Here is a 72,089-nt window from a genome sequence, read left to right as displayed (position 1 = left end):
TGTGTTTGAGCCTATATGACTGCTGGTCTAACACAAGTAGATATAGTAATGGTTTAACATTCTTGAAAAAAAAGGGTAACCACAAATCAAAATCATACAATAGGTTCACAAAGACCAAAAATAAGAGACTCAAGCATAACACAAAAGAATACCATCAAACCACAAAAGGAAAAAGAAAAAGAAAAGAAAGGAACAAAGAAGAAATACAAAACCAACTGTAAAACAAGGTTTAAAATGGAAATAAAAACATCTATCATTAATTATCTTAAATATCAATAGACTAAATGCTTTAATCAAAAGACATAGAGTGTCAGATTGTATAATAAATCAAGAGCCTACAATATGCTGCTTAAAAGACACCCATGTTAGGGTAAAAAACACATATAGATTGAAAGTGAGGTGATGGAAAAAGATGTTTAATGCAAATGGAAATGACAAGAAAGCGGGGGTGGCAATACTCATATCAGTAAAAATAGACTTTAAAAGAAAGGCCCTAAAGGAAGATAAAGAAGAACACTATATAATGATAAAACGATCAATATAAGAAGAAGATATTACACTCCTTAACATACATGTACCCCAAATCAGAAAACCTAAATACATAAAACAAATACTAAGAGACATATAGGGAGAAAATGACAAGAATATAATTATAGTAGAAGACTTTAACACTCCACTGACATCAATGGACAGATCTTCAAGACAGAAAATTAATAATGCAACAGAGATTCTAAATGACACAATAGAACAGTTAGACTTAATTGATACTTTCAGGATATTCCATCAAAAAAACCCAGAGTGCACATGAAACATTCCCTAGGATAGACCATACACAGGGACACAAAATAAGCTGCAAAAAATTTAAGAGGATAGAAATTATTTTAAGTGTCTTTTCTGACCACAACAGCATGAAAGTAGAAATCAACCACAGAAAAAGAATCAAGTAAAAAACGATTACATGGAGACTAGGACTAAAAGCAGTCCTAATAGGAAAGTTCATCGTGACACAGGCCTTCCTCAAAAAACAAGAAAAATCTCAAATAAGCAACATAACCTAGCACCTAAAAGAATCTAAAAAAGAAGAACAAACAAAACCTAAATTCAGCAGGAGGAAGAAAATAATAAAGATCAGAGAGGAAATAAAGTAGAGATTAAAAAAACAACAGAAAAATCAATAAAATCAAAAGCTAGTTTTTGAAAGAATAAACAAAACTGACAACCCTCTGGCTAGACTCACCAAGAAGAAAAGAGAGGACTCAAATAAACAAAATAAGAAATGAAAGAGGAGAAATAAAAACTGACACTGCAGAAATACAAAAAACCGTAACAGAATAGTATGAACAATTATATGCCAATAAATTGGACAACCTAGAAAAAATGGACAAGTTTCTGGAAACATACAGCATACCAAAACTGAATCAAGGATGAATAGTTAATTTGAACAGACAGACAAGTAGTAGTGAAATAGAATCTGTAATTAAAATATTCCCTGCAAACAAAAGTCCAGGACCAGATGGCTTCACTTGGGAATTCTACCTACCATACAAAGAGGAACTCATATCAATCCTTCTCAAATTCTTCCAAAAGAGTGAAGAGGACGGAACATTCCCAAAGTCATTCTATGAAGCCACCATCACCCTGAAACCAAAACCAGACAAAGACACTACCAAAAAAGGATTACAGGTCAATATCTGTAATGAATAGAGATGCAAAAATCCTCAACAAAATATATGCAAACTAAATCCAATAACACATATAAAAGATCATACACCATGATCAAGTTGGATTCATCCCTGGATCACAAGGATGGTCTACTTATGCAAATCAATCACTATGATACAGCACATCAACAAAAGACAAAAACCACACGATCATCTCAATAGATGCAGAAAAAGCATTTGATATTTTCCCACATCCATTCATGATAAAAACTCTTATCAGAGGGAACATAGCTCCACATAATAAAAGCTATTTCTGACAAAGGGTACATAATACTCAACAGTGAAAAGCTAAAAGCCTTCCTGCTAAAATCTGGAACAATCAAAATTACCTACTCTCATCACTTCTATTCAACATAGTGTTGGAAATCCTCTTCACAGCAATCAGACAAGAAAAAGAAATAAAAGGTATCCAAATTGGAAGGAAGGAGGTAAACTTGTCATTATATGCAAATGACATGATACTATATAGAGAGAACCCTAAAGATTCCATATAAAAGCTACTAGAACTGATAAATGAATTCAGCAAGGTAGCAGGATACAAGATTAATGTACAGAAATCCGTTACATTTCTTTACACTAACAATGAAATATCAAAGGGAAAGTAAAAACAAAAAAAGCAATTCCTTTTAAAATTGCTCCAAAAAATAAAATACTTAAGCATAAACCTGACCAAGGCAGTGAAAGACTTATGTGCTGAGAACTATAAAATATTGATAAAGGAAATTGAAGATAATTCAAAGAAATGGAAAGATAGCCCATGCTCTTGGATTGGAAAAATTAATATTGTTAAAATGTGATACTACCCAAAGCAATATACAGATTTAATGTAATCCCTGTCAAATTACACATGACATTTTTCACTGAACTAGAACAAATAATCCTAAAATTTATATAGAACCACAAAAGACCCAGAATTGCCAAAGCAATCCTGAGGAAAAAGAACAAAGCTGGAGGCATAACCCTCCCAGACTTCTGACAATACTACAAAGCTACAGTAATCAAAATGGTGTGGTATTGTCTAATAAAAGACATATGGATCAATGGAACAGAATAGAGAGCCCAGAATAAACCCACACACTTACAGTCAATTAATCTTTGACAAAGGAGGTAAGAATATATAATGGAGAAAAGACAGTCTCTTCAGCAAGTGGTGTTGGGAAAGCTGGACAACCACATGTAAATTAATGCACTCCCTCACAGCATACACAAAAGTAAACTCAAAATGGATTCAAGACTTACATATGACATGACACAATAAAACTCCTAGAAGAGAACATAGGCAAAATATTCTGTGATATAAATCGTAGTCATGTTTTCTTAGGTCAGTCTCCCAAGGTAAATGAAATAAAAGCAAAAATAAACAAATGGGACCTAAGCAAACTTATACACTTTTGCACATGAAAGGAAGCCATAAACAAAAAGACAACCTATGGACTGTGAGAAAATACTTGCAAACGGTGCGACTGTCAAGGGCTCATTTTCCAAAATATACAAACAGCTCATACAGCTCAATATCAAGAAACCAAACAGCTCAATCAAAAAATGGGCAAGAGACCTAAATAGATATTTTTCCAAGGAAGACATACATATAGACAACAAGCACATGAAAAGATGCTAACATTGTTAATTATTAAAGAAATGCAAAGCAAAACTACAATGAGGTATCACCTCACACCAGTAGAATAGCCATCATTAAAATGTTTACAAATAACAAATGCTGAAGAGGGTGTGGAGAAAAGTGAACCTTACTACAGTACTGGTGGGAATATAATTTGGTGCAGCCCCTGTGGAAAACAGTATAGGGGTTCCTTAAAATCTAAAAAATAAAATTGTCATATGATCCAGCAATCCCACTCCTGGGCATATGTCTGGATAAAACTATAATCTAAAAAGATACATACACTCCAGTGTTCATAGCAGCGCTATTCACAATAGAGAAGACATGGAAACAATCTAAATGTCTATGACAGAATAATTGACAGAGAAGATGTGGTACATATATACAGTGGAATACTACTCAGTCTTTAAAAAAAATGAAATAATGCCATTTGCAGCAACATGGATGGACCTAGAGATTATCATACTAATTCAAGTAAGTCAGACAGAGAGAGGAATATTATATGATATATCTTATATGTGGAATCTAAAAAGAAATGATACAAATGAATTTGTTTACAAAACAGAAATAGACTCACAGACATAGAAAACAAATTTATGGTTACCAAAGGTGAAGGGGGAGGAGGGATTAATTAGGAGTGTAGGATTAGTAGATATACACTACTGTATATAAAATAGATAAATAACAAGTTCCTACAGCATAGCACAGGGAACTATATTCAATATCTTGTAATAAATTATAATGGAAAAGAATCTGAAAAAGAATATATATATATATATATTCACAAATATATATACATACACAAATATGTATTCACATCTGTGAATCACTTTGCTGTACACCAGAAACTAATATTCAACATTGTAAATCACTCTACTTCAATAAAAATTAGATTTATTTGAACATCTATGCTAAGAAAAAAGTAAGAGAATTTAATTCTGGTTTTTTTGAAGCCAATCGAGAAAAAATACCATGTATCATATAATTTTAATTATCTAACAAAAAGTATACCTCTTAATCATGGTCTTGTTTTTCTTTCCAGTTCTGTATTATGAGAGGAATGTGATGATCTACTTTTGTACTCTGGAAATAAAACCGTATATAAAAATGAATCATATCAGTTATTCTCTTTACAAAAACACTTTGAAGTTACATGTACATTACATTTATTAAATAAATCTTCAATAAATGTTGATTGTGTAATGTTATCATAATATAGTATGGGTATTAATGGAAGTTAAAGGTTGATATATACTATCCAGAAGTGTAGTTTTGTAATGATTTAACACTGAAGTATGACAACACATATCTAAATACTGACATATATTATTTCTGCTGAGTTTGATGGTGGAAATGATGACAGACTATTCAAAACGGAGATGCCAAAGGAGACCTGATAGACAGATATGTTTTTTTAAACACAGGTGGATATATAATTGATACATTAGGAAAATAATTTTTAAATGTATCACTTTATGAATATTGAAACAGCTATCGTTTCATTAACGGAAGGTAGTACCCCTACACAGAGGTGAGTTGCAGTGATACATGTGGGAATGAACAAGTTTTTTCTAAAAAATCTACTCTGAGAATATATTCTTACAGTCATGACATTCCAAATCTTGCATTTAATTTAGTTTGTAACATTGTGGGTTCCGTTTGACTTTTGACATATGGGACAACACTAATTTTTATGGCATTTTTTTCCCCCAGTTCCTGGCCCTGAAATAAAATGAGCAGAAAACCAAGAATCATGAGCTAATTTTAAAAGAAATGGAAACTTCCGAATTTTTTCCAATAATAGTTCTCTAAATTCTGAATGAAAGACTGGAGTGTTCTAATCTTTCAGCAATTTCCCTTCTGCCTCCTTCAATAGAAGATTTTTGGATTTGGGATGACAAGTCAGGGGAAATTCTTTTAGCACCCACAAAAAGAGAAGCAGGAAAGCTGTGGAAACCCAGAAAAGAAATGTCTATAAATTCAGGAGTTGGTTAAATACTGGCAAGAAGTTCTGCCCCGTTTATCCTTAGCGGCTGTGTGTATGACTTAGAAGACTAAAATCTAAGGGTAGAATTTGGGAGCTGTCCTCTGTACACAAGTGATGGTAAAGATAGTCAAATTCAGTTACAAGTGTAGAGCTGAGGTTAACTTGAAGAGGATAGGGATCTAAATACAGTAACCACAGGAGGGTTAAATTTTACCGTTAGGCATGAGAAGAGGCTTCTCATTAAAAGCAACAAACAAGCAAAAAGGCCCAGGTGAGGTTAAGAGTAGACAATTAAATTGGACAGATTGTAGGGGCATTTTTCAAGCTGAAGTCAGAAACTAAGGTGGGGAAACAAATTAAGGGGATGATATTACATTTTCAGTCCATGCTTCAAATACCTGCAATCATTTATTTGGTACCAGCAAGGATACTCAAAACATCCCTAACTCTGATGTTGGCTTACTGGGGTTCTGTTTTTCTTCTCTGAATCCTTTTTGTTATTATTGGCTGGTATCCTTTTCTTCTAAGCTAAGTAAAGTTTAATAGGGTTGGTTAGAGACCTAAAGTTTTTGAAAACTATTAATCTTAGATCTTGCTTCAGGGCTATGATTATAGCAACTGGGTTGTGGGGGATAGATTTCTCTGGCATTTGTTTTTAATTCGAAGCGTAAGACTCCTCTGATTTACTTGATCTCTTTTCCCCTCAGTTATCAATAACAAACAAACCTCTTTCTATTTTAAGGTAATCTTAGCTAGGTTATTATAGCGATATTAATGAATATAATCACTATTATGCTATTTAGGCCAACGCTCAAGCTTCTGGTGGGGAAGCATCTTTGGGTGCTATTTTCAAAGGGAAAATAACATAGGGTGTTATTTTCAGCACCTGCTCTGAGCTGAAAAATTTGTATGTCAAATAGTAAAACACTTGGATTGCACATTTCCTCTATGTTTTATCCTAGGACTTAGTAAAACCATGGAAATCTTTGCTCAGAATTCAAGGCAAGTTGATACAATCAGACCACTAATTGATGGTTCTCAAATGGGAGGACTGCTTAAAAATGAGCACTTTAGCTCATTACCATTGAAGGCTTCTTCAAGGAAGAAATGCAGCCAACGCTATGGTTCTAACTACATTATCTTAGTTATATTCAACATGATTTTTAAAAATACTAATAAATATGGGGGCTTCCCTGGTGGCGCAGTGGTTGAGAATCTGTCTGCTAATGCAGGGGACACGGGTTCGAGCCCTGGTCTGGGAGGATCCCACATGCCGCAGAGCAACTAGGCCCGTGAGCCACAACTACTGAGCCTGCACGTCTGGAGCCCGTGCTCCGCAACAAGAGAGGCCGTGATAGTGAGAGGCCCGCGCACCGCGATGAAGAGTGGCCCCCGCTTGCCACAACTAGAGAAAGTCCTCGCACAGAAACGAAGACCCAACACAGCCAAAAATAAATAAATTAATTAATTTTTAAAAAAATACTAATAAATAATAGAGGAGATAAAGGTTGTTTAAATGAACTATACTCCAACAAAAATTAATTTAAAATTTTAATTAAAAGTCTGAAAAAAATAATAAAATAAAAATAAGCTGGCAATGAAAAACTTGCCTTTATTTCATTACTTAGGACTTTCAGTTAGGATTTGAGATTTTTTTGTATTATATGTTTAACTCAGGATTGCAACTTGTGGAGCTATATGTTGAATTCATAAATGATATGTTTTTAACTTTTTTATCTCCTCATGCATATATGATACTAAGTATTTCACTGTTTATGCATTATTTGTATGTGTCATTAAATCAAATGGATGTTATTCTAACTTTCTGCTCTTCTCCCTTGCTGCTTTTGAGTAACTTTTCTGTATGTTACCTATGCCTACAGGTGTACAGGATGTCACAATTCCAAGCAAAAGCAAGGAAACTCTCTTCCTTAGACACTAATACTTTTCAAAATAAAATAAAAGATTCATATCACCTTAATAACTAAAATACTGTAAGCAATCATCATTTTACAGATAACAGATTTCAACATTCTTTATCATTTACATCAGTGATCATGCTTATTCTTATTCATCAGTACTGAAAAAGATGTTGACAATAGGGGCACAATTATTGTAATAGTAATGTTTTTGCATTCATAAATATATAAATATACTAACAAGATCTGTTAACCCTCATTTGTTCTATTGTGTTGATAATTTACAAGAAATTGGTGTCATTCTAGCATACTGTCAATAGATAGAGGCCTACAAAATTTTCTCATAGATATTTATATGAACACTGCTTGTTCTGTTTTACCAGCAAGAATTGTATAATTGATAAGTCCCTGCATTTTTAACTCATTGGAATACATTTAATGTGACGTGACTTTTGACATAGATTTCCAATTCCTCTGGAACTTGTTTTAAAAAGAACTAAAAGGATTAATGATTTCTTATAGATTTACCAACCAGGGTGTTGCTTGTTGTAGAGAGAGGTCTTTAGAAGATGATTAAAATAAATTATGGTCCTATGGAGAAATAATGAAGCAAACAAAAATGAAATAAAAGACTGCCTTAAAGAAATAATAATTTCTCATTTTGATGAGCATACAGTGAGGGCTCCATATCTGTGAATGCAAGTCCTGCAGATACAGAGGGCCCACTGGACTAGCCATTTTATATAAGGGACTTGATCATCCACGGATTTTGGTATCCACTGTGGTCCTGGGAACCAATCCCTCATGGATACCTAAGGATGACTGTATTAGGTCATAGGAATAAGAAACAAGTATCATCTATTCTAATAATTTCCTAGATACTTATTTTCATTTCACTGATTTCTATGGAAAGAACTTTTTATATGATAAATTTTGAGTCATGTTGCTTATAGCTTGCAATTATATCACTTTTTATTTAAAACACGTTCACATATTTCTTCTCATTGTATCCTCTATTCTAGATTCCACTAACATCCTAACATAATAAATGAGACTATGGCACATGAGTTATATTATTTTAATTATTGAACTACTAAAAAGTACATTTTAAAAACTACTCAAAATAGTAGTGTAATGTAGAACTAAAATTACATCTATTATATTCACAATATTTTAAAATTACTTTTCTAATTATTTACTGTATTTTACATTATCCAACTCAATAATTCAATTATTCTTTATTCTAATATTTTGTTGCCCTTTTTTCAATAACATGCAAACTTTTCCAGTACTTTTCCTGTTTATACCGATTGTCTTTCTTCTTTCCTAAATTTTCTATAATTTTGTTCCACAACTAAAAGCCTTCCTTTTCTTTTGTTTCCCATAGATATCTCCTTCTTGCTATATTCTCTACTTTCTGTTTCTAGTTTACTTTGGTTTCTTGAAAAACAGCATGGAGATCTAAACGTGAATTCTCTCTTAAATTACCTGCTTCTAGTATATGTCTTCTTATTACACTCCTTTTAAATCAACTTATGCAATAGCAGATTATCATTTTTAAATGATTATATTCCTTTTTAAATAGCAGATTATTTCTTATAAAAATAGAATGCAGCAAATGTAGTATGTAGGTAGATGTTATTATAGGCAAAAACCAATACCTTGTATTATCTAATTCCTAAAACTGTTGTTTCATGTTTCATAACTTTCTAAAATCATTTGAGAATAGCCTTGTGCTTTGATCTGGAGATTGACCACATTCACATACATGTGAAAGAACATTAAATCAGAAACTCCCAGAATTTCTACTAAATTAAATACAGTTATTGTAAACTAATAATAATATAAAAATTATTTTTGAGTTAATTACTTTTTAACTCAAAGGGATATTGATAAACACTGGGGTGACTGACACTATTAAACTCGTTAATATTAATTTACTGTTAGAAGGTTAGAATGTTTACTTATTGATAACAAATATATTAAAGTATTATAAGTGACTTGAAAAATCAATAGAAGTTATAAATTCTCACTTTTATTGTAATCGAGTTCAATAGAGCACATCTCACAATAGATTAAAAAAATTCTAGGGCTTCCCTGGTGGCGCGGTGGTTGAGAATCTGCCTGCCAATGCAGGGGACACGGGTTCGAGCCCTGGTCTGGGAAGATCCCACATGCCGCGGAGCAACTAAGCCCGTGAGCCACAATTACTGAGCCTGCGCGTCTGGAGCTTGTGCTCTGCAACAAGAGAGGCCACGATAGTGAGAGGCCCGCGCACCGCGATGAAGAATGGACCCCGCTTGCCGCAACTAGAGAAAGCCCGCGCACAGCAACGAAGACCCAACACAGCCAAAAAATAAATAAATAAATAAATAAATAAAAATTTAAAAAAAAAAAAAAAAAATTCTATAAGTTGAAGTATTTATGACCACAAATAAGAAAGCTTTATTTATTCACGCTCTGAGCAAATGGAATAGGCAGAAGTTACTACTGACTCTGCTGGAATAATTGCTATACCTAAATATAAATGCATTTTGTACATAGGACATGTACTACCCGTAAAAGGAGTAGTTTCTGTAAAACCAAATGAAGTCTTCTTGTAATAAAGTTATTTTTGTCTATGAGCTTAAACTGTTCACAAACTCAGAAAATAACAGTTTATATAATAGTCTCTTTCAGTGTGGCCTTGTTCAGTATATGACAGTTGGCCATGATGTGGCAATAAAGTGAATGTCAGAGTTCACTTCACATTCTATTGACATAATAATATAGAGATTTACAAGGATAAATTGACTTGGTATAACCAAGACTTATCTGTTTAATATAAATGAGTATATGTGTTTTATGGAAGTGTTCTTAAATAACAACTGTCTTTCCTGACCATATGTATTTTGTAAGGCAACTAAAAAATACAACACTCATTGAAAGAAAAATGCTTGTGGATATTTGACTGTTCTTTATTCTACTAAACTCATATATATTTGATTTCAATCATTTTAGTTTTATGCTTACCTAGTTGTTTGTTATTAAGATGTTTACATTAGTTGTTCTTTTTATATAATTATATAGATGTAATAAATGTTATGTAATAGATGTTATATATAGTATAGCTATATATTATATATTAATGCATACATTATGATATATGGTATATCACTTTAATATAACAGATATCAATACATAATACAATTAAAGTTAATATATATTGAAATTTTTAAACAAAACATATAAGTGGAAAACCAAACATAAATATTACTACAGTGAAACTAGGTTAGAGCATTTCAGAAAATACAAACTGAGTAGGGTCACATTTTTACAAAGAAAGCTAAGGCAATATCCTGGATCTTTGTTTTTCTAATCCAAATTTTGTCACAGTCATATTAATGATATGATTTTGTCCTCATTGTCAAAATGTATAATTCTGGCCAAAGTGGTTAACACTTGAGCTCATAATATATTGCAGCAAATTCTGAATTAATAAGATAGCATCTTTCTTTGTATTACCTTTTAAACATATTGGATAAATCTCTCCTTTACTGTTCTTTGGCTTGGGGCATTTTCATTAACCATATTATATTATAATGTTTGGTTTATTATTAGCTTAAACTTTTTCAAAAACATTTTGTTGAAAGATGGAACATTCTGTTAAACTAAATAAAGCCTTTACTAAAAAAACATTAGAAATTTACAGAGCAGTCCAACAAAATGGTTTTGACTATAGGCTTGCTTTTATAATGGAATGTTTATAAAGATGCCTTCTTCTTTTCATGTAAAGACATGTTTCAAGTATATCATTGTCATTTTCAATTACATACAATGATATAATATGCATTTTAATTTGCATGGCTAGTGTACTATTTCTGAAAAAGCTTCTGTACTCCATGCCCATACCTGAAATCAAGAATAATCTAGGAAGCTTTGAAATAACTGATTCATTGTTTATTCATTTTGTTATCTCTTTCAGAGCAAATTTTAAGGTCACTTCTTCTAGAAATAGACCGGCCCATAAAGTGTTTGAAATAGTAATGACATGAACATGAGAATCAGATGATGATCCATTTTGTAATTTATATTATTTTTTAATGACAGTGGGAATCATGCTATTTATTTGAGTTTGAATAAAATATTAAAATGTAACAAAATATAATGTTTCATATAATTTAACATGTACAAGTAATGATACACATAAATTCATATTTATTTTTCATTATATTTACCTTTTGAAAATGTACCTGAATATCCCATATCCTTTGTGTCTGCATGCATTTACTTCACTGTTATTTAATATTGTATTAATTTTCCCTCCTCTTTCCATTGAGATTCAACACATTCGTCAACATTCACCTCAGAATGAGTTTCCATTGACCTCCATCTGAAGTTTCCATTGACCTTCAATCAATGTTAATTTTTCCATTTGATTCAATTCCTCTTGAATTTTAAAAAATATCTCTATTACAGAATTTATATTGATCTTGGTTCAGTAGCCCATTTTCCTTACCGTAGTTAATCTTGAAGTCAAAAGACCACAACAACATACAATAGACACTGAATAAATATTTGTTGGAATTAAGTCAAACTAATACCCTTCTCTTCTTTTACAGACAATAAAATCCCAAAGGCATGCAATTGATTTGTGGCTTACCTAGGAATAGAAATAGTACTTAGGGCATTAGCCTGGTACTTATTATTTTTTGTTACACTGAAGAAGAGAAATATGTTTGCTTTGTTATGTTCACCCTGTGTTTGAAAATAAAATTTAATATAAGAAATACTTTCTTTCAAAAAGTGTTCAAAATTGAGATTCTTATTCGGAAACCTTGTATTTTATCAGAGGCACAGAGTCATAACAATGAAGTGGGTTAGCAATAAAATTAATAATTGATCAATGAAGAGAAAGCATAATTTGTTCTTGAATCAAGTTTACTTATTTCTCTAACAGGGAAAGAGTGTTATAATTTGTTCTGGAGAATTTGAGAATACCTTTGCCCTTCTTTGCTTCTAGCCTTATATTATTATACTACCACTAACATCTCTGGCCAAGGCTCTTTGGAACAAGTAGGATGATTGTTCAAAGTTGATTAAATCAGCTTTTATTTCCTAGATACTTGGAAAGGAATGAGGTTGAGTTACTATCTTAGGTCAGGGTCTGAGACAGGGATTCAAGTGCACATAATTTATTGAGTATGTAATCCCAAGAAACAGGGAGTGAGGGAAGTAAGACAGGAGTTAAACAAATTTATAATTTCAGTTGGAGTGAGAATTCCTCATCAGAATTCCATGGTGAAATCTGGAGGAAAAATTGTACACTTGGACAAAGTGGTGTATTTTACCTCTTGGGTAAGGAAGTTACCATTTAGCTAATGGTAATCCTTCAGAAAAAGGAACAGCTATGGACTATTATAGACCAACACAAATAAAAGCTGAGCATGAGTGCAAAGGCTGGCTTAAGGGAATATAGGCAGGGGACTATCAGCATCCACTATTTTGTCTGGCTTTTGAGTATCTGAAAGTAATATTAGATCCTTCATAATATTTCATTGTGTAATTGAGAAAATGTTCACGAATAGTAGTGTATTTCACGTATATATTTATACTTCTAAAAATTGTTCTTAGATGTGATAAAGAAATTTTTGCCAGTGTTTGCCAACTTGTAAAAATATATCACAGTAAGTTAAAGAAATGCTGAATCGCAGATCTTTTGGTGATGTTTTCACCTTTAAAATTTATTTATTTAGCCATTCATTCTATTAAAGGTTGTATTTATTTTATTAACTGACTTACCATTTACTTTCTTTTTAAAAATTATTTCTACTTTTTGTATCTTTAGATAAAAAAATTTTGGCCCTCAGTTATTACTGATGAATGTTCAAAGGATAGGAATCATTTTTTATTGTTCATACCTATGAAAGGAAAGAGAGAATTAAGAACATGCATGAATTTACCAGTTAAACACCTAAGATTCTCAAACATTCTAAACCTAATATTACTGTATATGCTTTGGGCTTTTAGAGTTAAACTTAATCTCCATATGACAAATAGAGTCAGTTAGCAAAACTGATTGAGGCTGGTATCCTAGTTTCAGTATGAAGTTCTGATTTTGATTGTGATGCGTTATGTTATTTGGATCTGTTTCTGCTGATAGCGTATAAAATTCAGAATAAAATTTCAAAATTTAAATGTAATGAAGAACTGTCAGTGAGTAAGGAATTACTGGATAAAAACTGAAGGAAAAAGTGGAACCCAGAAAGGTAAATGAGCAAAGGAAACATTTGAATTGAAAAACTTTTCCAATACTACCTCAGCTCTCCAAAGGGATCAAGGAAACTCATAAATTTGCAGCTTTTTCCCTTGGAATAATTGAAGTAGTACTCTTTCCAGCTCTTCATAACCTCAAGTGAAAATTTGAAACCAATAGTTATTATTTTAAACATTTGTTTTAAATATCTGTTATTAAATTCAGGAATGAAAGAGGAAACATTGCTACCAAACATGTAGAAATAATAAAGATTAAAAAGGAATGCTATAAACAATTGTACACCAACAAATTAGATAATCTAGATGAAATAACTTTCTAGAAACAAAGTAATGAAAGTGACTTAAGAAAAGACAGACAATCTAAACAGATCTATCCAAGGAATTTAGATTGAATTAGTGATAAAAAAAAAACTTCACAAATAAAAGCCCATACCAAAATAGCTTCATAGGAGAATTTTACCAAACATTTGAAAAAGAATTAAAAAAACTTCACAAAATAATCCTAAATTATAGAAGAGGAAGGAACTCATTCCAATCCATTCTATGAGGCCAATATTTCCTAACACCAAAACCAGACAATGCTATCAGAAGAAAACAAACTACTGACCAATACACTTTATAAGTATAGAAGCAAAATCACAACAAAATATTAGCAAACTGAATTCAGAATATTACCAAGTTTGATTCAACATAATGAAAATCAATCAATGTAACATATTATCTTAATAGAATAAAGTACAAAAACGAAATGATCTTCACAATAAATGGTGACTTAAAAAAAAAATCCTACACATTTTTATGATTAAAGCACTGAAAAAAATTAGAAATAGAAATAACTTCCTCAACCTGATAAAGGGCATCTATGAAAAGCCTACCACTAACATCATGCTTAACGATGAAAGATTAAACTTTCCCCCAAATCATGAACAAGATAAGAAGGTTCACTCTCAGCACTCTATTCAAAACTGAAGTGAAAGTTTTAGCCAGGACAATTAGGCAAGGAAAAGAAATAAAGACATCCAAATTAAAAAGGAAGAAGTAAAACTGTCTCGATTTGAAGATGACATAATATTTTATATGGTACATCCTAGATACACACATGCACACGCACATACACACAGAATTAGATTTCATAGAGTAGTTCAGCTAGGTTGTAGAACACGAGATCACTACATAAAAGTCAATTTTATTTTTGTACCTTAATAATGAACAATCTGAAAATGTTTGAAAAAACACTAGCAATCAAAAAGGATAAAAGATAAATTTATCAAAGCAAGTGCACTGAAACCTACAACACATCACTGAAAGAAATTAAAGAAAATTTATGTAAATGAAAAGATATCCCACTTTTATGGATTGGAAGATTTAATATTGTTAAGATATCACTGCTGCCCAATTGTATATATGGATTCCACACAATCCATATAAAATTCCAGCTGACTTTTGCGGATCCTAAAATTCATATGAGAAGTCAAGTGACCTATTACAGCCCAAATAATCTTGAAAAATATCAAATAATACATGACCCACATCCCAATTTCAAACTGTACTACAAAGTTACACTAACCAAGACAGTGTGGCACTGGCTAAGTATTGACATATAAATCCATGGAATAAAACTGAAAGTCCAGAAATAAACCCTTATGTTTATGGTAAAAATTTTAAAAATTGACATAGGTGGCAAGAAAATTGAATGAGGAAAAGGATAGTCTTTTTAACAAATTGTGCTGGGACATCTGGATGCAAAAAGAATGAAAGTTTAATTCCCACCTTACTCTAAATACAAAAAAAATATATAGATAAATTTAACAACTAAAACTATAGACATATTAAAAGAAAACACATATATAAATCTTCCCAATCTGGGGTTAAGCACTAATTCTCGGATAAGACAACAACACACAAGCAAGAAAAGAACAGTAAATAGTTGGAACTTATCAAAATTAAAATTGTTTTGCTAAATATGACACTACTAAGAAAGTGGTGGGGGAAGCCACATCATGGGAGAAATACAAATCAAATACTGTTAAGGAAGTAGTATGCAGAATATATAAAGAAATATAGATGGGTTGTAAACACAACTAAAAGAAGAATGCCCTTCAAGACCTTCCTCTGATATGACGCTCCAAGTGTAGAATGAAGCGTTACTTGAAAGGAGGACCTTTATATGGCATCTGACAGTGCTTTCCACTAACCAAGATTGGTTTAATATGATCAAATTAATATTTGCTGAATAATATACTAAAAGTGCTTCATGAATAATGTCATCTATGGAGTTTAAAAAGTGAGAAAAAAAGAATATACATATCATGTCCGATAGGAAACAAGAACCACTATGCTATACAATTAATGTATGTCAAATATGGTCCCATATTCATTTTCTCCAAAGTCCATGTGAGAAGAAAACACTTCATGTTGTCAAGTTTGTACTTTGTGGGTTGATATTGCTAACAGAAGTGTTCATATGAACACTCTATCCCTCTCTTCATCTTTATCTTTCCACTTTCTACATCCTTTGTCTATTATTTGCTCATATTCTGTTCTTCCTACCCCTATAAATACATATGCAACAAAAAAGGGAAGGGAGTATTTATTTCCCCAAATTATATCAACTTAATAAGAACTAAAGAATCATGATGTAAAATAAATCTGGTAAAAATTAAAAAAAAAAAAAAACGAGTTCAAAATGAGCAAATTATTTGAATAGAGTTTTCTCTAAGGAAAACATACAAATGGCCAGTAAGCTTGTGAAATTTAAATAAAAGGAAAATTCAAGTAAAAAACACAGGCACGGAAGGGGAGAGGCAGTACATGGAAAGGAGGGCCTCTGGAGTGTGGAGTTCCAGAGTATGGAGGTTTCTACTTCCTGTACGGAATCCTGATGGACATTCATAAAATCTCAGATATCTTAAGCAATACAATGAAAATAGATGAGTATGAATACATGACCTTTTTGGCAACAAGTTTGCCTCTAAGTCTACCGTGTGGCTGACAGGGTCTTGGTTCTCTGGCCGGGTGTCAGGCCTGAGTCTCGAAGGTGGAAGAGCTGAGTTCAGGACATTGGTCCACCAGAGACCTTCTGGCCCCATGTAATATCAAACGGCAAAAGCTCTCCCAGAGATCTCCATCTCAATGCTAAGACTCAGCTCCACTCAACGAACAGCAAGCTACAGTGTTGGACACCCTTTGCCAAACAACTAGCAAGACAGGAACACAACCACACCTATTAGCAGAGAGGCTGCTAAAATCATAATAAGTTCACAGACACGCCAAAACATACCACCGGATGTCATCCTGCTCATCAGAAAGACAAGATCCAAACTCATCCACCAGAACACAGGCACCAGTCCCCTCCACCAGGAAGCCTACACAACCCACTGAACCAACCTTAGCCACTGAGGGCAGAAACCAAAAACAACAGGAACTATGAACCTGCACCCTGCAAAAAGGAGACGCCACACATAGTTAAGTAAATGAGAAGACAGAATAACACACAGAAGATGAAGGAGCAAGGTAAAAACACACCAGACCAAACAAATGAGGAGGAAATAGGCAGTCTACCTGAAAAAAAATTCAGAGTAATGATAGCAAAGATGATCCAAAATCTTGGAAATAGAAGGGAAAAAATAAAAGAAACATTTAACAAGGACCTAGAAGGACTAAAGAGCAAACAAACAATGATGGACAACATAATAAATGAAATTTAAAATTCTCTAGAAGGAATCAATAGCAGAATAACTGAGGCAGAAGAACAGGTAAGTGACCTGGAGGATAAAATAGCAGAAATAACTACCACAGAGCAGAATAAAGAATAAAGAATGAAAAGAATTGAGGACAGTCTCAGAGACATCTGGGACAACATTAAATGCACCAACATTTGAATTATAGGGGTCCCAGAAGAAACAGAGAAAAAAAAGGGACTGAGAAAATATTTGAAGAGATTATAGTTGAAAACTTCCCTAATATGAGAAAGGAAATAGTCAATCAAGTCCAGGAAGCACAGAGAGTCCCATACAGGATAAATCCAAGGAGAAACACGCCAAGACACATGTTAATCAAACTATCAAAAATTAAACTTAAAGAAAAATATTAAAAGCAGCAAGGGAAAAGCAACAAATAACATAGAAGGGAATCCCCATGAGGTTAATGGTTGATCATTCAGCAGAAACTCTGCAAGCCAGAAGGGAATGGCAGGACACATTTAAAGTGATGAAAGGGAAAACCCTAAAACCAAGATTTCTCTACACAGCAAGGTTCTCATTCAGATTCAATGGAGAAATTAAAACCTTTACAGATAAGCAGAATTTAAGAGTATTCAACACCACCAAACCAGCTTTAAAAACAAATGTTAAGGAACTCCTCTAGGTAGGAAACAGACCTAGGAAGGAAAAGACCTACAATAACAAACCCAAACAATTAATAAAATGGTAATAGGAACATACATATCGATAACTACCTTAAATGTAAATGGATTAAATGCTCCAACCAAAAGACATTGACTGGCTGAATGGATACAAAAACAAGACCCATATATATGCTGTCTATAAGAGACCCACTTCAGATCTAGGGACACATACAGACTGAAAGTGAGGGGATGGAAAAAGATATTCCATGCAAATGGAAATCAACAGAAAGCTGGAGTAGCAATTCTCATATCAGATAAAATAGACTTGAAAATAAAGACTATTACAAGAGACAAAGAAGGACACTACACAATGATCAAGGGATCAATCCAAGAAGAAGATATAACAATTGTAAATATTTATGCACCCAACATAGGAGTGCCTCAATACATAAGGCAACTGCTAACAGCTATAAAAGGGGAAATTGACAGTAACACAATCATAGTCAGGGACTTTAACACCCCACTTTCACCAATGGACAGATTATCCAAAATGAAAATAAATAAGGAAACACTAGCTTTAAAGATACATTAAAAAAGCTGGACTTAATTGATATTTATAGGACATTCCATCCAGAAACAACAGAATAGACTTTCTTCTCAAGTGCTCATGGAAAATTCTACAGGATAGATCATGTCTTGGGTCACAAATCCAGCCTTGGTAAATTTAAGAAAATTGAAATCGTATCAAGTATCTTTTTGGATCACAATGCTATAACCAAAGGATCACTGAAGAAATCAAAGAATACCTAGAAACAAATGACAATGAAAACACGGTGACCCAAAACCTATGGGATGCAGTAAAAGTATTTCTAAGAGGGAAGTTTATAGCAATACAATCCTACCTCAAGAAAAAAGAAACATATCAAATAAACAACCTAAACTTACACCTAAAGCAATTAGAGAAAGAAGAACAAAAAAAACCCACAGTTAGCAGAAGGAAAGAAATCATAAAGATCAGATCAGAAATAAATGAAAAAGAAATGAAGGAAACGATAGCAAAGATCAACAAAACTAAAAGCTGGTTCTTTGAGAAGATAAACAAAATTGATAAACCATTAGCCAGACTCATCAAGAAAAAAAGGGAGAAGACTCAAATCAATAGAATTAGAAAGGAAAAAGAAGTAACAATTGACACTGCAGAAATACAAAGGATCATGAGACACTAGTACAAGCAACTCTATGCCAATAAAATGGACAACCTGGAAGAAATGGAAAAATTCTTAGAAATGCACAACCTTCCAAAACTGAACCAGGAAGAAATAGAAAATATAAACAGACCAATCACAAGCACTGAAATTGAAACTGTGATTAAAATTTTCCAACAAACAAAATCCCAGGACCAGATGGCTTCATAGGCGAATTCTATCAAACATTTAGAGAAGAGCTAACACCTATCCTTCTCAAACACTTCCAAAATATAGCAAAGGGAAGAACACTCTCAAACTCATTCTATGAGGCCACCATCACCCTGATACCAAAAACGGACAAAGGTGTCACAAAAGAAAGAAAACTACAGGCCAATATCACAGATGAACATAGATGCAAAAGTCCTCAACGAAATACTAGCAAACAGAATCCAAGAGTACATTAAAAGGATCATACACAATGATCAACTGGGGTTTATCTCAGGAATGCAAGGATTCTTCAATATATGCAAATCAATCAATGTGATAAACCATATTAAGAAACTGATGGAGAAAAACCATATGATCATTTAAATCAATGCAGAAAAACTTTTGACAAAATTCATCACCCATTTATAATAAACACCCTCAGAAAACAGGCATAGAGGGAACTTTCCTCAACATAATAAAGGCCATATATGACAAACCCACAGCCAACATCATTCTCAGTGATGAAAAACTGAAACCATTTCCACTAAGATCAGGAACAAGACAAGGTTGCCCACTCTCACCACTACCATTCAACATAGTTTTGGAAGTTTTAGCCACAGCAATCAGAGAAGAAAAAGAAATAAAAGGAATCCATATCAGAAAAGAAGAAGTAAAACTGTCACTGTTTGCAGATGACATGATACTATACATAGAGAATCCTAAATATGCTACCAGAAAACTACTAGAGCTAATCAATGAATCTGGTAAAGTAGCAGGATACAAAATTAATGCACAGAAATCCCTTGCATTCTTATACATTAATGATGAAAAATCTGAAAGAGAAATTAAGGAAACTCTCTCATTTACCTTTGTAATGAAAAGAATAAAATACCTAGGAATAAACCTACCTAAGGAGACAAAAGACCTGTATACAGAAAATTATAAGACACTGATGAAAGAAATTAAAGATGATACAAACAGATGGAGAGCTATACCATGTTCTTACATTGGAAGAATCAACATTGTGTAAATGGCTATACTACCCAAAGCAATCTACAGATTCAATGCAATCCCTATCAAACTACCAATGGCATTTTTCACACAACTAGAACAAAAAATCTCTCAATTTGTATGGAAACACAAAAGACCCCAAAAAGCCAAAGCAATCTTGAGAAAGAAAAACGGAGCTGGAGGAATCAGGCTCCCTGACTTCAGACTACACTACAAAGTTACAGTAATCAATACAGTATGATACTGGCACAAAAGCAGAAATATAGATCAATGGAACAGGATAGAAAGCCCAGAGGTAAACCCATGCACATATGGTCACCTTATCTTTGATAAAGGAGGCAAGAATATATAATGGAGAAAAGACAGCCTCTTCAATAGATGGTGCTGGAAAACCTGGACTTCTACATGTAAAAGAATGAAATTAGAACACTTCTTAACATCATACACAAAAATAAACTCAAAATGGATTAAAGCCCTAAATGTAAGGCAGACACTAAAAAACTCTTAGAGGAAAACATAGTCAGAACACTCTATGACATAAATCACAACAAGATTTTTTTTGACCCACCTCCTAGAGAAATGGAAATAAAAACAAAAATAAACAAATGGGACATAATGAAACTTAAAAGCTTTTGTTCAGCAAATGAAACCATAAACAAGACAAAAAGACAGCCCTCAGAATGGGAGAAAATATTTGCAAACAAAGCAACTGACAACGGATTAATCTCCAAAATATACAAGCAGCTCATGCAGCTCAATATCCAAAAACCAAACAACCCAATCCAAAAATGGGCAGAAAACCTAAATAGACATTTCTCCAAAGAAGATATACAGATTGCCAACAAACACATGAAAGAATGCTCAACATCACTAATCATTAGAGAAATGTAAATCAAAACTACAATGAGGCATCACCTCACAGTGGTCAGAATGGCCATCATCAAAAAAATCTACAAACAATAAATGCTGGAGAGGGTGTAGAGAAAAGGGAACCCTCTTGCACTGTTGCTGGGAATGTAAACTGATACAGCCACTATGGAGAACAGTTTGGAAGTTCCTTAAAAAGCTAAAATTAAAACTACCTTATGACCCAGCAATCCCACTACTGGGCATATACCCTGAAAAAAACATAATTCAAAAGGAGTCATGTACCACAATGTTCATTGCAGCTCTACTTACAATAGCCAGGACATGGAAGCAACCTAAGTGTCCATCGACAAATGAATGGATAAAGAAGATGTGGCACATATATACAGTGGAATATTAGCCATAAAAAGAAACGAAATGGAGTTATTTGTAGTGAGGTGGATGGATGTAGAGACTGTCATACAGAGTGAAGTCAGAAAGAGAAAAACAAATACTGTATGCTAACACACATATATGGAATCTAAAAAAAAAAACAAATGGTTCTGAAGAACCTAGGGGCAGGACAGGAATAAAGTCACAGATGTAGAGGATGGACTTGAGGACACAGTGGGAGGAGGGGTAATCTGGGATGAAGTGAGAGAGTGGCATGGACATATATACACTACCAAACGTAAAATAGATAGCTAATGGGAAGAAGCCAGATAGCACACGTAGATCAGCTCTATGCTTTGTGTCCACCTAGAGGGGTGGGATAGAGAGGGTGGGAGGGAGACTCAAGAGGGAGGAGATATGGGGATATATGTATATGTATATGTATAGCTGATTCACTTTGTTATACAGAAGAAACTAGCACAACGTTGTAAAGCAATTATACTCCAATAATGATGTTAAAAGAATAATAATAATAATAAAAATAAAACAAATTAAATAAATAAATTAATAAATAAAAACCACAATGAGGTACCAGTAACACCCATTTGGATGGCAAAATTAAAAAAGTCAAAGATGGACAATAAAAAGTGTTGGTGAGCATGTGGAGAACCATAATCTTCATACATTGATGGTGGGGATGTAAAATGACAGCTTATTTGAAAGACAGTTGGGCAGTTACTTTAAAAGTTAGACATGGAGTTCAGCACATCCACTTCTAGGTGTATACTGATAAGAAATGAAAGCATATGTCCTTGAATAATTTATACATAAATGACCATAGAACATTATTCACAATAGCCAAAGACTGGAAACAATCCGAATGTCTATCATTCAATGAATGGATAAGCAAAAATATGTTATATCCAAATAATAGAATATTATTCAGTTATAAAATGAATAAAGTACTTTTACATGCTACAACATGGGTAGATATTGAAAAAATTAGATGAATGAAGCCAGATATAAAGGACCATATATTGTATGATTGCATTTATAATGATATCTCCAGAAAAGGCACATTCATTAAGACATTAAGTAGGTTAGTTGTAAGAGGAGAAGAGAGACTGATTACTAATGGTTATGGGGGTTCTTTCTGGTTAATAAAATGTCTTGAAATTAGATAGTGGTGATTATTACTCATCTCTATTAATATAAAAATTACTGAATTATGCCCTTTAAATGGGTGAATTGTATGTTATTTGAATTGTATGATATTTGAATTACATCTCAAATAAATGTATATAAATCAATATTTATTAATACATATACATGTATATGTATATATATCAGCCCTCCTGGGTTGTAATGAGCAGAAAATTAACAGACAAATGTAAAATATCTGTTCTAGTACTTGGTTAACAGAAAGTGCTTAATAAACTGTAACTATGTTTAGTTGTCTTCTTTAAAAAATTAAATAATAAATATACAAGCAACTCAATAAAAAAATAAGCAAATAATTTAAAGTTACTTCACCAAAGAAGTTAACAATGTGGATGGCAAATAAGCACATGAAACTATAACCAACATTATTCTTTAATATATAAATGCAAGTTAAAAATGAAATATTTATTTGAATGACTATAATTAAAGAGTCTGACCATACCAAGTATTGATAAGAATGTGAAGCAACTGTAAATCTCACTTACTGTTAGTGGAAATATAAAATGGGATAACTACTTTGAAAAAAATGTTTTAGAATTGTTTTTTTGTTGTTATTGTTTGTTTGTTTTTTAATTTATTTATTATTTTAGCTGTGTTGTGTCTTCGTTTCTGTGCAAGGGCTTTCTCTAGTTGCGGCGAGCGGGGGCCACTCTTCATCGCAGTGCGCGGGCCTCTCACTATCGTGACCTCACCTGTTGCGGAGCACAGGCTCCAGACGCGCATGCTCAGTAGTTGTGGCTCACGGGCCTAGTTGCTCCGCGGCATGTGGGATCTTCCCAGACCAGGGCTCGAACCCCTGTCCCTTGCATTGGCAGGCGGATTCTCAACCACTGCGCCACCAGGGAAGCCCTAGAATTGTTTATATAGTTAAGGATTCACCTATTATATGACTTATCTATTTTACTTGTATGTATTTATTCAGTAAAGTTAAAGCATATATAAATGATAAAGTTTGTACACAAATATTCATAGGAGCATTATTTTTAAGAGAAAAAACCTGGAAACTATCCAAATGTGCATCAACAACTGAATGCATTTTTGTATATTTATATGATAGAATGTTTTATAGTAATAAAATGGAAAGAACAGTGGATAAACACAATAATATGGATGAATGTCAATATGCTTAGGGAAGGAAGCCAAACAAAAAAGAGTATGTAGGGCTTCCCTGGTGGTGCAGTGGTTGAGAGTCTGCCTGCCAATGCAGGGGACACGGGTTCGAGCCCTGGTCTGGGAGGATCTCACATGCCACAGAGCAACTGGGCCCGTGAGCCACAACTACTGAGCCTGCGCATCTGGAGCCGTGCTCCGCAATGAGAGGCCACGACAGTGAGAGGCCCACGCACCGCGATGAAGAGTGGCCCCAGCTCGCCGCAACTGGAGAAAGCCCTCACACAGAAACGAAGACCCAACACAGCCAAAAATAAATAAATAAATAAATAAATTTATTTAAAAAAAAAAAAAGAGTATGTATTTGTGAGAAAAGGATTAACACAGCAGGTCTTGTTGCTTAGCCCTTCATGTCCTCAAGAGTACCTGGACCCAAGATTGACTTTGGTGAACCTCAGGGAATCTAGACCTCAGCACGTCTTTTATGTTAATGATTGATGAGTTTGTTGTGCACATATGAAGCAAAGGACCATGCTGTACCAGCTTGTCAGGACTGTTTACATTGTTGATATTTAATTGGTTTCACTGTTGTGGTTCTGAGCTTCAGTTTTATAAAAGCCTTGGACCCTGACTCTCAGGTGCACTTCTCTGGGGAAGGATACTGCACACATATCCCTTTAATTCACAGCCAAAGAGAAAAGCACACATTTTGAGATTCCAGAGGGAAAAGAATGTGGAAGCCTGTGTATGGCTTCCTTGCTCATCACCTAATTCATTCATTTTTCCTGTGGCTCTGGCTTTGTGTCCTTTTGCTATGTAAATTTTAACTCTGAGTTTAGTCAACTATTGAGATGTGTACTTCCTGATACAAATTGGCATATTTGAGGGTAGTCTTAAAATCTCCAAAGTTGTAGGATTATATTCTTGTAAAATTCTAGAAAACACAGAAAGCAGATCAGTCATGGGAATAGGAGAGGCTTGAGGGGGTAATTACAAAGGTAAGTAAAAAAAGTTTTGGGGATAATGGCTATGTTCATAATCTTGCTTTTGGTGATGACCTCACAGGTGTACAGGTATGTCAAAATATCAAAGTATATACTAAATAACTGTTATGTGTTGTATATAACAACCACCTTTAATAACTTCTGTATAGTCCATACATAATTTTCTCTGGAATTTCTTTGCACACTTAATTGTATTTTAAATGCATGTGTATTGTGCATAATACAATGTAAACATTTATAAATGCAGACACAGTCATCTCCACTTAACTTTCCTATTGTCATCGATACATTAAGACCCAAACACTCGACTTTCTATCAATCCTGCCACTTGTTCACAGAAAATTGAATTTGCTACAATAGTATTGTTCAAAACTTAAGATTTTTCTCACTTCCATGTTCCTGTAAGTGGTCATAATATTGTGAAATACATAAAATAGTTAAAACTGATTTCTTAGATTTATTTATCTTTTGTTTTATAAAACATAATAAAAAATAAGCAAAAAAACTACATAGTAGAAATAAGTGGATATACCTTAAAATGATCATAACATGGGACTTTTCCTTAATAACATTTTTTTTCTGTTGATGGCCTTATATGACATACTAACTGAGTCATAAGTAAATTGAGAGGGAGACTTAAGGAAGAAAATTGTGACTAAATTTAAATTTGCTCATAATTAATATCTATCCTCATTATTCCATTTCATGTAGTTTTTCTGATGAAAATCTTATTACCACACTAGGAATTAACATTTCAATCTATACATTCATAGTTTTCAAAATAGGTTTTTCTATATGAATTATCTTTTAATTTGACAAGTTGACTTTTTAATTTATTTTATTTATTTATTTTTGGCTGCATTGGGTTTTCGTTGCTGCATGTGGGCTTTCTCTAGTTGCAGCGAGGGGGGGAGGCCACTCTTCGTCACAGTGCACAGGCCTCTCACTGCGGTGGCCTCTCCTGTTGTGGAGCATGGGCTCTGGGCACGCAGGCTTCAGCAGTTGTGGCACGCGGGCTCCAGAGCACAGGCTCAGTAGTTGTGATGCATGGGCCCAATTGCTCCGTGGCATGTGGGATCCTCCCGGACCCGGGCCCGAACCCGTGTCCCCTGCATTGGCAGGCAGACTCTCAACCACTGAGCCACCAGGGAAGCCCGACAAGTTGACATTTTAAGAAGAAAAAAAAACCCAATGCTGTTTTTCAGTTTCCAACTAGTTCTTATTAAAAATGCATGTCAGATAGATCTTCCACACAGAAAATCAATAAGGAAACATAGACCTTAAATGACACGTTAGAGCAGATAGACTTAATTGGTATTTACAGAGCATTCCATCGGAAAGCCGCAGCATACACATACTTTTCAAGTGCACCTGGAACATTCTCCAGGATAGATCACAGGCTAAGCCACAAAGCAAGCCTCGGAAAATTTAACAAAACTGAAATCACATCAAGCATCTTTTCAGATGACAACTCTATGAGGTTAGAAGTCAACTACAAGAAAAAACTGCAAAAAACACAAAGATGTAGCTAAACTATATGCTACTAAACAACCAATGGATCACTGAATAAATCAAAGAGGAAATCAAAAAATACCTAGAGACAAATAAAAGTGAAAATACGATGACCCAAAACCAATGGGATGCTGCAAAAGCAGTTCTAAGAGGAAAGTTTATTGTGATACAAACTTACCTCAAGAAACAAAAAAAATCTCAAATACACCACCTTATGCCCAAAGCAACTAGAGAAAAAAGAACAAACAAAACCCAAAGTTAGTAGAAGGAATGAAATCATAAAGATCAGAGCAGAAATAAATGAAATAGAGACAACAAAAAAATCAGTGAAACTATAATCTGGTTCTTTGAAAAGATAAAAAAAATTGATAAACCTTTAGCCAGACTCATCAAGAAAAAAAGGGAGAAGGCCCAAATCAATAAAATCAGAAATGAGGGCTTCCTTGTTGGTGCAGTGGTTAAGAATCCACCTGCCAATGCAGGGGCACAGGTTGGATCCCTGGTCCGGGAATATTCCATGTGCTGTGGAGCAACTAAGTCCGTGCACCACAACTACTGAGCCTTCACTCTAGAGCCCACGAGCCACAACTACTGAAGCCCACGTACCTATAGCCCTAGCCCATGCTCCGCAACAAGAGAAGCCACCGCAATGAGAAGCCCGCGCACCACAATGAAGAGTAGTCCTGGCTTGCCGCAACTAGAGAAAGCCCACACACAGCAACAAAAACTCAATGCAGCCAAAAATAAATAAATAACATAAATAAATTTTTAAAAAAAGAAATGAAAAAGGAGGAGTTAGAACCAACACCACTGAAATACAAAGGATCATAAGAAACTACTACAAACAACTATATGCCAATAAAATGGACAACGTAAAAGAAATGCACAAATTCTTAGAAAAATACAATCTCCCAAGACTGAACCAGCAAGAAATAGAAAATATGAACAGGCAAATTACCAGTATTCTAATTGAAATAGTAATTTAAAAATTTCCAACAAACAAAAGTCAGTACCAGAAAGCTTCACAGACGAATTCTATCAAACATTTAGAGAAGAGTTAACACATATCCTTCTAAAACTATTTCAAAAAATTGCAGAGGAAGGAACACTTCTGAACTCATTCTATGAGGCCATCATTGATCTGATGCCAAAGCCAAAGACACCACAATAAAAAGAAAATTATAGGCCAAGATCACTGATGAACATAGACACAAAAATCCTCAACAAAATACTAGCAAACCAAATCCACCAATACATTAAGAGGATCATACACCACGATCAAGTGGGATTTATCCCAGGGATGCAAGGCTTTTTCAATATCAACAAATCAATCAATGTGATACACAACATTAACAAATTGAAGAACAGAAACCATATGATCATCTCAATAGATGTAGAAAAAGCTTTTGATGAAATTCAACATCCAATTATGATAAAAACTCTCCAGAAAGTGGGCATTGAGGGAACATACCTCAACATGATAAAGGTCACATATGACAAACCCACAGCTAACATCATACTTAACGGTGGAAAGCTGAAAGCATTTCCTCTAAGATAAGGATCAAGACAAGTGTGCCCACTCTCACCATTTTTATTCAACATAGTTTTGGAATTCCTAGTCACAGCAATCATTGAAGAAAAACAAATAAAAGGAATCCAAATTGGAAAGGAAGAATTAAAACTGTCACTGTTCACAGATGACAGGATGCTATACATAGGAAATCCTAAAGACACTACCAGAAAACTACTAGAGTACATCAATGATTTCGGTAAAATTGCTGGATACAAAATTAATATACAGAAATCTGTTGCATTTCTATATGCTAATAATGAAATATCAGAAAGAGAAATTAAGGAAACAATCCTATTTACCCCTGCATCAAAAAGGATAAAATACCTAGGAATAAACCTACCTAAGGAGGCAAAAGACCCGCACTCTGAAAATTATGACACTGATGAAAGAAATCGAAGATGACACAAACAGATAGAAATATATACTGCATTCTTGGACTGAAAGAATGAATATTGTCAAAATGACCACAGTATCCAAGGCATTACAGATTCAGTGCAATCTCTGTCAAATTACCAATGCAATTTTTCACAGAACTTGATTAAAAAATTTAAAAATTTGTATGGAAACACAAAAGACTCCTAAAAGACAAAACAATTTTGAGAAAGAAGAACAGAGCTGGAGGAATCAGGCTCTCTGACTTTAGACTATACTACAAAGCTACAGTAATCAAAACAGTATGGTACTGGCACAAAGATAGACATATAGGTCAATGGAACAGGATAGAAAGCCTAGAAATAAACCCACACATGTATGATCAATTAATCTACAACAAAGGAGGCCATAATATGAATGGAGAAAAGGCAGTCTTTTCACTAAGAGAAAACTGGACAACTGCATGTAGAAGAATGAAATTAGGACTTTCTCTAACACAAGACACAAAAATAAACTCAAAATGGATTAAAGACCTAAATGTAAGACTGACCAGATATTATAAAACTCCTAGAGGAAAACACAGGCAGAACAGTCTTTGACATAAATCACAGCAATATTTTTTTGGATCCATCTACTAAAGTAATGGAAATAAAAATAAAAATAAACAAATGGAACCTAATAAAACTTAAAAGCATTTGCACAGCAAAGAAAACCATAAAAAACCAAAAAGACAGACTAAGGAAAAGGAGAAAATATTTGCAAATGAAACTGTCAAGGGATTAATTTCCAAAATATACAAACAACTCATACAGCTTAATATCAAAAAAAAATAACCCAAACAACCTAATAAAAAATGGGCAGAAGATCTAAATAGACATTTCTCCAAAGAAGATACACACATGGCCAACAGGTACATGAAAAGATGCTCAACATCGCTAATTGTTAGAGAAATGCAAATCAAAACTACAATGAGGTATCACCTCACACCAGTTAGGATGGCCATCATAAAAAGTCTACAAATAATAAATGCTGGAGACAGTGTGGAGAAAAAGGAACCCTTGTACACTATTGGTGGGAATGTAAATTGGTGCAGCTGCTCTGGAAAACGGTATGGAGGTTCCTTAAGAACTAAAAATAGAATTACCATATGATCCTGCAATCCCTCCTGGGCATACAACCAAAGAAAAACATAATTCAAAAAGATACCTCCACCACAATGTTCATTGCAGCTCTATTTACAATAGCCAAGATACGGAAGCAACCTAAATGTCCAGGTGAATGGATAAAGAAGATATGATATATATACATAAAATGGAATATCACTCAGCCATAAAAAAGAATGAAATAATGCCATTTGTGGCAACAAGGATAGACCTAAAGATAATCATATTAAGTCAAGTAAGTCAAAGAAAGAAAAATATCATATGATATCACTTATAGGTGGAATCTAAAAAATAACTGATACAACTGAACATATTTATAAAACAGAACTAGACTCAGAGACATATAAAACAAACTTATAGTTACCAAAAGGGACAGTAGGATGAGGGGAGAAATAAATTAGAATTTGGGATTAACACATAAACACTACTATATATAAAATAAATAACAAGGACCTACTGAATAGCATAGGAAACTATATTCAATATCTTGTAACAACCTACAATGGAAAAGAATCTGAATCACTATGCTGTACATCTGAAGCTAACACAACATCATAAATTAACTATACTTCAATTTAAAAAATGGTTTAAAAAGATCCATGTCTACATCTCAAATATCGTCTAAAAATTATTTTAAATTACTCTCATTTTGATACTTCATTATTTTGAAACCTATATTTATTGCTACACATAAAAGTATTCAATCATACCTGTAGGAAAATTTCACAATTCCAAGAAACTACAACAATGATAGACTCAGATGATCATTAATCTGTGACAATTCAAAATCCTAGTTGCTATCATCAATCAATAAAACAAAGTCAATGCCATCAAGGTAGAGCTGCGATTAGCTTACTTATTTTTAACTCCCTCTGGCCAGCATGATCTCAACTTGGGAGATCTAGTTGAAGGAATATTATGTTTTCATGAAGTTATATCTCTAGTTCGGCCATCCAAAAATATGACTTTTGTTGATAATTTAAATGTTTGAGCATGTTTACCTAAAACAAATAGACTGGCAATTATTTCTTCAGCAAAAAAATGTGTTTTCTTTTCTCAGAATCAGCAAAGAATTGCAATTTTGGGGGGTCATTAACTATGGTGAGCCAAGTGCAAGTGTCCAGCAGAAATAAAGAGAAGAACTCTTACAGAGCGGAGAGGGAATTTGAGAGGGCTACAGTAAACAAAGAGTCCATGGTTTTTCACTGGGTTGTGACAGTCTCTCATTGGCTGACTCTTGCCGGGAAATTGAAATTTCTGTTAATTAATTTTTTACAAGCACTTGTAGGATTAACTAAACGTCTTCAGTAACTCAAGTACATTTAGGATGCTATTATCAAATTACTGTCCCAAGTCATTTACGTTTCACTGAAAATATAATTTAGAACATAGCTTTATTTCTAATTAATGCCATTCTTTCTCATAATAATGCATGCTTATAATTTTAAATTTAATTTTATACCTAACATGAAACAGTATTGAACAATATCAAGGGAATTTAAGGCAATATATATTTCATTATTGAAGATATTTAGAAATACTAATAATAGATAAAATAGACCGATTAACAGAAACATTAATGTTTCATGAATCCAAATTAATTTCCATCTGTTTTATAGATATTTGGGTTTAGATTCATTGGATGACATAACATTAGAAACTATTAACAACTATTTTTGAAAGTTTATTTTTGCTTTATCTTATAAACTTGTTTCTAGAATATTGTACTTGGATAAAATACAAAAAACTTGGGAAACTAATGAAAGATAACTTTATAATTGCTAAAATTAGCAATTTTATAATAGCGAATATATTATATTATATATTCAGTATTATGTAATACATATTAAATATTATATGTATACATTTTAAAATTTATATATATATGATTGGTTTCTTTTTTAATGCCTTGGAATGTTACAAACTTATATCACTTAAAATTTTAAAAAGCAGTATAATGAATCTCCACATAACCATAAAACAGCTTAAGCAACAAACGTTTCAAATATAGTTTAAGTCTTTTTGTACACATTCCCAATTTTATTCTCCTCTCTCATCTTCGGAGTGAAATAGTATCCTTAATTAGTGGTTTATAGTCCAGATTCACTTATCGGTACTTTTATTGATATATAGAGATGTTTGGCATATTTTAATTCTTTATAACAATTGGTGACATAATGTATGTGTTTCCTGTCAGATTTTTTCCAAAATATGCTTGTGCAATTCATCCTTGTTACTTAAACTCTAGATTGAGATTACAAAAACACTGCTAAAAATTCTTAGGTATACATCCTGTGCAATATATAAATAATTTTTACCAATTCATTTGGTAGAAAAAATTAAACTATAAATTGATTCTAGATCTAGAAATAAAACTTGAGTCTATATAAATCCTGGAAGTAAAAAATATTGTGATCTTCGATTAGGCAAGGATTCTACAGATACAACTTCAAAAGTACAGTCCACAGAAGGAAAACAAGAAAAAGATAAATTAGACTCCTAATATAAAAGCATTTGCTATTTAAAAGACACTCTTCAGGGAATGAAACTACAAGTCTCATATTTGGAGAGAATACTTAGAAATGAAGTATCTGCTAAGTGATTATATCTAGGATATAAAAATAACTCTCTAACTCAATAACTGGAATATAAACATCCCAGTTAAAAAGTGGGCAAAATATTTGGATAGATAAATCAACAAAGAAGATATACAGATAGCAAATAATCACATGAAGAAATTCTCAATATTTTTGATTTTCAGAAAATTTTAAAATAAAACCACAATGAAATATTACTACATACCAATTAGAATAATTAAAATCAAATTTTTAAAAATCTGACAATACCAGCTGCTGGTGAGAATGCTGGAAGGGTGTAGAACAGTATTGCAACTCTGATACGGTATTGGTGGGAATGTGAAATACTTCATCCAATTTGGAAATCCTTTGATAGTGCCTCATATAGTAAAACATATTTATCATGACTCAGCAATCCTATTCACTTCTCTAAGTGAAATGAAAAATTATATTCACACAAGACCTGCATGATAACATTTATAGCATATTATTCATAATTGCTCTCCGGTGGATTGATAAACAAATTGTCTGTCATCCATAAAATGGAATACTACTCACCAATAAAATAAAATACAAACTCTTGAGACAAGCAACAACTTGGCTGAATAACAAATAATATACTATTAATGGAAAGAAGGCAGACTCAAAAGTTCACATACTGCATGATTCGATTTATATGAATTTTTGGAAAAGGCAAAACTATATGGCCTCTCCCATTTTTTGATTTGGTGAATAAAATGCATATTATCTCTTTCCAATTAGGCAACTGTGAAGAGGGTTTTTAATGCAAAGAAATAATGCTCTAAAACAATAAAAATTTCTAAATAATAAAGCTTTTATTGAGAATCTAGAGAAGATTGTCTCTCTTCTCAAAAAATTTACATATATATTGTTATCAATATATAATTTGTAACCACTGACTCCCAGATTTAGCCCTCTTAAATTAGAAGCCTATGCTATCCTTCATACCAGTTCTAAAATGAAATATGAAGCATTCATTTGGCGATGCCATAGAGGCTAGACCACTTTATTAACCAATGTTTATGACGTTGTTACTTGGTACTTGTTACTATACTAGGAATAAAGCATTGATTTACATGGAGTTATAAACAAGTAAATATTTTGGCCAGCATTCCTAGAGACAGTTTGATTGTCTTTTCCAGAAATTATATTGGCATTTCTATTGCTAAAACACTAAGCACTGGTTTCCAGGTGTCACTCTAAATAGAAATGAATTCCTCCTGCCAGAAAGGGTTTTACAGCCTCCTTCTTCAGTGTGTTAGTTTATGAATTTGGAGCTAACATACTTTCCAGAGACAATGCAGCCCATGTGGTAAGTTCAGAGGGAAAGAGAGCTGCAATATCTCAAAGTCATAGCTATCATCCTGAAGAAAATATTGGAGAAAGGAAAGCTTCTCATAGAAATCAATTTATAGCTTTTTAATTCATGATAAAACTTCGTAAGAGTAGTAGAAGATCCCTATGGAAAGCCATTGGTACAGTGGCTAGTACTGGGTGATACAGATTCTGGTAAAAATACAAATGTATTATTCCATCTCCATGTAGTAAAGAGTATACTTGTACAATGTTTTGTACTTGTATTTCAAGATATTAAAACAGTAAAGTTAAAACTGTAAAAAAAAAAAAATATCTTTGAGCACATGCATGTACAAAGACTAAGACTCATAATCAATGTCCCCAGGTAGGAAGCAGATACCACAACATAGAGCAGAACTAGTAGAATAGAAAAAAAAAATGGAAAGGATACATATGTGTGTGTGTGAATTTACCTAGAGCTATGTTTTTATTTTTCTATGGAGATTGTCACATTATTTCTCAAGGGGGAAACCAGAAACTTCTATTAGAGAACAAACTCTATACTCTAAAATGTACAAATGTCATGGACAGCAAATAATTTTATTTCCTTAACAAGTCTCAAGCTTAAAAATCTCACTCTAGATATTGCCACCTCTCTGAGCCCAGCAGATCCAAATTATTTAATTGATAGTGCCTTGAATAAGAAAAATCAGGTAAATAATTTCCATTTTCTATTTTAACAGGATTTTTTATTAGTGTAATAACTAGTGTTCTGAAAGCACACACACACAAAATGGAATATCTTGGCAACTGTCCCAGAGAAAGGGACTTTAAATTGCTCTTACATCTGTTTTATCATGATATATTTCAGCCAAATAAAAATGTTGTATGTCAAATGTTGATGCATTTCAAAGCATTTTACAAAAAGAAAAAAAAGGGGAGAGCTAAATAGATGGTATATCCTGGCTCATTTTCAACACAAATGCAATAAACAAGATATGTGAGCAATAATATCACCATCACTCGTATGGCAAAGTTGGAGATTTTTTAAAGGGGGCTTGACTTTTGAACAATTTTAATAGGTTTCCTCGGAGCTTTAATTAGCTAGCGATCCAAGTAGTAGCTGACAGCTAGCAGAATCTCTTTTCTTGAGTTAAAGTCAAACTAATTAAATTCTAGAAGGAAAACATTTTCTTTCTAACATACTTAATCGGTCATCCTTGCCTTGCAAAAAAAGAGAAAAATAAAATACAAAGTCTTTTGACCTGACAATAGTATAGACAGGAAAATTTGTAGCTGTGAAACAATGATGAATCAATTTTTCAACAAAGAAATTTTGAATTTTCCAGCCAACCACCATAAAGCATATAAAATTTTGCTTAAAAAGAATCCATTTTAGGTCAAGAATAGCTCAAGGAATTCAACAGGTTTTTGTTGTTGTTAAAATTCTAGCATAATATTGGTATTTTTGCTGGATATTTTCTGCACATATAAATGAAATATATATCATATATAATATAATTATCAATATGTTCTTAAGCATTAAACTTTACTACACATGTGAACATCAAATTTTCTGTAATTCTTTTAAAATACCATATCAAAGATGATGCATCACATTCATATTAGTTATAATATTCATGGAATATAACAAAGATTCAATAAAATTATATATAGCTGTCTCATGAGTCCAAGTAAAACTTCCTTAAACTATGAAATTCAAATTTTCTCAACTAATTGCTTTAAAGAATCACTTGTTTATAAAAAGGAAATTCTATATTATTTAATACTTATAGTTATACAGATAAAGATCCACTATTAAAATTGAAAAATATTATCTTGCTATGAGGTATCTTTAGCAATCATTTTCTTCATATATATATGTTTGTTTGTTTGTTTTTAGAGAGAAATGCCAATGTTCTTGTGGAATTCTGCTGTTCTACACTGCTGAGTGGGAAGCAGGATATGGGACCACACTGCTATAGCCACAGTTACACCAAGAAAACTTGCTTTTTCATAAATTAAGATTTGTAGTTCAGACAGTCTAATTGTAAACTTGAACTAGAAATTGATATCAGTATAAAACTAGAGCTATGAAAGTCACATTGGGCTATTGCAAGGGAAAACAAAATCAATAACAGCAAAGTGATGTGCATAGGAATAGAAGAATTATACAGGCATATGAATCAAATAGAAATTAGAGAGTGGTGGTGAGGTGAGAGATTAAAGAGTAACATTTTAATCACTATTTTTTCCAATTCTTTAGGACTGTTACTACCTTCCCTTTCTTTTTCTCTTGTTTTTTGGGGGCTTTTATTCAGTACCCTATCTATCATCTATCTATCTATCATCTAATTATATATATCTCAGTTTTTATATCCTTCTAATTTCTGCTCTGTTCAGAAAAAAATTTAGGGACACATATAGACAATGTTTTTATTGTTTCCACTCTAGTCAGACTATTTGGTCTCTTAAATATGGTCAATAATCTTGAGTATTTGAAAATAAATAACCACTGGGTACTACCATATACCAGGAATTGATTTTTAAAAAATTGGAAATACAATGGCAAATAAGACATTCTCTGCCTTTCTCAGTTTGGAGTCCCCTGATAGTAGTGCCTAACACAATGAGTGGGATGTAGGTAGTTTATTTGCAAGATGATTTCAAAGATAGAGTAGGAAGTAGTCAGAGTGGCACAGCTAATAAAGAAAAGCAAAATTAATGATACACTATTGAAATATTTATTTGCTTTAAATAGTTGGGGCTAAATTTTTTGAGGCTCTTAAATATATAGAATCATTTCCACACTGTCTTTCCAAAAGACAGAAGGCTAGGACATTCATCCACCAGCTCCTTTTACCCATTAATTGAGGGTTAACTCCAACAGTGTTATTTTCCCTCATCAATTTTGGGCTTCTCTTGGGTGAGCTTGTATCCTGTGGTTCTGGAGAAGGTGCTGAGGAAAAAATTGGAAAAGTCCACAGTATTCATTTTAGTTTGGAAGAAACTGACATTCCAGGACCAGCTGCCAATTACAGCTAAAATCATGGTAAGCTGAAAGGATGTGATAGGTACAGCAAAAATGCCTGCCACAATCTATGCTTCCATCAATAAATCTCTGCCATATGGGCTTTAAGTTGTAGGAATCTCTCAAAGACAAGCTTAACTATTGTGGTTATTGGAACAAACTACTACAATCCCTATTATTGCAATTTGTTCAAAGCCCTAATTGATACTCATCATCCCTTTCTTGGATTTTGTTTAATTTTTTCAGTACCTCAACTGCACTAAGCTGTACAGTCCAAGCTCTTAGTTACCTTGTCCATGCCAGCTCATCGTTATCATCAGGCAAAGAATAACAGAGAAATCTTGATGAATTCACTGAATTTTTAACCTACTCATCCTGGTCCCCATTGTGTTGCAACAACACTAGCTCCACACATTCAATTAACTCTTTCAGCAGAGTAATTCCTTTCTTGGTCTGCTGGTCCCTAAGTGCCAGGTAGTAGTTAATCAGTTAGGTAATAGCTTCAGGTTCACTGGAACTTCCTGTGTCCTTACAGGCTTCCCTGAAAAATACAGTCTCTCTCAGGATCTTTAATCCAATGAGACCCATGATTTGGCAAATGAGAAGCACAAATAATAAGTTTGTTCACTGGGAGAGAGTGATGATGCAAGGAGATAATCCTGTTTCTGCCCATTTTCCCCAAACGTGTGTATTATAGTATTAGAAACACATCATATATTTGTTGTTTATTCACGTATAAACTGCACTGTGAGGACTGCAGTCCAATCTCACAGAGTGTGTCATACCTAAACTGGAGCTTTACTTGGGTCTTTAATAGGTTATTTCACTATTTTATTAGAATGAGTGCTTCTGAATGAGGATGTACAAAATAATTGGATCCTGTGATCATGCACAGTTTTGCATCTCCTTCATCATGAGATGTCTCCCTTGTTGGTGATTTTATCATATGGTATCCCATGAATGGAAGTCAGGAATTCTCTAAGCCAGTGAATTTATAATTTGCAGAGAAATTATAGGCAGAGAACTATATCTAGAGCAAGTGTCAATTCCAATAAAGATGAATCACTGAATCCTCCAGGATTGAAGGAGACAGATGTAATTAACTTTCCACTAAATCACAGGCTGTTTTTTTGACAAGATGGTATCATATGAAGGAATTGGCGTCATTCATTGCTACTGGCCAGAGGAACACTCAACAGCAGCAGTAGTTAAATCAGTCTTGGTGTCAGAGAAGCCATTCTTTTGAACACTTACATGGCCTCTATCCTTGCTACCATGCTACTCCGTTTGCAGCCCCTTGCAAAACATCAGCATATCTAAGAATAGAGGTTAACTGAAGGTCACTGAGAAATAAATCTCATCTACCTGGTTGTTGAGTGCTTCTTCTCCAGTGGATGCTCTCTGGTGGGATTTGATAGTGAGACAAAAAGATCCACAGAATTTTTACTCACTTCTACAGGTCAATTCACTTGTTTTTTGCCCAGAACTCTTTGTGTACAATCTGCTAGCTATGTGTCTTTTAGATGCCTGATCCATCAGCCAAACCATTTATTATTGCCCTTGAATTTGTCTATTTTCTTATCTCAGGCTAGTTCCTCCTCCATACAAAGTGGAAACACCACATACACTGCTTGTATGTATCTCTGTTCTTTTGAATGATTTCCACTCCTCACTGTCCCTTAGGAACACCACTGAGTGAGGCTCTAGTGTGACAATATTTCATTTTTAGCAAATACCTACATTTCGAGCAAATATATATCACTAAACCAGGACTGGTTTTTTTTTTTTTTTTTTTCCCTTCCTGCCTACTGGTCACATGAAAACTTCCATCGAGCAAAAAGCATTGAGTTGAAGGACAGGCATTGGCACAACCGAGGTAAGTAAAATGGGTGTCTGGGTCCACCTCTTTGTGCAGTTTACTTATGCTATTTGGAATTGATTGGGACCAATGTCAAATATATTCTTACCATTGTAGAGTGATAATTTTGTATCCATTATACCTCATGATATATTGATCCTGCAAATATCCAACTTAAGAAAGCCAATTGACTTCATAGTCAGTGTCCTCTAGTCAGATGCTTAGTTTTTAATGGGTCCCAGAAGCATACCAGGAACTGCTATTTAAATAGTATTGCTTTGGATCAGGAGGTGTGTTCTGTTTCCAAAACCCTGGGAGTCAGATTTGTGACTTCTATCAAGGCTTGCTGAGGACTTTACAAAAACTTCTGGCTATTATGGATTCCTCCAGTAACATTGGATCTTCTAAGTCATATAACCTGAGCAGGAGCAGCAGGGAAGCTTACATCACAGTCTAGAACAGCTGTAAAACTATTTTATTCTGGGACTCCCTCAATCTTGCAGCCTTCTAAATCACCCAATAAAGGAGTTGGAGGAGTATTTTCCATGATTAATTGTAGACATTTTAATCTGACTAAAAACCAGTGTACTAATCCTCTCTTCCACTGAGCCATAACTTTATTTAATTATTTTTTCCTTTTTAGATCTGTTTGGTGACCCTAATAAGTAGAGGAATTCCAATATTCAGCTGATGAGAAATAAGAAAACATTTATTCTTCTACTTTATCTTAAAGTCTAATTTATGCTGGCAGCCCCAAGGAAATCTTTCTTCCTAACAGTTTAGCTTAAAGTGTATGTTGGATATAGGAATATGTTAAGGATGAATTGTCTCATATTCAGCTGACTGCTTTATAATGAGATTTATAGTCATATGCTATAATTTCTGGCCCCTTCTCTCAGCTAACTCGTCCTTGAATTCTCTCATTCTTAAAGAATTTTCTTTTCACAAATTAACTCCTGCCCCAAATTAATATTCTTAGTATTCACCACTACTACCAACACCTCTAATTATGCATGTGAATATTTATTTATTTATTTATTATCTCACTTTCTGGAATAAAAAAGTAATGAGGGCCAAAATAACACATTCTACAACTTTTACTTCCCCACTGTATTTAATGTAGTTCCTGCTCAAATTAATAAATGGTGAGTCAAATAGCCACAATTAAAGATTAGAATAATTTCATCAATGTTTTGTCTAATAGTGTTATTTCATGTTTGTTCTAAACTACATGCATATACATTATTTTCCCTTTTTAGTAGGTCCCTTTTACTTTATATTTTTCCTCTTTTTTTTTTTTGGTGCTTTTTTAGCCTAGCTTACCTTTTATCCACTGCCCCCACCACCTTTAATTTATTTTGCTCTTCCGTGTTCAATGACATCTCAATTAATGGGCCTTACATGTTTAAAGAAATTCTCCCAAAATGAATGATGAGATTCATTTAGGTTACCTAGCATTTCTAGTACCAGTTTTTTTCAAGCAATTACAGTTCCCCACATTTTCCCTTTAGGTAAGGTTATTACACAAACTTTCTAATCTAGATTTTAAAACTATGCATGTTATTTTTTCCCCTACATTCTCTACTCTATGCACTCTCTGTAATACAATAATTTATTTTTTTTAATATGAAAAATTCTTCACATCATTGTGTTTTCCCTCATGAAGTGAGGAAACATGACTTATTTTCTAGTATGTGCTTTCAATGCACATGTTAATTTTTACTAATTTCCAATCACTATTTTTCTCAGTTGCTCTGCCTCCATCAATAACATTGTTGTGGTCATTATTTTGACAATTGTTGAGCAGCAGTCTAGCATAGTGTTGTAGTTCTACACTACACTACAAGATATTTTACTGTGGTACAAGAAGAAAGTGTTAGAATATCTCATGATTATTTTTATCTGAAACTAAACAAATGATAATTTACTATCTGTGATGGTTCATTTCATGTGTTGACTTGACCATGTCACAGGGTGCCCAGACACTTGGTCAAACATTATTCTGGGTATGTCCGTGAAGGTGTTTCTGGGCAAGATTAACATTTGAATCAGAAGACTAAGTAAAGCAGGTTGCCTTCCCTAATGTGGGTGGGCCTCATCTAATCAATAGAAGACCTGAATAAAACAAAACCAAAAAGCTAAGTAAGAGAGAACTCCTCCTGCTGGGACTTGGGCTTTTATGGACTTCAGACTTAAACTGAAACATCTCTCTCCTTGGGTCACAGGCCTGTCAGATTTCAGACTGGAACTTACTTCATTGGCTCTTCTGGTTTTCAGGCCTGTGGACTCAGATATCAGCTTTCTTGGGTTTCCACCTTGCTGACTACAGGTAATGGAAATTCACAGCCTCCATAACTGCATTTGCCAATTCTATACATATACACAGACACACACACCCTATTGGTTGTTTCCCAGGAGAGTTATGACTAATACAGATTTTAGTATCTAAGATGGTTCTAGAAGAATACAGTTTCAAGGATGAGTTTTCTGAATTGGCTCTGGAGTTTCTGGAATTGGCTCTCTAATCTGATTAGATTTAAAGATGTTAATGATTCTATTTCTAGTAGTAAGGAGAAAACTGATAGTTTATGACATGATCTGGCAATACAAATATATAAAGTATCACCACAGTGTTACCCAAAAACTGGGTTCTTCTCTTGTAGGTGTCAAGCCAAAAGATACAACCAAGCTAAAGATCAGGAGAAGCAAGGATATAGTATTGTGCTTGCAACAAGTAAGAAAAACACCAGGGATCTTTCCCAAAGCACTGTATCCAGAACAGCAAAATTGGGGAAGTTTTAAGCTAAGGGTACATGCATACTCATGAAGGGGCTTGGGTGGTATATGCATATTCATGAAAGGGCTGGAGCATAGGAGAATTCAGCTTAGAATTGGGGCAAAGGTTGACAGAGTCCAAGCTTTATTTGATTGAAGTCACAAGGGTCAGAAAAGGTCAACATCGTCATCCCTTAGGTTGCTGAAAATCCAACTCAGAATCTCATTCTTGCCTGACCTAATTTCAAGAGAGTTGAACTCCCAGCCACACAGTGTGTCTACTGTTAAAGTGACCCACTGATTGGGGAGGAATGCGGTCCTGAAAGTTGGAATAGGGACATGTGGGAAGACCCTGATGAAGCTGGAGATATTGAGTCCCTAAGTTCTGATGAGTTTTCCTTGCCAATGGAAGAGGCCTTCCTACCCCCAGTGCCTCTCCACCCTCCTCTGAGAGAATTAACCCTATATTGCCTGGGGAAACAATAATGGCATTCCTTCAGGTAGATACTATACAAGACCATACTGATTGTCCTCGGGACCCACTCGCATCACTCCACTATGCTTTTAGTATTATCATTAGACTCACATCCTAGCAGCCCTCCAAAGGTGAGGTACAAAGTACATGAGGAGGTGCACTATACTACAAAAGAACTACTTGAGTTTTCTAATTTATATAGACTGAAATCCAGAGGACATGTGTAGGAATGCCTACTGAGGGTGTGGGATAATGGTGGAAAGAACACAAAGTTGGATCAGGCAAAATTTATTGATATGGCAGAGACTCTGCATTTAATGTTGTAGCTCAGGAATTTAGAAAGGGCTCTAACAGACCTTTTGGTTGTTTGACTGAAATATGGACCAAAAGTTGGCCCACAGTGAGCAAGTTGGAACCTTTGTTGGTTTAGTGCAGAGAAAAGGATTCAGAGGTTTAGGGAAATTGGAACATTAGAGTGAATTTGTCATTTAAGACCTACTCATCCACATTGGGTAGGTCCAGAGGACATACCTTTCACCACAACTACGAGAAATAAATTTGTGAGAGGAGCCCCATATCCTTAAAGAGTTCTGTGATTGTTCTTCACAGATCTCACAGTTGGAACTGCAGTCACTGAATTGAGAAACTTAAATGCAATGGTAGTAATTGGGTCCTAGGGTAGCAGGGGTCAAGTGCTGGCTTTTAACCGCCAAAGGCAAGATGTGACTGATTACTGCAACGGACAGCAGAGTCAAAGCAGCAATTAGAATAGTCTGAGTAGTGCAGACCTATGGTGTTAGTTGATCATGATATTCCTAGAAGTAGAATAGACAGGAAGCCTATTCAACTGTTACTTGATCTGTAGAACCAGAAAAATTCTAAGTCAAGTGAACACAAGTCTAACCTGAATCATAAAAACAGAGAGTCATGGTCGCTTAATTCCCAGATTTCAGCCAGTATATAGACCCAGGAACCCTTGAATGAAGGGAAGACTGGGTCTTCTTTGAGGAAAGACCCCAGTACACTGCCATAAATGTATACTAAGATTTCTTCCAGCCCTTTCCAAAGGGACCTATGGACTTTTACCAGTGTAACTGTGCTTTGGGGAAAAGGAAATACTCAGTTCTTTCAGGGACTACAGGACACTGGCTCTGAACTGACCTTGATTCCAGGAGACCCAAAACATCACTATAGCTCTAAAGTCAGAATACATTATAGCGGTCAGGTGAACAATGGAGTTTTAGCTCAAATCTGTCTCACAGTGGCTCTGTGGGCCCCTGAATCCATCCTGTGTTATTTTCCCAGTTCCAGAATGCATAATTGGAATAGACGTACTTAGTCACTCACAGAATCTCCACATTGGCTCCCTGACATGTAGAGTGAGGGCTATTATGTTGGGAAAGGACAAGGAGAAGCCACTAGAACAGACTCTACCTAGAAAAATAGCAAACCCATAGCAATATGACTTTTCTGGAGGGATTTCAGAGAGATTACTGTCATACTCAAGGACTTGAAATATGCAGAGGTGGTGATTCTTATTACATCCTAATTCAGATTGCCTTTTGGCCTGTGCCAAAGACATATGGATCTTGGGAGAATAACAGTAGATTTTCATAAGCTTAACCAGGTGGTGACTCCAATTGCAGCTGCTATACGAGATATGATTTCATTGCTTGAGTGAATTAATACATCCCCTGGTACCTGGCATGCAACTATTATCTGGAAAATGCCTTATTTGTCATCCCTGTCAATAAAGTTTTTCAGAAGCTATTTGCTTTCAGCTGGCAAAACCAGAAATACACGTTCAGTGTCTTACCTCTGGGATATATCAACTCTCCAGCCCAATGTCAAAATTTAGCTGGGCATGCACAGCAGCCTTCCATCATAAAATGGAAGAGGTGTATATGATATCACGCCCAAGCAGGACCCAAAGGCACAAGTAAGTTACATGAAGAAGTGGTCCAAATGCCCTTGGTCCCTTCTCCTGCTACATTTCTTTCTCTCTTTCAGTCTGTACCTATGATCTCAAGGAGAGTTCACTATGATCAGTTGACAGGAGGAAAGAAGATACAGGCCTGGTTTACTGATGGTTTTGTACAGTATGCAGGTACCGCCCAAAAGTAGACAGCTGTAGCATTATAGACCCTTTCTGGGATATCCCTAAGGACTATGATGAAGGGAAATCTCCTCAGTAGGCAGAACTTTGAGCAATAAGTCTGGTTTTTAATTTTGCTTGGAACGAGAAATGGCCAGATGCACAATTATATACCAATTCATAGACTATGGCCAATGGTTTGGCTGGATGATCAGGGACTTGTAAGGAACGTGACTGGAAAACTAGTTGCAAGGAAATTTGGGGAAGAGATATGTGGATAGACTTCTCTAAGTGAGCAAAAAAATGTGAAGATATTTGTGTCTTATGTGAATGCTCATCAAATAGTAACTTCACAGAGGAGGGCTAGGATACCAGGCAACCTCTTTCCCCAGTCATCCCATCACTTCCCAAAAAATCACATGAACAAAGTGGTCATGGTGGCAAGGTCATGGGCCCAGCAACATGAACTTTCTCACACCATGGTCAACCTAACTAAAGATACTGCTGAGTGATCAATCTGTCAGCACCAAAGTTTCCATATGGCACCACTCCCCAGGGTAATCAGCCAGCTGCTTGGTGGCAGGTTGATTACATTGAACTGTTTCCATCATGAAAGAGACAATGTTTTGTTCTTACTGCAATAGATACTTTTCATATGGATTTGCTTTCCTTGCATTCAATGCTTCTGCCAAAACTGTCATGTGGGACTTACAAAATTCCTTATCCACCATCATGATACCCTACACAGTATTGCTATTGATTAAGGGACTCATTTCACAGCAAAAGAAATGCAGCAATGGGCCTATGCTCATGGAATTCACTGGTGTTACTATGTTCCCCACCATCCTGATGCAGCTGGCTTGATAGAACAGTGGAATGGGCTCTTGAAGACTCAATTATAGTACCAGCTATGTGGCAATACCTTGCAGGGCTGGGGCAAGGTTCTTCAGAAGGATGTATATGCTCTTAATCAGCTTCCAATATATGGTGCTCTTTCTCCCATAGCTGGGATTCATAGGTTGAGAAATCAGAAGTGGAAATGGGAGTAGCACCACTCACTATAACCCCTACTGCCCCGCTAGCAAGATTTTGCTTCCTATTCCTGCAACCTTAAGCTCTGCTAGCCTAGAGGTCTAGCTCCAAAGGAGGAATGATTCCACCAGGAGACACAGCAATGATTCATTTGAACTAGAACTTAAGACTTTGGTCAAGCCACTTTGGGGTCCTCATGCTTTTGAATCAACAGGCGAAGAAGGGAGTTACTGTGCTGGCTCGGTGATTGATTCTCACTATGAAGGGGAATTTGGATTACTACTCCACAATGGAGTATGTCTAGAATATAGGAGATCCCTGAGGGCTTCTCTTAGTGCATTTTTTAGTTTTACTTTGCCCTATGATTAAGGTAAGTGGAAAACTATGACAACCCAATCTGGGCTTCCCTGGTGGTGCAGTGGTTAAGAATTCACCTGCCAATGCAGCGGACACGGGTTTGAGCCCTGGTCCGGGAAGATCCCACATGCCGCAGAGCAACTAAGCCCGTGCACCACAACTACTGAGCCTGCACTCTACAGTCCATGAACTACAACTACTGAGCCCACGTGCCTAGAGCCCGTGCTCCACAACAAGAGAAGCCACCACAATGAGAAGCCCGTGCACCGCACCGAAGAGTAGCCCCCACTAGCCATAACTAAAGAAAGCCCGCACACAGCAACGAAGACTCAACACAGCCAAAAATAAAATAAAATAAAATAAATTAATTTAAGAAAAACCCCAATCCAGGAGGACTACTAATTGCCCAGACCTTTCAGGTTGAACTTATTGGTCACCCCACCAGGTAAAGAACCACAGTGACATGATGTACTTGCTGAAGGCAAAGAGAATACAGAATGGGTAGTGGGAGAAGCTAGAGTTATAAATACCAGCTATAACCATGTAACAAGTTACAGAAACAAGGACTATAATTGTCATGAGTATGTCCTCATTATTTTGTTATGAATATTTTTTTGTGTGTGTAGGTATACAAATATATGTATATGTACGTACATATGGCAAATATCTTTATTTTCCTTCCTCTCAATGTTTTATCATGTAACAAAAGGCATATTAACTTTACATCATAATATTTAAGTTATGTGATATCAAGGAGAAGAGTAATAATATTCAAGGACTTTTTTCTCCTCTTGTGGAGAAAGGATTAGTAAGTTTTCAGCTGTATACAGGATCATTATATCATGTTAGGGAGAATTATGACCTTGTTATTGTCTTTCCTTGTAGTTTAACTGATGCAAATCGTTGCCAAGTTGACATGGGTTAGGTCAGTGATGATTAATTTCATGTTTCAACTTAACTGGGCCGACAAGGTGCCCAGATATTTGACCAACCATTATTCTGGGTGTGTCTGTGAGGATGCTTCTGAATGAGATTAACACTTGAATCAGTTGACTGAGTAACGCAGGTTTTCCTCCCTAATGTGGGTCTGTCTCAGCCATCGCTAGAAGGACTGAATAGAACAAAAAAGCTAAGTAAGAAGAAACTCCTCCTATCTGACTAAATGGGTTGGGACATTGGTAATTTTTTGACCTTTAGACTCAGACGGAAATATCAGCTATTCTTCAGTCTCAAGCCTGCCAGTTTACAGACTAAATCTTATCCCATCAGCTCTCCTGATTCTCAAGCCTTTGGCCTTGTATTGGAACTACATATTGACATTCCTGTTTCCAGCTTGTGGACTGCTGATCTTAAAACTTCTCAGTCTCCATAATCAAGTGAGACAACTACTTATAATAAATCTCAATCTCTGTCTCTCTCTGTCTCTCTCTCATATTTATGTGGAGAGAGACATACAACCCTAACTAACACACTTTTAAAAATAGTATTTGACATAAACAATTGCATATAATTCATGATTGAATATTGCCAGTATGTATCCTCAAATTAATTTTTAATTTTTAAAATTTAATTAATTTATTAATTTTATTTATATCCATGTTTTTAACTCTATTGGTATACTGCTTAATTTTGTAGGCTTTGGAGCTAAATTACCTGAGTTTGATTTTTGCTCCATTGCTTATTAGTCTCACAGACTTGAATATGTTTCTTAACTACTCTGTGCTTTTATTACCTCTTTTGTAAATGGGGATAAATTAGTATCTGTCTCAGGTTATTGTGATGATTATAAAAATTATTAAGTGCAAAGTTCAAAAAGTGCTTGGTACGTAATAAACAATCAGTGTTATCTCTTTGTTATTATTTCCTCAAACCATAAGCAATATTTAAGTATTTTTTCATTCTATATTTCTTACTGTTTTTAGTCAAAGTTTGGTTAACGTCACCAGTTATTACAATACATCAGCCAACTTCAGCAAGGTTTATTTTTCAAGGACTTTTTTTATCCTTTAAAATAATTATTAATTTGATTTATCTTTCCAATACTCTACCACAAGATGTCATTGTATTAATAACAATATGCAAGTTAGATTATTTTTAAGGGTAACATCCTATTAGCTCACCAATAAGAATTTTAAATCCTAGCAATAAAGAAAAACTAAAAAAAAAAAAAAAAAGGTTCTGATGAACCTAGGGGCAGGACAGGAATAAAGACACAGAAGTAGAGAATGGACTTGAGCACATGGAGCGAGGGAAGGGTAAGCTGGGGCAATTTGAGAGAGTAGCATTGACATATGTACACTATCAAATGTAAAATAGATAGCTGGTGGGAAGCAGCTGCATAGCTCAAGGAGATCAGCTCGGTGCTAGAGGGGTGGGATAGGGAGGGTGGGAGGGAGACGCAAGAGGGAGGGGATATGGGGATATATGTATACATATAGCTGATTCACATTGTAAAGCAATTCTACTCCAATAAAGATGTTTTAAAAAACCCACAACATTGTAAAGCAACTATACACAACATTGTAACTAATTATATAGCATTATAAAGAAATTATAATTAACACATCATTGTAAAACAATTATGTTCCAACAAAGATGTTAAAAAAAAAACTTATATTCACCTTCTTATCATATAAAAATACTGGAGGTACAGAGATAAATAAAACATCCATGACCATAAGTATTCAACATTTTGTGGGAAAGACAAAGATATTAAAGAGACACGTAATGTAGTACAAGTACTTTTCTTCTCCATGTCAGTATTATCAGCCATCAAGATTAAGCAAATCATTTTGTTTGCTGCTTGTCTTGAAGTTTTCCTTTCTGAAGAGTTTTTCTGGATCAGGTGTCCTTTCCTGCTGCCCTAAACTCTGCTGTGTGTCAGCCTCCTTTCTCTGTCTGGACATTGGGGTGCTAACTCACATGATAGAGGGATGCCCTTTCTCAATGTGAGGCAGCAAAAAGCTGAAGTACAATATGTCAGGTCTCTGTCCTTTCTCCTTATCCCCTCATTCGTTCTCCAGGACTATCAGAACAATCCATTTATGTACATAAATATTTTCATTGAAGTTTGGAGACCATTTCAGGAGGGAATTATAGTGTAATTTCTCCTGGAGCATTGATAGACTCTGGATTCTGAGTCTCAGCCTTAAGGTAGAGAATATCATCCATGGGTTTCTGTTTGTTTTATTGCCCCTTCCTGACTCAGCTTTTTGAAAGATTAGTCAACATCTATGATCCCACAGTTTACCTTTGTTGTCTTATTTTTCCTCCAACTTGGAACAATATGATGTCTCCACCATTTGGGAGAGAGTTCTTTAGATAGTAAAGGGCTATCAATTGCATTCATATTACCACAACCTATGAACCTATAAAGCCGTGTCTTGCAGAAATTCTCTATGGTATTTGACCCTATTGAGCTATGCCCCCTTCATTAACACTCTTTCCTCATTCACTCCTATGGCACATGTCTCTTCTTATCTCATGATTTCTCCATGATTGTTTATTCTATGACTGTTTGTAAGCTCTTTGCTTTCTTCTTGCCCATTCAAATGTAGGCTTTTCAGGAATCTACCCTTGGCTTGTTGCTTTCTTTTCTTCAACGTTCTCATTTCAGTAATTAGTTTCCCTGCTTCTACTTCTCTGCCTTTATGCTATTGATATATGAGCATATATCTTTTTCTACACTACAGAACTGAATTAATGTGTTTACATGTCTATATTTCTCACTAAAAGGTAAGTTTCTTTGGGACAGAGACTTCATTATATTCTTGTTGTATACTAACTATTTAGTATGCTGTTAGGTACACAAAAAAGGACCATAAACATTTGTTTAAGTGAATCAAACTGAACTATTAGTAGGCATAATCCAGAGGGGAAAAAAATCAACATTGTAAACTTTCTATAAAAAAAGAAATGAATTATTTCTAAAACAAATTTTTAAAAAGTCAAAATATTTTGGGATACATAAAGAGTAACAAAGTGGGAATAATCTAATTTAGCACAAACATGGGATAGAAATACATTAATCTGAATGAGCAGAATTATTTTGATTCCAGAGAGTGAAATGAAATGCTTTTCATCTTTGTTACTTTTCTTTCTCTCTAACTCTGCGTTCCTCTCTTTCAAACACTCTAGTGAATTAGGAATATAAAAAAAAAAGAGTTGGGTAAACTATGAGTGTATGGGAATTTAACATGGTACAATTGCAAGGTTTCTATGCATACATTACAGGGAGAATAAAATATTGGCTTGAAGCCAAAGCATAATAGATCAGGTTGGCAATGGAAAACTATGCAGTGAATTTACACAAGCGAATTTACCCAAGTGAGATATTTTTTGAGGGGGTTGGGTGGAAATATGGGAAACTTGAGCGAAGTTTTCATTATATGTCTCAGGATATTTAATATTAGTTGCACTTTAGATAAATAAGAATATTAAGATTACTCCTTTAGGCTAAGTTGAAGTAAATGAATGAATAGGCAAGTTTTCCCTAAGTTTTAAGTATCTTTCTGAAATTATAGAATTTGCAGATAGAAATAAATTTGAAAGACAAGGTCTCCTAGCCTTCATTATGAAAGAACCAAGCAAATTAGCTGGGAACATAGCAAGGTCTTATTACCAAGGAAGAAATTAGCTCAATGCCAATTCTGGAAACTGTGAGTTCACTGGAAGGCAAAGTAAGAAATATATTTCACTGCCAAAGAGAAGCATTTATTGACTACAGTTGGTTCACTAATATGGTCTTTCATTTCTTTCTCTCTTCTCTTTGCCACCAATTCCTAGTATTTTCCATGTAGTACAAAGGGCTAAGAAGGTAGAAGCCATGCAAAATCATACAGGAATTAAAATTAACTATTTTGTACTCAAGGGATAATTAACCAGTGTATGAACTACTTAATTTATATTCCTTAACTATTCACTTTATTTACAAACCATTTCTTTTTTTTTCCAGTTTTACTATTTTTAACCCACTCTATCTAAAAGATGAATAAAGAAAAATACCTTTTGTCAAGGGGCTCATGATGCTTAGTGCAGTAGCCTCCACAAATCACTTGTGAAGTTTTAAAATATAGACACTCAGTCCCATCCAAGATATACTGAATCAAAATCTCTGGGGATGTGGCTGAATGGTCATATTTTCTGAAAAAGTTCACAGTTAAATCCAGTTTTTTCCAAGGGATGAAAATGATTGGCAACTGAAGCAAACAAATACTCAATGGACTGTAAATGATTTAATAATAGTATAAAAGTGTATTTCTGACTGAAAGTTTTGGGTGAAAAATTTGGGACCTGAACTGATTACTTGAACTGACTACTTGAAAACTGAGTACTTGTATTATCTATAGATATCCTTGTAGCCTCCTTTCATTGAAGATGGAATAAATGAATTCCATCTTGGTAAGATGACTTTATCACATTTGTGTCATATCAACATATCAAAAGAACTTTACATTAGAGAATACATAAAATTCTAGATAATTCCATGAATTAGTCTATGTATTTTTCTATTTTATTTACTTTATTTGTTATTGTGTGCCTAATCTTATTTTAGGTATTGGGGAAATTTAACTGTAAACAAAATAGACAAACTCTCTGACTTCCAGGAGTTGACATTTTAGTGGAGACAGAGAGAAAATAATTTTATGAACAACTGAATAAATAAGTTAATTTCAGGTCCAATAAACACTAACATGAAGATAGAGTGACTACATGACTGAGGGGAAGAAGATACTTTAGCTAAGTAAGATTGTCAGAGATGACAATTACAGTAAGTCCCCTACATATGAACCTTCAAGTTGCGAATTTTCAAAGATGTGAATGTGTGTTTATATGTCCAATCACGTAAGTTAGTTCACATGTCTGGCGTACATTGTCACTTGCATGCACCCTCTACAAGTGATTGTGCTTTTGTGTACTTTACTGTACAACACAGTATAGAGTACAGTAGTACAATATCTTTATTTTAAGCCCAGGGTGTCCAGAAGCAAGCGTAAAAGCAGCGGTGATGTAGCAGGTACTGCTAAGAAGCACCAAGCGATAACGATGGAAACAAAAGTGAAAATAATTGACAGAGTGGAGCAAGGTGAAAAGATGGTAGATGTCGCTTGTTCTTATAACATTGAACTCCTTACTGTGCAACACGAGGAGCTTACTAATGAAGACCTGATGGAATTGGAGGCCCAGAGAAAGGATGAGGAGAGACAAGAGGAAGAAGAATTAACTGAAGAACCAAAGAGATTCACAATGCAGGAAATGGCAAGGGGATTATCTTTATTTGAGGAGGCACTGTTAGCTTTTGAGGCACAGGACCCGAACGTAGAACAGTACATGAAGGTTGCAGCAGCCGTTCAGACTGCAATCCAGGGCTACCATGTCATCTATGACAAGAAAAAAGAGCTACTACCCAGACATCACTGTATCATTTTTTCAAGAGGGTAGATAGAATTGAATCCAGCAAGGAAGCAGAACCTGTGCCATCAACGTCAGGCATGAGTGAAATTGCAGCTTGCCCTCCATCTCCTATTGTTGACAATCCTTCAGCTCTACCATCTCCCACCTCCTCTCCCTCCTCCAGTCAGTAACTCTTCTTGACTGTTCACTTGATGCCAGCCCCTGTATGCCAGCTGTTGTACTGTACTACTGTACTTTTCAAGGTACTGTACTGTAAGATTAAAAATGTTTTATTTTTTGTGTTTGTTTTTGTGTATTATTTGTGTGACAGTACAGTTCTATATAGCCGATTGTGTTAGTTGGGTACCTAGGCTAACTTTGTTGAACTTACGAACAAATTTGACTCATGAACCTGCCCTCAGAACACAACTCGTTTGTATGTAGGGGACTTACTATTAATCGATTCTTAACCATCAAATGTAGGCATATGTAAAGATAAATAGAAGAGTATTTCTGGCAGAAGAAAAGCAGATCTAAAGGCCTAAAAATGGAAAAGACCTTGATGTGGGTGTTCGATTAACTGAAGGTAGCAAGAGCCCTCAACCTTCAATACATATAATCTAGTTCATGTCAAATGCATGACTGAGACACGAGTGTTATTTTAGCATAAAATGCTAACTAACCCAATTTTCTATTTAAATTGTTGGCTAACTTTTAATATAAAAATGGCACACCCTCTTTTATTTACTGTTTTAAATATGAGATGATTGTTTTTACATTGCTTTTAGCTGAAGAAAACCAGTTATTAAATGCATGTTCAATTGCAACATTTAGTCTTGCCATAGGTTCTCTGGTAGAAATATCTCACTAAATATCTATTTTGGACTAATTTAAATTATACAACTGGATATATGAATTTTTGTATTAAATATCTATGCAGCATTGATAAAGAAGTGATTATATAAAACAAAATTCCTCAAAGGGGCTACAATGATAGCTTGCCATTTTTAGGAGACCATTTTATTGTTTTAGCCTCATACAAAGTATTTAAGTTTCAAATTTAATTTGTTGTTTGTTTTTAATAATGCCATATTTCATATTTTTAAACTTTTTTGGGGAATACTGAGCATACAAAGATTCAGATTTTCTAATCAGGTTCATTAAAACCAGAAATCTTATCTTCTCTCAAAGTTTACTACTGATTTAAAGAATTGAAGCAATCAAGGGGCTAAGAGCAGTAAAAGATCTGGAGAACATTGAAAGCACTTTCTTGCATTACTTAAATGTTCTTTGACCCAGAATAGATGAGTTCTCTAAATGAAATATATGAATTATTGTACTAAAAGGTGGCAAATTATTTATGCTATAAAAAAATCTCTATTTTATAACCCAGAAAACTGCATAGCTGTAATAGGCAAGAATAAATCTGACTCCATATTAGATCTGTTTCTTTACTTTACCCTTTGTATTCTATTGCATTTTGCTACAAGTTAATCATTAAAGGGATGTTGCCTATAGCTTAAAGTATACCTAATTGCCCATCTCCAGAGACCCTCCCTACCATGCTTGACTGTTAACCTAAAATACCTTTGTTCAGCTCATAGGAAACATTCTGATGCAGCCCACTTGTGAATGGCTGCAGGAAGGAAGAAATTAACACATCCCATCCAGAGTTTGACCGAAATCAGGAAATATTTGCAACAACTTATGGCCTTTTTACTTTACATCCTCACCTCTCCCCTCTTTCTTCTATAAAAGAAACTAGCATCCATATCCCAGCAAGATGGTTCTTTGGGACACTAGTCCAACATCTTCTTGGTCTTCTGGCTTTCTGAATATAGTCACTATTCCTTGCCCCAACAACTTGTCTCTTGATTTATTGGCCTGTTGTGTGGCGAGCAGTACGAGCTTGGACTCGTTAACATATCTTCTGTGACTATGGAGCCATGCATTGTAAATAAATAGATTCAGGGTTTACTTATAATACATAATCCTTAATTCAGACTCCTGGCAAATTTCAATTGTCTATTTACCCAAGGTTACCTCTCATGTCAAGAGGAGATTAGACCTTAAAGACTTAAATATAAGACATGACACCATGGTAGCAATGTTTTCTTAGGTCAGTCTCCCAAGGCAATATAAATAAAAGTAAAAATAAACAAATGGGACCTAATCAAACTTATAAGATTTTGCACAGCAAAGGAAACCATAAACAAAATGAAAAAACCTATGAACTGGGAGAAAATATTTACAAATAATGTGACTGACAAGGGTTTAATTTCCAAAATATATGAACAGCTCATACAGCTCAATAACAAAAAAATAAATAACCTAATCCAAAAATGAACATAAGACCTAAATAGACATTTCTCCAAAGACATACAGATGGTCAACAGGCACATAATAAGATGGTCAACATCTCAAATTATTAGAGAAATGCAAATCAAAACTACAATGTGCTATCACCTCACGTCAGAGGGCCATCATCAAAAAGTCTACAAATAATAAATGGTAGAGGGGGTGTGGAGAAAAGGGAACTCTCCTACACTGTTGGTGGGAAGGTAAGTTGGTGCAGCTACTATGGAAAACAATATGGAGGTTCCTTGAAAAACTAAATATAGAGTTGCCATATGATCCAGTAATCCCACTTCTAGGCATATATCTAAAAAAGATGAAAGCTCTAATTCAAAATGATACATGCACCCCAATGTTCATAGTGGCACTATTTACAATAGCCAAGACGTGGAAGCAAACTAAGTGTCCATCAAAAGAAGATGTGGTATATATATTCCATTTTATATATCTATATATAAATACACACACACACACACACACACAATGGAATACTACTCAGCCATAAAAGGAATGAAATAATGCCATTTGTAGCAACATGGATGAACTTAGAAGTTATCATACTAATTGAAGTAAGTCAGACAGAGAAAGACAAATAGTATATGATATCATTTATGTGTGGAATCTAAAATATAGTACAAATGAACTTATTTACAAAACAGAAACATACTCACAGACATGGAAAACAAACTTATGGTTACCAAAGGGGAAAGGTGTAGGAGGGATAAATTAGGAGTATGAGATTAACAGATGCACACTACCATATGTCAAATAGATAAACAACAAGGATTTACTGTATAGCACAGGTAACTGTATTCAATATCTAGTAATAAACTCTAATGAAAAAGAATTTAAAAATGAGTATAGGTATATACATATTTATATGTGTAACCGAGTCACTTTGCTATATACCTGAAACTAACATGATATTGTAAATCAACTGAACTTCAATTAACAAAATAAAATAAAAAAGGAGATTAGACCAGTGAGTATCCCATGGTCCCTCACAAAGGGAGTCTATGGATTTCTGGCCAACTGCTCTAACTCCATTCTCTTTGCATACACCAAAAGAGCTTAGAACAATAGTCATCACAAAAGAACATGACAAGAGAGAATGTAGTAATTTCACATGCCATAGCCAGGATTCAAATTCTAGAAGCTTGGTAATGATGCTAGCAAAGCAAAGTCTTGAAAGGTACAACATGGACAACATACAGAACTGAAGGCATAGTCATTGCTATACTTTTGTTGAGGAAAATTCCTATCATCAAAAAATTAACCATTTTAATGTTTCAAGGAGTGTTTAAACACCAATGCTCTGATGAGGTTTACTTCATACATTCTCAATTATTAAAATAAAAAACTTATCTCAATTGTTGTAAACAATAAAATACTGATATGGATTATGACTAAGAAAACAAACAAACACCACCACCTAGAAATCTTTTTCACACAGAGCACAGAAGAAGTTTGATTATTGGTTTGCTTTTGCTAGGTATCTATACACATGCAAGAGTATGGTGTTATTTGTAATTTTTTTAACTCATAGTCAGCTTTAACATACACATTTAAGTCTGAATGTTGTGATATTCTGGCTTCCTGGGTAATCATATTTTGAGGCCATAAGACACACATACCTCCTTCCTTTACTTGCCTTATGTGCTTGGCTTTGTAATTCCATTTCTTCTTTTTCTCCCATCTTCCAGCCCTGTTTTTCTCTTCCCTCCCTTCCTTCTTTCCTACCTATTTGAATAAGAGTGTTTGTTTCTGAAAATGTCCATATCTATCCATAGCATTGATTACAGTGTACTAAAATTTGAATAAGCAAGAGACCTTACATATATCACCCATGCCACTCAACCTCAGTTTCCTCATACTAAAATGAGAGGGAAGAGTAGAGAATTCCTAAAGTTCCAACTAGCTTAAATACCCAAAAAGTTTGGGATATTTCTTCCTTTCTTAAGTGCTAATGTTTTAAGAGTGGGACTGGAAATTGAAAGTGATGGTACTTGATAAACTTTTTAAAGTAAATAGATATATAGAAAATATATAAGGCCATTTGAAGAAAAATAAATGATTCAATAAATAACTAGGGATATGTTGAGCCAACATTGGGAAAAAAGATCCAACTAGACAGTTTATCAGTATATTAATGTCCAGTTAATTGGATGTTTTTATTCTGGCTTTTAAATTCATCTAGACTTAATGAAAGATTTTTATAAAAATTATACTTTATGGTTGTTCAAGAAATGGGACCTATTTTATCAATATTATTTCACTATACTAATAACATTTTTATTGAACTTCCTAAGACACTGATTATCTATGTCCCAGAGTTGTTTTAATTGCTTCAGAGACATTTTCTCACCTAATTCTTATAATGGCCCTGGGAGATACAGAGACTTTTTCATACACAGAAATTTTGAATCCATTCTAAAGTTTATCTCCATTTGGTAGCTCTAAAGGAGTGATACCTTGGTAATGTCAGTGTATGAATGTTGCACTGAAAATTTATCTTACTCTTATGAAAACAGCTCAAGTATATGCACCCTGAATGATGGAAGTGAGTGGCTTCTGTAGTTAAAGAGCATAGAAAAATATGTCCCAATATAATTACGAAACATGATAATCTAGCAGCTATAGAATAGCCAATACCAGAAGACACAAACTCTGGCTGAAAAAATTATGACTATTTTCATCTATAAACACACACTATGCAATTGATCCAATGAATAAATATTTCAACTTGTTTTTGTGCACCGATAAAAATAGAAGTTTAAAATATGGAAATTAAAAACTCCAGTTTCCTCCAGAGTAAATTATTCTTCTATGTCGCACTACATTTCATGAATTTTTTTTTCCTTTGTAATGTTGGCATCTATTCCCAGTTATATTAGGCATATACATAATAGAATGTTCTTTTAAAAAAAATGAGTGTCAGCGTGGTTGCTTTTGTGCCTGGAGCAATATGACAATCATATGGCCAAATAAGCTGAACAAATGAAACACCAAAATCATGAATATGAGCATAAGTGATTTTAGAAGAGATTTTAATATATCTTAGTAAGGTACACATGATTGCAAGTATAATAAGGTTCCTAATACATAAAGAATGATTATAATAATTAAAATAAAGCCCTTCCTATGTATTCTATATAATATGTGCACTACAATTGAAAAAATAAAGGTCTCTTCAAGGTCACAACTAGCCTGTAATAAACGACTGTTAAGTTTGTTGAAGTATTTACCATTGTTCTGATTTCCAAGCAAGAAAAAACTTCATTAAACTAAAGGCAACTAATTTTAAAATGTTTCAGATTGCAACTAATGAGCCTACAGGATTCATTATCAGCGAAGGTCACAGAGGTAACTAGAGTCCTGAATTTATCTCTATCTCCAGTTGTATGACTGACTGACAGAGTTGAGTATTGCAAAGTCTATCACACAGCAATCAATCATACTACCACCCAGCAACAGGGCCGCAGCAAGGCACTCTAATCAGAAGAGCATCAGAGTTGATTCTGTGGACCATGTGCATCGTGTTAAGCTCCAATTTCTTTTTCAAATGATTTAACTCTAATTTTGTAAAAAAAAATTTACTTAAATATTGAAAAGTGCCCCATGCTTCTTAACATAAGAAATACACATCTTCTATGTTAGTTAACACTTATATGTTCTTTTAAAAATCCACTGGGAATAAAATAATTTACTTAATGAGTCAAAAAAGTACCCAAAACAACTTATGATTGTGGTATTGACAGAATGTGCCATATTGAAATCAGTGAAAAGTACCATGTAAACTATCTTTTGGTTGCTGAGATGGCACTGAAAAACATTTTCTAATCATATTTTGATAGTCATTTGTTTGTTCTTTTATTAATGTCTATGTTCATTTAATTGTTCCCCCATTCATTTTTGAACAGTTAGTTAAATGACTATAGAACAGTAAATATTATATAAGGTGGTAGGAATAAGAAAACCAATATAAAAGGGGCCCTCCCTAAAGAAATTTAGACTCCAGTGAATTGAGTAAGGTACACATTCCAAGTAAAATGAAGTGTCATTAAAGTTGCTATCCAAGAAGACTTCCAGAGAACAATGGAATCACTAATGAATACTTGATCAACGTAACCCATCCTTATAAAAATGTGATTTTTAAAAATCTACCATTCATGTGCAGTAGTTTTCTGCTGAAGCATTGGTCTGCTCTGACCTACTAGGCTTTACCTGAACTTGAAAAAGATGACATATTTATAGGTACAGAGGCAAAATTTTTAAATATTCACTTGGGGAATTACCTTTTAAGGTCTTTTTTTTTTTTGCATTTTCTATTTGCCCATTGGACATGGCATAGAATTAAGAATCGTCCCAGTTCAAATTCTAGCTACTACTTCCTAGCTGAGTGACCTAGAGCAAATAAAATCTGTGAAAATTTGTTCCTTCATTTGAAAGATTGAGACAATAATTTCTATCTTAAGTAGTCCCTGTGCTAATTAAATGAGACAATGTTTGCAAAAATATTTAGAAGTATGTGTGGCAAAATGAAAGTGATTAGCAAATGTTTATTCTCCTTTTAATAGGACACGCAGTTAACAATGTGTTTTAGTTTTTCAGCGAACTGACCTTAGATTGCTAAAGGAAATACTTGCAAAAGACTTTCATTATAATGTGCTTTATTTGGTACCATAAGATGTGTTTGAATTTGAAAAACAAATCCTTTCCCCTTTTAGCAACTCTCTTAGATGAATATAATGGAGCAAGAAGTTACATAAAATAATAAACGTGTTCTTAATTACTTATTTATTTTTCTATATTCAGTGCCTATGATGGATGGTGCAACACAAGAATGCCCTCTAAATTATACCTAAATTAATATTAGATGAAATTTTGCTGCATTAATCTTTTTCAAAAATAGCTGGTTACAGTTATCTAGTCCTCCCTCTTCCCCTTATATTTTAGTCTTATTTAAAACAAGACTGATTTGAAGGAGAAAAACCACAGTTGTGCCTTCCTGGAAGGACTGCCAAATGATGGCAGCAAAAATAAAACTTTAATTTTCTGAATATTCCTTGTTTAAGCCACATCTATAGTTCCCTTGTGAGTTTTAGGAATACTGTCTATAAATGCTAGTTCTCCCTCACAATTTCTGGAAATAAATTATACACGAACCATGAAGTCTTTGCCCTCTCACCTGAGAGACACTTCAAAAACAAGGACAGAGAAAAAGATTCAATTATAAAAATAAATAAAGGCTGAATGTTTTATCAAATTACCATATGTTTGGGAAATATATTTACCTTTACAAAATTCATTAAAATTTATATCCATCTCTAAAGTTATCATCTATATTTCCCCATCACCCTACTCTTCTAGTCCCCAAATAAACAAAACCACCAACCAAACGGTTAAAAATCTTCACTTGTTTTCTTTTATTCTACATCTTGGTCAAAATATCTCTACCTAGTCACTTGCATCTTGGATTTATCCTGAATTACTTCCTTTCATCACCTCCAGTGCTAATATCTATGCCCTCAAAATCAGACACTAAACTCTATTGATCTCCTCCTTATGAATAAATTTAAAATCTTTTTCTATTTTCTCTAATAATCTGATATTAGAAAACTCAGAATATTTTTCATCTGAACTACTATACCAGTTCTCTAACTGGACTCACTTCTTACAATCTTGTCTTTTACCAAATCAGTGTTCTACATCACCAGTAATATCTCCTTTCTAAAATCCTTCAATCTCTTCTCACTGATTATTAAATAAAATATATATTTCCTAACATTATGATAGGACAACCATGATCAATCTCTCCTGACTATTTTTGGACCTCAATTATTGCCATTTCTCACCTATGTACATTATACTTCAATAATATCGAACTATTAACTGTTCTCCAAGTTTGTTTTGCTGTCTTCCATAACCATTCCCTTGACATCAAGTTCAATCTCATTGAAAATTTCCTCCACTGTTTGCTCTCCTAACTCCCCACAGAAAATTGAAATTTTCTTGAGGACAAGAATTTTCTCTTATTAGACTTTTGTTTTATTCTTCCTTTGAAACACAGTTAACACAAAATTATTTAATTTCTGCTGAATGCATGAAATAATGGAAGTATGGATAAATAAGTTTATGAATGGATAAAAGAAAGCTAACACTCAAGGTTGGAATAAGGTTATACTACACTATATCAATCATATTAGATGATCACTTTAATGTTCTATATTTGCTTAGTTAAAAATTATTCTTAGCAAATGCCCTTATCAATAACTTCTCTAAAACCATAACTCATTTAATAAATACTCTGAATTTCAGTCATATGTATCTATTTCTTTTTATCACCAATATTTTCTATAGCTCCGTAGGCAATAGCCTACTCCCTGTCCTTTCTTGAAGGGATAGGTTTAAAAATTCCTACAGATCTTGTCAAGACAATAGCAAAACATAGTTGGCATGTCTCCTGAAGTACAATATCCTCTCAGATCCCAAATATTTACTTTATGTTTCTTTAACCTTGGACTGTGCTGTATTATAATGATTATTTTCCCCTGTTTCTTTCTATTTCTCCCTTCTCTTCCTTGTATACAACCAGAGGTGGCATCTAAATGCAGTGGTATCTGAACTCTGAGGGGACATGGTGTTAGTGGAGTGGCTGGGCAGGCAAACATGTTTTAAACATGTTTAACCTTTTTATACCCTCTTTAAAGTGTTTGAAATATCCCAAATAATCTGGAACTACACAAACATCACGTAATAAAGACTTGTATATTACAGATAAAAGGCAACGTTTAACCATTACTTTACTACTCTAAAAGTACAACATACAAAATCTAAAATTTTGTTTATTATATTTTACTATCTTAAGATTTCTTTCCGATACTATGAAATCTATAGGTTAGAAAATAATCTCTTTCAGAAAAATGGAAGTCCAAACCCAAAATATGTAGCAGATAAGATTATTGTGCTAATTTCTACTTGGCTTATTAATATCCTTTAATTGTTTTACCCCTTCCAAAAGTTATTAGTGTTCCATTGTTTTGTAACTCAATCAGTATCTCCAAATAATATAAGATCCCACAAATATAAACAATGAAGTTGACTTGTGATTAATTTTGGAAACATAGAATATTCATGAGTTTTTCCATTACTATTCTTACATATTTAAAATTCTCTTAATAACTACTTTTGGAGAAATAATTGACTCAGTCATTCAATATGAACATGCATTTGATGGTTATTAAACTCAGACACATGTCTACAGAATTCAAATATCCAATCTCCATGAAAATTAAAACCTGAAATCAACCTCTTATTCATAACCTAATTGTACTGTATTCTGACAAGTGTATCATCATAATCTGAGCATCGGGTTTGGATGTGCAACTATTTTTTTTCAATAGATAGGAACATATTTGTCCCTTTACCAGATAATTTGCTTATTACAAATGTTCTATGTGCCCATAATAAAAAAGTGCTCTCATAAAATCAAAGAAGTCACAAATAATTTGATGATGTAGACTTAAAACTGAAGATGCAATATTTTTGAAATGCTTAGGGTACTCTCCATGGGTGAGACTACTGCTAGTGTATTGATTAGTGTTAGATGAAGTGATATGGGGTACAGATATGGGGCTGGTATGTTGGGAAGAATGTTAGAATAAGGGTTCTCACCTTGTAATTTACCACCTTGCTATCATGAAAGGATGAAGATGTGACAGGAAGAATGTCCTTCCACTCTTTCATTCATTATAAGACTACAAGTTGTGAGAAATTAACTTACAATGAAATAATTTACTCATCGTTCATTCATTCAACAAATATTTTTGAGTACCTACTATGTATAAATACAGTGTTAGATAATATGAATTCAGAAATAGATAAGTAAAAAATGATCCCCTTACAGGCTGAATTCCACAGGGAGAGACGCAAAAAATAGCCATTAAACAACTAATTGCATTGTGATAAGAAAGACGAAAAAGTACAGAAAGGAAAAAAAGCCCTGATGCAGTCTGTGAAGTAGGGGAGATTTCTTTGTGGTAGCCTCATTTCATCTGACATCTAAATAATGATTAAATTTGGGCTATCTAAGAAATGGAAGAGAGGTAGAGAGAATTACAGGCTCAGGAACATCCCATACAAGGGCTTTGATATTGGATGAGGTATTGGGAAAAGTGCAAAAAAAGTCTGTTTGGCTGAATCACTGAGAATTGAGGAAAGAGTAGTTGGAGATTAGGCTTTGAGAAAGGCAGAAGCCATAAAAAAGAATGAAATAATGCCATTTGCAGCAACATGGATGGACCTAGAGATTGTCATACTGAGTGAAGTAAATCAGACTGAGAAAGACAAATATCATATATTGCTTATATGTGGAATCTAAAAAATGGTACAAATGAACTTATTTACAAAACAGAAATACAGTCATAGCTGTAGAAAACAAACTTACGGTTACCAAGGGGGAAAGGAGGGTAGGGATAAGTTGGGAGATTGGGATTGACATATACACACTACTATATATAAAATAATAACTAATAAGGACCTACTGTATAGCACAGGGAACTCTACTCAATACTCTGTAATGGCCTATATGAGAAAAGAATCCAAAAAAGAGTGGATATATGAATATGTATAATTGATTCACTTTGCTGCACAGCAGAAACTAACACAACATTGTAAATCAACTATATTCCAATAAAAAGTGATTTAAAAAACTAAAAGTGAAAAAAAATGGCAGAAGCCAAATAATGTAGGTTTATGTAGGCCACACTAAGCATTCTGAATTGTATCCTAAGAGAAATTAAACGGTTTTAATAAAGTCTACCCATATCAGAGTCATGAAATATATAAGACCAGACGATAATCTTTTTTTTTTTTTCATTGTAGTAAATTAAGTTCTTTGCTCAGAAGCAGCATTAGTGGACTGCCAGAGCAGTGTGTATGACATTCCCCAAATGTAAGGATGGAAATCCTGCAGGGGCAGAGAAGGCAGTATAATCCAAAACAACTGTCTACAGTGGTGCAAATAAACTTCTGCCCTCTTCATGATGGAAAGATTCCTATATGATCATCTTTCACTTGGTGGATGACTGGTTCTCAAGTTTATGGCACTGGAGAGTGAACAGTGGCAGTGACCAGGTCAGTCTTAGTAACTGATAACTATAAGGGGATGTGAGAGAAATATTTATTTCTTTGGTTAAAAATTTTAGATGGTTGAATAACCTTCCTTGAACTTTTCCAAAGTTCTGGTATTGTTTTTGATTGATTGATCAAACACTAATATATGATTGCTATGTGCCAAACATTTTTATAAGTGCTCTATAAAATACATAGCAATTCTATAAAATATATAATATTCAAGTACATACATAGAATTTAAAGGCCAAAATCATTAAGATATTTGTGTAAGGTCACAAAGCATTTAGTGTTAGAACTGTGATTTTAACCTGTGTTCTGATTCAAGAGTCTGCTCTAACTACTATTTTGGGAAATAAAGACATGTTTGCAGGAGTTTCCATTTGGACTTTCTCATGATAGACTTTACTTCTTTGGTCAAATGACAATATGGGAATTCTTATAATTGTAGAACATATTTATTCCTTAACTACAGATCTAGTAAATTTTTGAAAGAATAATGGATTAGTTTTAGAGACAAAGTAGGCTTACCATGAGGTGAATTCCATTCAGGCCCTCATTCCTTGCTTGGTGCTTTAGCCTCCACTGTAATTAAGAAAAGAAGAGGATGTTCTAGTCTTCAGATTAATATAAAATTAGAGCTACTGTTGACAAATACTCAAAAGATCTAAGGGTTTCATTTTCTGATTGTATAGTTATTCCTTTCTCTTCAGAGGCCAGAAAGAAGATTCTGAGGATGTATTTGTCTTATTATTCTAGGTCTTTCTGAGTCTGTGAACTAAATTGACTTAGGAATTAATTCAACAGTCATGATTCTATTATTTGAAATCCAGGTTCCATTTTCTAAGCCTAGCTTTATTTTTAAAATTATTAACAATGGAATATTAGCAGGTTACCAATCATGTGATCTTAGCTACTACTCAAGACTCCTGCACATGAGATGCTTCTAATTTTCACCCTGGCCCTGTTGTTTACAGTACTCAGTTTGCCCTGGTCATTTTGCCTCTCACAGGATCCTGCCATGCCCACTAAAATCAATGAACCATTTTCAACTGAAGTGAATTTCAAGAGTGTCATTATATTAAGGGATTATGGCATACGTATTAATCATTGGCCACTATTGAGAATCAGTCCCAATCAACCAAGCAAACAATTAATAGTTTATTCTCATGACTGACTAGAAACGAAAATAATCTCCAGGTAGAGATGTATGGAAATAAAGAAGTTAGAGTGGGCTTATAATCTGTAAATCACCGATTTTGCATCTAAATCCCCTTATAGGACCCTTCATATGTTTATTTCACAAAAGCCTTGAGGAATTCATTAGTAAGTAATGTGTCAGAATCTTTGAAAAGTATTTTAATAGCTTTGGAAAACATTTATTTCTATATGGGTGAAGAAGGCAATGTAGTGTAGTGATTAAGAGGACAAACTGTGAACCCTAATGGCTTGTTTCATACTGACCGCCTTTTAGTTTGGCAAATTGTGTAAGCACTCTCTGCCTCTTTATCTTCACTTGTAAAATAAGAATGATACTAATAATGACCTAACAGAATTGCTGTTAGTGTTACTTGACTAATAGAAAGTCCCCCACCTTCTGCAATCTGAAAACCTTACATGATTTCCTAAAGCCTGGCAATCAGTGAGTGCCACTCACAGCTAATCATATAAAGTGTTCAAATTCTTCATTGTTTCTATTTTGAGATTTAACCACTAATGCTGGAGTCAAGATATCTGAGCTTTGTTTTGCTTTGTATTTTTTTTTTTTTTTATCCAATTAGGTATTCCTTGGCCCCATGGCTCTGTTCTAAAAGCCAGAGTAGCCGATTAAGCAAATATTTAGTCTTTTCATCTTTTATACTAAAAAGTGAGTTCTGTATCCTATGAAGTCTTAAGGTTGCACATTCTTTATTAGGTTCAGATGATTGGAAGATAAGAAAATGATACCTATCTTCTATAAAGGTAGATCATACAACTAACTCTATTATAGAGTAAACTTCTGCTTATAATATTTATCTCTCCTGGTTTTATCATCCTACAAAATGAGAACTTGTTAGTCAATTCAAAATAAATATTCCAATCCATATGGCAATTAAAGATGACTGAAATTTGCTAATGTGACTCCATCCAAAATTGAATAATTCTGGACTGTGGTGAAATGTCAGTGGAAATACCTTTATAACAAGATAGCTTTCAAATTTTTTCTTTGGTGTCTACCTAAACTCAAAAGATACTACCCTTTCAATATACCCAGGGAACCAATAGTTATCTATAATTTTGATAGAGTAGATATAAGCAAAATGCAGCATAGTGTATGTCAATAACCCAGTAAATTCATATTAATAAAATGGTGTGAAGTGTTTACAATTCATTTGATCAGTAAATTGTAATTCTATAATTTCTGAAAAAGAATCACATCTGCTCTTTCTTTAGTATTTTGTCTCATCTCATCATACAGCAATTGCAAAAAGCATCTATGGTGCATAGATAAATCTACTGTCTAGAACACAGCAGTTACCTAACTGGTATCTCCATTTCTATTCTTGACTCAATCCAATCAATCCTCCATAAGCAACAAAATTAAACTTTCAAAGTGGAAATCAGATCACACTGTTTCCATTCAATGATTTTTTCCATTGACATTAGAATTGAATTCCAGTGTTTTGCTATGACCCACAAGGTCCTAATAATTTACCCCTTTTTAGCTTCCATGTCTACCTGTGTCAGTTTCCCCATTGTTTACTACATAGCTTTCAAATTTATTCACCTTTTAGTTTTTACATTCATTAAGCATTATTTAGACTGAGACACTTGCATGTGTCACTCCCTTTACTCAAAAAAAATTAATATTTTTCCTATTTTTGTACATCTAGCTCTTTTTCAATGCTCAGGTAGAGATAAATATTACCTCTTCATAGAGATTTCCTTTCATCATCTTATCTTTATCCTTGATACCAGATTCTTCTAAACATTAATGTTATATTAATTTGATTAAATTGTTTACTTTCTTTGCGTCTCTTTATCTAGATTTTAAGTTCTGTGAGAAGAGGTATTTTGCATGCTGTGCTCGTAATTTCATGCTGAGTATGAAGTAAAATACCTGGTGCATACAGATATATCATTTATTGAATGAATGGAATAAATAAATTAATTAATGAATGAATAAGGGTTCATGATAAAACCCTCTTATATATGCATTAGTATGTCTTTTTTTAAAGCTAATCCAATGTTTTATTTTAGTTTTTTAACTTTTTATTTTATACTGGAGTATAGTTGATTCACAATGTTGTGATAGTTTCAGGTGTACAGCAAAGTGATTCAGTTATACGTGCACATGTATCTATTCTTTTTCAAATTCTTTTCCCATTTAGGTTGTTACATGATATTGAGCAGAGTTCCCTGTGCTATACAGTAGGTCCCTGTTGGTTATCCATTCTAAATACAGCAGTGTGTACGTGTCAATTTCAAACTCCCTATCCCTTCCCACATTAGTATTGGTCTTATTTTAGTTGTTCGATTGTAAATAACTATATCTAGAGAGTTCACAGATGTGTTGAATAGCAGACTGAATTAACATTTTCAAAGATTTTACAAATCTGCAAGAGGGAGAACTATCCTGGAAAATTAAGTTATATTATTTGGTCAATAACAGCACATATATACTTAAAATGTATATTATGCATATATATATGATCATATAATGATATATACGGAGAGAAATAGAGAGAGAGAGAGAAATTCAAAGTTGTTTCATAGATGAGTAGATATTTTGCATATATTTGCATATAGTGCTTGAAGGTATATTCTAAAATGTGATTTTGTTAGAGTCATAGCATTATTTTAATAGTATAACATTTGTCATAGAAACAAAATATATAGTAAAATATGTATGGAGAATACATATAATATCTACATATATGTATATATATACACATGTGTATATATCACATATATATGTACGTGCATATACGTATATATGTGTGTGTATGTGAGGATCTTGTTTCCATTTGGAAACAGTTTTTCTGTTGTTCTGCACTGTGTAGGAGAAACATACCACTGTGAGAAACATACCACTGTGTGGGAGAAACAAGCAACTTTTATAATTTAATGTTACAAATGTTATAACAGAGCAATTTAGAGAGAAAACAAATGAGTATCAGGAAAGATTTCTTAACAGGAAATAAAAATTGTAGCTGAGACTTGAAACATAAATATAGGTTGAATCTTCCATGAATTGGAAGACTTAATATTGTTAAAATGTCCATGCTACCTGCTACCTGCAGCAATCTACAGATTCAATACAATCTCTGTCAAAATCCCAATGGCATTTTTTTTTATCATAAAAGAAAGGCAATTCTAAGTGTCAACTGGAATCATAAAAGACTCTGAATAGCTAAAGCAATTTTGAGAAAGAAAAACAAAAGTGGACATATCACACTTCCAGATTTCAAAACATATTATAGAGCTACAGTAATTAAAAGAGTATGATACTGGCATAATGACAGACATATACATCAAGGGTCCAGAATAGAGAGTCCAGGAGTAAACCCATACATATATGGTAAATTGATTTTAGACAAGGGTGCCAAGGATAGACAATAGGGGAAGGATGGAGTTTTCAAGAAATGGTGCTGAGAAACTGAACATCCACAAGCAAAAGAATGAAATTGGAACTTTATCTTATACCATACACAAAAATCAACCCAAAATAGATTAAAGATTTAAACATAAGGCTTGAAATTATAAAATTCCTCGAAGAAAATGTACAGAAAAATCTTCGTGACATTGGTCTAGGCAATGATTTCTTGGATATGGCACCAAAAGCACAAGCAACAAAAGCAAAAATATAGAAGTGGGACAACATCAGGCTAAAAAGCTTCTGAATAAAGTACAGAATAATCAACAGAATAAAAAGGAAAGCTAAAGAATGAAGGAAAATATTTGCAAACTATATATATGATAAGGAGTTAATATTCAAACTATATAAGGAACTCCTACAAGTCAATGACAAACAACAACAACAACAACAAATAACCTGATTGGAAAATGGGCAAAGGACTTGAATAGGCATTTCTCCAAAGAAGATGTACAAAAGGACAACGGGTATATGAAAAGATGTTCACCATCACTAATCATCTGGGAAATGCAAATTAAAACTACACACATATTAGAACAGCTAGTCAAAAAAAAAAAAAAGACAAGTGTTGACAAGGATGTGGAGAAATTGGAACCCTGTACATCGTTCATGGGAATGTGAATTGGGGCAGCTTCTATGGAAAGTAGTATGGAAGTTTCTAAAAAAATTAAAAATAAAACTAACATATGATCCAGCAATCCCACTTTTGAATATATATCTAAAATAACTGAAATCAAGATATCTTCACACCTATATTTGTTGCAGCATAATCACAAAATAGTCAAGGTATGGTATAGACATACAATTGAATGTTCACTCTTAAGAAAGAAATCCTGCCATATGTGAAAACTTGGATAAACCTGCAGGATATTATGCTAAGTAAAATAAACCATTCACAGAAGAACAAATACTGTATGATTCCACTTGTATGTAGTAGCAAAAATAGTTGGATTCATAGAAGCAGATAGCAAAATAGTGGCTGCTAGGGAATGAGGGGAGAGGGAAATAAGGTGCTGCTGTTCAGTGGGTATAAAGTTTCAATTATATAAATTCTAGAGGTCTGCTATACAACATTATACCTTTAGTTAACAATAATGTATTGTACACTTAAAATTTTGTTAAGAAGATAGATTCATATTGAGTATTCTTACCAAACCACATAAATAAATAAATAAATAAATAAATAAATAAATAAATAAATAAATGAATAAGGGTTGGTCACATTGGAAAATGCAAAAAGGAATTATTCTGAGCAGTATGTGTATAGAACAAAGGCAAGGAAAAGCAAATATATTTGGGGTACACCAGATTGTTTGGCAGGGTCCTAGTTACATGTAGTTGTTTACATATGATGGAGTGGGCACAAATACAACTTTTTTTGGTTGTACTTTAAAAGTACTTTATTTTAAATTAAATTTCTTGTATCATAATCATTACACTATTTTTTTAAACTTTCAATTATTCTCCTATTCTCTCATATTTACATGTTCAAACACACTAAAAGTTAAATGGACAGGTTACTACTCTTAGTTTACATATAAGTAAGACAAAGTAAATATAAAATTCTCAATAAAATTTGACAGTTTGGCTAACAGCTCGAATAGCATCCTTTATTACTATTTTTTTTTAAATCATTCAAAAACAAAAACAATTTCTTTTAAAAACCCAGGAAAATGTTGATCTAAAGTAATTTTACATTTAAAAAAGGACAAACGAATAAGCATTCTGTTCATTTTAAGTTTCAATACAAAAACCTGAAACAAATGAAGAAACATAATTTACCCTGACATAACATCATTATTTGTTAAGATAAATTAATAAACAGCACCTTTGGGTGCAACCAATCTATTCAATTGCTGTCAGTGTTGATTAGAATATCTGTCTAAACTGTAATAAACTGTGAATGTATTAATATATGATAGTGTCTTTTGTTTATTTAATGTGAAACAATTACCACTTATTCATTCCACCAATCACGATTTTCCATGAGTGATTCTGCTTCTTGCTTACAGTATTCAAATGAACAGGGCCATCAGTCACATTTTATTGTTGCCCAAAGCTATTATTTACTTTGAGTTATACTGTGGTGATTTAAATAGGTAACATGCAACCTCACTAATCAGGTTTATTCAAGAGATGTATGATTAGCAATATCAGAAAGAGAAAGATACCACAAATGAAGACAGTATAAATTGAACCTTAGTGTATTACATTAGCTAATTGTAACAACATTCAATTCAAATCTTCTATGAATGTTTTCCTACTAAATAGTACAATATTTCTTATTTATTAATATTTGGTTTTATAAGAACTTCAACTTTACAAAACAGTTATGGTCAAGCTAGCTGGATAAGCTTGACATTAATTATAAAAACATTCTCTTTATTTTCCAATAAATGATGACTTTTACTATTCATTTTCTCCCATTTCTTGTTTTGCTACTATTTGTTTATATTTTTGGAAGACAAGGTGTTTTCATATTTATCAAATAATTATATCTACTATGACTAAATTAAACATATCTATTTTTTCATGAATTGTTTTGAAAAATTGTCTTTTTATTTCAGATTTTGGATTGACATATTCTACTTTCTTCATATATTCCATGCTATAATAATGCATTCCTTTCATTCCATAACTATAAAATGTTGGAAATATTTCTCCAATATACGTGGACCAGTTATTAACATAGGAGGAAACATGCTACAGAGGAGTTAAAGACCTTGTTTGCTTACTGTACGTAATAGTCACAGTTTCTCCAGTTGTATTTCCTCCAATGTGTTCAGAAAACTTGGTTTGGCATTAAAATGCTTTTAATCTTTTGAGCAAAGGGATCAAGCCAAATAAGCATTTTTCTGAAATATTGATATGTAAAATCTTAAATCTTTAGGTACGTAGGTATATGCCTACCAGTGACAAACCATGGTTTATACTATGGCAAAATGTATAGCAGTCATATAAGAAATTTACTGCATTGTGTACCAATGTATTTATTGCAAGTATTTGCTTTTTGCCTAGCATTATTAAAAGCAAATGTGAGTACAATAGCTGTGCTATCAAAGCAGATGTGGAATTATCTACAGAGCACAAATTAGTGATGAATGTGAAAAGATATTCATTGAAACTACCCTATTTTATATATTTTTTCTCTATAAATTAGAGTTACAATGTCCCAAAACTTGGGATTTGAACACGCTGCTCATTGGAATAAAAATTCAGTAGTATATTTTGAATCCTGTCAAGAACCTTATCATATGTTATTATTCACAAAGGAACTTTAATGTTTGTAGATAACATTCTGTATTAAAGAGGGCTTTGAATATACAAGTCTATTGTCTGTTAATGGAACAAAAGATGAAGACCATAATGAATTATAACAAGTGCATTTCTGAAGCTGGATTTGTAAGAATATATTTGCAGTAAAATTTTTACTGTGAGATAAATATGCATTGTCAGTAATTATCATTATAATCTGCTTAGTTTTAAGTACTAATACAGTACAATGTCAGTGCTAGTTTTTAAAAATTATTATTAGTGACAAATTTTCACCTATCTTCACACACGCATCCATGAAAATTATCATCACTGACTGTAGTATCATAGATGCATGATTTAAAGTGCTTAGTTGTGTTATGCTATCCTGAGATAGTTTATGAGTGTTTGAAAGATGGATAAATCAGTTAATGGTATGCCACTAGTTCATATATATTAGATTTAAACCATAACTTGGGTTTAAAATCTTAAATTACACTTGATTGTAATAGTAAGCATTGATAACATTATTGATTTCTATATGCTTCACTCAATTCGTCTTAATTTTGATTGCATTATCACCAGTCTCTGAGCTTCATATTCCGTTTTTTTCTTCTTTTGCTTCCTAAAACAGAAAGTAAATTGAATAAAAGTGCACCTACAGCAAGAGTATTATGTAGATTTATGCTTGCTTTTGAAAATAATGCGGGCATGAACTACCCTATAGGCAGGAAGTACTATGACCATTCCAGGCTCAGAATCAATCACATAGCCCAATAAGCCTACAATTTCCTTTCCTACAAATCTTGATTTTTAAACACCACCTAAGAATATATTAATATAAATATTATTTTTAAATAGGTATTGCATATGAGTGGAGGTGTGCTTACTTTCATATCCTTTTTTAAAACATCAAAGAAAGTAAAAGAAAAATAAAACAATATCAGACAATAGTTTCATGAAGCTATAATATGAGATTAGATTGCCAATTAAATATTTAGATCCTCAAGAAAAAACAAGGGAGTGTCCAACAGAATGCTCAAGTTTGCAACATCTTGATCATGCCATTTATTTACTCTCTGCTCTTCAGGTAATCACATCACTGAAATTCAACATATTGAAATTTTAAATTGCATATTTCACAGGGCTCTACTAAGAAAATTATATAAAGTGTTGAGCGAATTTTAAAAATAATTATGATATTATAAAAGCCTGATTTAATCTGGGACTTTTAGAGCTCAGCCTTTTGGTAAGAATGCATAGCTATGAACATTGGCTGAATCGCCAAATAGTTGACAGAAGGCAATAGAGAGAGATTCACATGGCCCTGGTTCCATCTAGGGACATTTGCCTACAAATCA

This window comes from Balaenoptera physalus (genome assembly GCF_965194825.1).
Source record: "Balaenoptera physalus genome assembly, chromosome: 1".
NCBI classification, from domain to species: domain Eukaryota; kingdom Metazoa; phylum Chordata; class Mammalia; order Artiodactyla; family Balaenopteridae; genus Balaenoptera; species Balaenoptera physalus.
Note: the sequence above shows the minus strand (reverse complement) of the source record.